At 40.4% G+C, this 71,941-nt stretch overlaps 2 protein-coding genes across 2 annotated transcripts; one reads left to right on the top strand and one right to left on the bottom strand.

Moving 5' to 3' along the window:
* Positions 1-249: 249 nt before the first annotated feature.
* On the bottom strand, positions 250-29,253 carry SLC15A5 (solute carrier family 15 member 5). Its single transcript, XM_018919708.3, has 9 exons — positions 28,899-29,253; positions 26,993-27,215; positions 22,913-23,082; positions 20,886-21,106; positions 17,970-18,156; positions 14,239-14,427; positions 10,001-10,132; positions 2,113-2,221; positions 250-743 (listed from the first exon to the last, which is right to left on the bottom strand). The coding sequence occupies exons 1-9, from the start codon at positions 29,251-29,253 to the stop codon at positions 599-601; spliced, it is 1,731 nt and encodes a 576-aa protein (XP_018775253.3). The 3' UTR covers positions 250-598.
* Positions 29,254-56,523: 27,270 nt separating this feature from the next.
* Positions 56,524-63,948, top strand: MGST1 (microsomal glutathione S-transferase 1). Its single transcript, XM_030238276.2, has 4 exons — positions 56,524-56,690; positions 58,831-58,980; positions 61,213-61,307; positions 63,332-63,948. Exons 2-4 carry the CDS (start codon positions 58,855-58,857, stop codon positions 63,576-63,578), a joined length of 468 nt encoding a protein of 155 aa, XP_030094136.1. The 5' UTR covers positions 56,524-56,690; positions 58,831-58,854; the 3' UTR covers positions 63,579-63,948.
* Positions 63,949-71,941: the final 7,993 nt, after the last annotated feature.

Raw genomic sequence — 71,941 nt, forward strand, 5'->3', positions numbered from 1 at the left:
ACTGGATGCCCCAGCATCAATGGCACACCTCATGGACCCGTGGCTGGGATCTGGTTTCTAGTTTTATTTTCTTTATTTTTCTTCAAAGCAATTTGCAAAGAATGTTTGTGTCCATTTCCCTGTTAGGGAAACTAAAGCAGCAAGAGCCAAGAGCAGTGCACAGGACTCCCACCACTGCAAACATCAACCAGCCAATAGTCAAAATCACTTGTAAATTATTATTGCCACAAAGGAATTTGCTAAACAAACAAATGAGCATGTTTATTAATTTTTGACCACTCCTAAATACAAATAGATGTGGATATCTATTTCCATTTAAAGATTAAAAGCCTCCCCATCAGCTCCCCATCAGTGGCAAGCAGTGACCTCTCCTTGGCCTCCATGTGAATTATGAGTGCAGCCTCCTTCAAGGCCAGATCCTATGAAGAATGCTATGTTGTTAACTTCTAAATAACATTATTATTCACCAGATAATTCATACATACCAGAATATAGTTCCACCTAAGTGCTGGGTAATTTATCCTTAGAGGGCTGGTGCATAAACCCACCCCCCCCCCACCAAAATTTAGGGTTGAAATTTTATCAGGGTGAAATTCTATCAGGTTTTCTCCAAAGGAGACAAAATGGGAGAACTTTCCAGGACAGAATTATAATGCTTGATGGCTTTTTCATGCTTCAAAAGTCTTTCTCCAGGAAGACTTCCTCTGAACCCATTGGTGCAATCCTCATGCAGATTGTTGTATCTGGGGAGATGATACAGAAGGAAAATAAAATAATCACCCTTTAAGGTATTAGTTTTACCCATTGTTTATATATAATAAATACTTTTAATGTAATATATAAATACTAGAAATACAAGTATTTATATGTTATATAAAAAGTAAGTAAAAACTTGAATTATTGAAAAATGTGATACCTTGATTCTGAAGTGAAATGCTGATTTGAAATAATCTTTTTTTAAATGTTTGGAGTTTCATTTTTAACAAGATTGGAGGTCAAAAAATTTCTTCTTAAAAATGTTAATCCACGCCAGGTTTTTTTTTTAATTTAAACCAATTTTACATTAACATTTTGACAACCAAAACCTCTTCGTTTTCAGCAGTAAATGCCACACATGAAGATTTCAATTTATAGGAGAATAAAATGTTTTTAGTTGTGGCCCAGTTCATATTTAAAAGAAAAGAATCACCCTGGAATAATCAACAAGATTAAACTTTGGTTGGTTGGCAAACCAACGGCAAAGCTGGTGCTATATGTAGTAGAAAAAAACCAACATTTTTTGGCAAAAGTTCTAGAAGTGCACTGCCCTTGGAGGTTTTCCATTGCTCTCATCCTCACATCCCTGCTTCACCAAGGCTCCTGCAGGATTCCCACAGAGCTGCCCCCCTTGGTGGCACTTTCACATGGCCCCTGCCCCCCTTGGTGGCACTGGCTGCTGCCCTCCCTCTTCTTTATAATGCTGACAACAGAAAATTAACTAATTTATGGTGCTGACAACAGAAAATCACCAGGGATTAAATCCCCAGAATTGTGAGTTCCTTGTGTTTTTCAGGCAAAATCCAGGGATTAAACCCTACAGGCTCCACAGGTGGCATCGAGTTTTCTCATCTCCAGCAGCAAGCTGCTTTCCTCCCATGCCCAGTAAAGTACCAGGAAATATCTGGGGGTTGTTCTGTTGCAGCTGCTGCACCCAAGCAGCACTGCAGCTTTTTCACCACCCCTGTGTCCCACACTAAAGGTGGGAGCTCCCTGGGAGAGCAGCAATTCTCTCTAGAATTAGGTACCAAACCAAGGCCAGTGGAGGTCAGTTCCATGGCCAGTACAGCTTTGTGTTCCCATCTGAACTCCCTGCCCAAAAAATTAACACCCTTGCAGAAAGGATGTGATGAAAGAAAGAATATGATGCTCTTCTTTCTTTAGGGCTTTTTGTATTAATCAGTCCCTTTAACTATTTAAGGTTAATTACATCGGTTTGGTTTAGGTTTTTTTTTAACCTCTCCACGTGTGAACTCTCACTCCCAATTCTTTATTACACACTAGCCCACAGATTCTATTAGAATTTCTACCTGCACCTACAAACAAAACACCAAATTTTCATTTTTTCACACATACCTGTGTGCAATGGCCCAGAACCCCAGGGTGTTCACCAGCATTAAGGAAGCCAAGAAGAAGAAGAACCTCTCCAATTTCCCTTCATGCAGCAAGTGTGGGAACCAGCTGCCTGGTGAAGGAGACATTTGCAGCAGGATTAGTTTGCCTTGCAGCAGGAGATGTGGCTCGTGGGGAGGACATGAGGATAACTCAGGGTGAGACACAACCCCCACAGGTGCTCTGACCCCCCTGCAGCTGTTTGCACTCTCACAGCATCCACGGGGGGTTTTGGGTACTCCTGCTTTGCAGACAGGCAATAGAGATCTAAAGGGACTAAAAAACTTCCCTAATACATCTGAAGTGTAGTGGAGAACCTAATCCTGTCATGGCTGGGCCACCTCCCACCTGCAGCATCCTGTGCACTCAGCTAAACCCAAGGCAGCTGTGAAAATCGTAGGAAGAATTAAGCTGGGCTGTAGAAATCCTTACTTGTACCTCTCATGCTTCTAATAGTCTCTTGTTAATAGAAAGAGTAAAAAAAACAATTAAAATTCTAAATATTAGAAGCATTCACTTGGATGGTGCTCCATTACCAAGATGCCACCTGGCATTTTACTTTGCCTTTCTTTACAGCTGCCTTTACCATGATCCTGTAAGGTCCTTTTCTTTCATTCAGTGTTTATTTACATAAACCAGACCTTTTCCAGCCAAGGCTTTTGGAGCAGTGTCTGGGCCATTTTGGCTCTCCTTTCAGCAGAGGACAGTACCACCTACATGCACACAGAGATTTCCCTGCCTGTGCATCCCTGTGCACTCCAGTTTGTGGCTTTCAGTGTTCACTACAATCAGTCTGCAAACAAGCTCAGCTGGCAAATAACTGAATAACTCTAGAAATCAAAATGGTTAAAAAGAAACCAGCCCCAGTCAGTCTGCAACTGAAGGCAATCAGTGCCAGAATCAACTACAGCAAAACCATCAGACCAAGGTGAAACAAAAAGTTCCAGTAGAAATTGAAGTTACAGAATATCAGAGACCTGTACAGTGCTGTAAGGACCATGGACATCATTTGGAAATACAGGATATTTATTGCCTTTGAGGAAGGCACATAGCCTGTCTTCATCAGCAGTTACTGGAGAAATGCAGAGTGTGAAAGTGCTGGTGCTGAGAAGGTGATGCCCACACTCTCCACAGCTCAGGGGGGTTCACATCAGAGCAGTTCCCATTAACAGCTGGAACATTTCAGACATGAGCTTATTTTTTTGTTGTTGTTTAGCTCCCTTAAAAACCCAGTTGCTCCAAGAACATTCTGTGATGCAAATCAGATTATTGGGAGATTCAGATTAAAAGCATTCCCTGATCTGAACTACACCTGCACCAGTGTGCCCAAAGTCACCTTTCCCCTGCATCAAAGTCTGGTACCAAATCCTTCCATCTCAGGAATGTGGCTATTCACCCCTTGAATGAACTAATGGGGAAAGAGGGAAAACCTTTCTTACCACAGCTATTGTTAAATCCTGATGGCCTTAACAGAACTTTTGGCCACTAATGCCACTTTTACACATTGATTACCATCCTTAGATTGTAAATATTTTCCTACTTAGAGACAAAGAGCTGTTCCACAGCGTGGGAGAGACACCAGCCAAAAGATTACACCCTCCCAAACACACATTCATATATTTACATTTTTCTCTTCCCTTCATATCTTAGAGTTATAAACACATTTCTTTTCAGAGCTGTTGCCTTTATCTCTCCTGGGACTGACAGAGAACAAGTGCCATCAGTTCTCCTGGGCTCCTGCACAGTTGTCTCCCTGCCATGTTACATTTTTGCTCATCACAGAGCAGCACCACCACCCCTCTGCCTGCTCCCTTCCTTTGGCAGCATTATCCCAGAGCCACTTTTAAAAACCTATCATCCAACACTGCAAGCTGCCCGAGCTCCTAGGTGCTGTAACTTCATTTTAGTAGCTGATAAACTTTTACTGTCATCATTCACAATCAGGTAGTTTTTCATTTGGCATCCCCCAGGGGTAAGGGAAGGCAGAGCCAGAGCATGTGGATGTGCTGAAAGAGAAATCGTGTGTGGGGGTCTGAGCTGCAGCCTGCCAAAGCAGAGCTCACACTGCCTGCTGGGTTATCCACCTTGGCTAAGCTAACTGCAGGAGCTTCCTCATGGAAGGGCACTTCCAGTGGAACCTGAACAAAAAACATAGTTAAAGTTGATAAAAGCAGTTTTGCAGTTTCTGAATTTCAGAGGTCCATTTGCACCATTCTCTGTGTCATCACTGATAAAGGTCCATAACACTCTCTGTGCTATCACTGATAAAGGCACCAGGGAAAAGCACTGAACTGGGGCTGCTTGGTTGTGTGAGGGCAGGATGGCAGCCTGGCCAGCAGGTCTGCATTCCACTCCCACTTCTCCATGGCCTGGGTCAAAGATCCTTGCTCTGTCTCCTCCCTGATTCTTTTAGGAGTTTCCAGTGTTTAAACAGTGAAAGCAGGACAATGACAGAGAGCCTTGGGAAACTCCAAATTATCAACAGCACAGGCAGGGAGAAAAATCAGGCAGGATGTGGTGAGGCTCCAGCTGCCATAGAACACACAATTTGTCTCTAGTTTCCTGCTCAGTCCAAAGCAAGAGATGGGATCAAGGCTTTCTTTTCCTATCAGGCAATAAGGCTTGTTGTCCCTTCTTGTACAGAGGAACAAGGCAGCAGTCCTAAGGATATCCAGACTATAATACTTCCAGTACACACTTTCATTACCAGATGCAGAAAAAATTAATATAACCCTTTCCTACTTACAGCCAAAAAATAATTACTTCTCACTCTTTTTTCTTTCATTACTTTTCCCTTTAATTTTTTTTTTCTCCTCATGAAATAGGGGATAAACCTGGACTACACTTACATCTGCTTATACTCACTTTAAAGAGAATCCTCTTCTGTGCTTGCAGGAAGCCTTGAGAGAAAAGTCATCAGTGCTAGAGCTTCACCCACGTGTTTCAGGCACCAAAACTCCCTCAGATGCTCTCACCCCTGACCCCACTAACACCTCCCACAGGCTCTCTGCAGGCTCCAGCATCCTCCCCTGACTGCCTTTGGGGCTCATACTCTCAGGATTTCACTCTCACCATCAACATCTCCCTGGGCCAGTTTCTGGTTTTGCTGGAATCAGGCACCCTGGGCACTGCTGTGATTGAGGAGTCCAGCACTTCCCCATCCTTGCCTCAGCATGCAGCATGCTAACAATTCACTTTTCCCCAAAAGATACTGCCTTTGGGCTCTGTGCATCTTTTTCTTTTCTGTGGAGATTGCCAACAGAAGTGGCAATTACAAGGTTGGTTTGTCACACAGATAATTGCTCACTGGGAATTAACTTTCTGCAACAAGCTCCTGATTTCCATTTTTATTCCAACAATAGAAATACTTAGTGGCATGAATCACCACAAAGAAACAGAAGTTTCCTTTAGGTGCACTATTTTAAATAGATTTTCTCTACTGGTTAGAAGTGAATTGCTTATGTATTTTATGGCAAATTTAGAACAAGTCAGAAAATGAAGCCCAGGCAGAGTCTGTTCCTCAAGTCTGCTCTGCAATCATGGAAATAAAGCACCTGATAAACTTTCACTGACATTTTGGAGTCCTATCAATTTTGCATCAAAAAATCACTCAGTCCAAGAAGCAGGAATAATTTACAATACCAAGAGGAAGCAACTGATCCTACCAAAGCAGGCAGAGGTGGAGGTGAAGCAGAGATTAGGAGGTGGACAAAAACTTTCCTGGGCTGTTTCTGGTGGGTGACTGGCAGCAAGGAGCTGCTGGCAATACCAGCCATTGAACAAAACCTCAAAAAGACCAATCTTTGACAAATATTAGTGCACACAACATTGCTGCTCTGGTGGCACCCTCAGAGAGCTCAAGGGAAAGGTGCACAGGGAGGCATCCTGGATTTTTTGCTGATTTTTTGCACTATCCTATTTGATTATGGGGAAAACCTTGAAGAAAAAACAAATGCCAGAAGTTACTTTATCCTGCACCATTGCTGCATTTTTGGAGCTGTCCTGTAACCTATGCTATGATTTAAAAAAAAAATTAATTCATATTTTAACAAGGTTTATATTGCCTTCCTTCATTTCATCAACTTAGTGGGCATATATTTAGTGTTTGATCATATCCAAATTAAAGTCTCACTCTGCCTCTAATCCCTATTAGCTAAGTAGGCACCAGTGGCCACCACCATCTGGACTGCAAGAAATATCCTTTAGCTTTATCATCTTTGGTATTTAGAATCCCACAAGACTAAAATGATAAAAAGAACCAAAAAACCCAAACTCAAACCACAAGCCCCCCTCCATGATTCTCTAAATACAAGCAGGAAAACTGTGTCTGGGACAGCTTCCTTCCTCTGACCTTTTTTTTATTTTTATTTCTTTCTTACATATTTATATTAATATTTTTAGAGAAATATATTCTGAAATGATTGGCATAAGGGGACAGGTTTTGTCTTGCATCTTCTTCCGTTAAAATGTTAGGAGAGGTAAGAGATCCAAAAGAAAGCAGTTTCCCAGCTTGTACTGAAAATATCACTGTCACCCATCATCTGTTTGCACTCGTCAGATTTTTAAAAAAAACTCTTATTTTATCATATTCACACCATCCTCCATAGATGCGTTAAAAATGATTAATGCAGCTTTGACTGTGACTGATATCTGATCAACTCTGCCAATAAAAACCCAAATAAAATCCTAAACTAGCGGCATAAAATAGGATAGAAAAATGTTTAAATTTTTGTCAACACCCTCTGTGCTTCAACACTTCAAAATATAGAGTGGAGGATCGACTTCTCTGCAGGAACATGGAAAAACATGGTCTGAGTGCTAGAGATGGGAGAACCAGAAATAGTCTTGGCTCAGGTTTCAGTGAAACAAGAATCATGGGACAAGACAAAAGCATCCAGGAGTCACTCACTGAGCCCTGTTAAATCTCACAGAACCATTTCAGCAGCACGATCCTCTCTTGAAGCAAAAGAGAAAGAATTTGCTCTTCCAATAGAAATAAATTAGTAAATTAGCTGAGTCTTTTTTTTTTTAGGAAGAAAACAAAGAATTCTGGTTGGTTTGCTTTACTCCCAGTTTCATAAACTGTCCAGATACTGAATATTTACAAGCTTTTTAAACAGATCTGAAAAAAAAAAGGTAAAAATCTTAATTTGTGTTACTGGAATTTAATTTGACTTAAGAGGGGGCCAAAAATTTGATACCTGCAGCAGTCATCTTTAGTGGGTTCATTAGGCAACCACTGGGTTTTCCTAAATTAAAAATAAATTATTATTTTGCTGATTGTAATGAGCACCAAAGTCCACTGTAGAAGCTGTCCAGGGTAAAAATTGTGTGTATAACATTTCCTACCAAACTAGGGGAAAACCAAAACTGAGCCTAAAATGCATTTTTAGTTTTGCTGTAGTCTATCCCCACCTCCAAAAGCCTGATCCTAAACCTAGTGTGATCCAGGAGTCAGCAGGACAACAGCCTGGGATGAGCAGGAGTGTCAGAACACAAATGAACTCCCAGGAAACATCACCAGCATTTGCAAGCTGTGAATTGTGTGGCAATTTGGAATTATTAATCTTATTCAAGCAAGGAACACCGAGAAAGGAGATACCCAGTGAGATCCTAATTATTTTTAAAAATAAAAAGTGAGAGCCCAGTAATATGTTGTTTACATATTAATAGGGCAAGTAATCTCTAACACTCTCCTAGCTGGAGCAACAGAGCAATCACCAAGCATTTTTCACTTGATTTTTTTTTCCCCTAAAGCTTTTCAAGTTTTGCAGAGGACTTTTCCTGCTTAGCAGTAGTCATTCCCATCACAGCATCTTCACCTGAACACAGAGTGTCACTGATTCCCTGGGAAATTCCAGAGTGACTTTTGCTCAGGATAATGGTGCAGTCAATTCCACCCACGGGAACAGCAGGTCTGACAAAGTTACACAAAGACAGCTTTGAAAAAAGAAAAAAAAAAAAAGAAAAGCTAAGTTAAGAAGTTTGCCACCCAACTTTCTAAGAATAAGGAATATTTTAGCCAGGAAACTTTTCAGTTGGCTCAAGAATCCTGAGCAAAAGGGGTTAAAATGTGGCAACTGCAGCCTGTGGGTTTAGAGTTCAACTCGGTCTCAGCCAGGATAAAAACTCACCATCTCTGTTAAAACAGTATTTTTGGCAAGAAAATAACTTTTTTTGACTCAAATTACTTCACAAAAAAAAAAGGGATAATCACCTTGATAGAAAACCAGACAAAATCCTACTGAATTGCAAATCAAATGCAAAAATTGGTTTCCTCTATCACAGAGTACAGAAATGCTCAGTAAAGAAATTAATTACATAATAGTGACACAACATAGGTAAAATATTTTGGTGCTGACATTATGCTTGATTATTTTGCAATTATTTATTTCCAAAGTCAAATTGCAGTAAAATGTCAGTTTTACTAAATATTTCAAATCTCATAAAAATTAATAGTTTCCATATCTTGGAGGGAGGGGAGAGAAAAAAATAATAATACAGTCTGTCTTAAGCTGTTTGTTTAATTTACCCCATATTACACTGAACTCACAGGAATGAAAAACAGCCTTTTCCACCAGGGGATATTCAAGGAGCTCAGTTCTCCACTCTGGATTGCTTGGGGCTTAATAGTTCTTTGCCTGATTCATTTCTGTAGACATTCCTGTTTTTCACCCATCTCCAGGTGATGTTTTATACCTTGTAATAAATTTTTAATTGAATTTTTAACTTAAAAACAGGACTGAGTGTCAAAGCATCATTTGTTTGTTCAGATCTTGTGAGTAGGAATAAAAATTTCTTGTCACACTTTCCAAACACCCATTTCTGCTTGGTTTTAAATTACATGATTCTTTATGTAGGAAAGAGAACAACCCAAAACTTGAACCCTGAACAGTTACAAAATCCTGCACCAATTTGCTGTGGTGTCATGGATTAGGGCCAGCAGTTGTGGTCTCTAATGAAAAATTCTCTGTAACTGTTCCACCAGAGCTTGTCAGTGGCATCTTCACAAATACTCCTTCAGCAAGTGGGACTATTTCAAATTTGGGAAGAAATTTGGGATGCCTCTCCCTCAGATCAAGAACTCAAGTGCTTTCCATGTGGAATAAATCTTTTCTGTATTGAACAAAGATTCAGCAGCAAAGGAAAAATGACTTTAAGACATGGCTGGCTTATTCTGAAAGTCAGCAACCCAGGAACAACTGCAGTTCAGAGCTCCCACTAAATGCACCCCAGCAGGCTGGACCTGCAGGAACTCTTCTGAAACAGGGAGATTTGTGGGAATTGCAGCATTCATCTGCAAAAGGACAAGCCCACAGTGAGACAGCATTGCCACAGAATGTGGCTGTCCCAAAAGCTGGGCAAAGGCAGAGGAACCAGTGGGTCCAGGAGAGTGAGATCCCCAGACAGCTCTGAAACCCTCAGCCCTGAAACCTCAGTCCTGTCCCACCCTGGGGCAGACAGGAAAGAAAATTCCCCATTCCTTAAATTCACATCTTGCTCTCCAGGCCAGAGGCTTCCATGTAAGTGTGAACAACATGAAAGACTTCATGAACACAAAAAGGTCCTTCCTGGCCAATTTATGTTCAGTCTTTCAGAACACAAGTGCAGAGATTGGACAGGAGGACTTCCTGCAAGATGCCATCCTCTAATTACTCCGACTATCAAAACGAAGATGACTCATTAAAATTGGATGAATACAGCTGGAAGGCTATTTCCTATCTTAATTCCATCTTAATTGTGAGAGCAAATCAATAAAACTTTGGCATCCCTTTTAATTCTGCTGCCTGATTCTCCAAATCAATAATATTAGAAAACTGCTCAGGAGCACCCATCAGGAGCATACTCTTACCTTGAGTGCCTGCGTGGGCTGTCTGAACAATGAGAGCTCCCATGAAGCAGCCAGCTCCATTAAACAGAGCTAAAAAATGCATGGAAATCCCTCTCATTCCTTCAGGAACAAGCCAGAATGAAAGTAAGGAACCTTAGGAAGGAAGGAGATACAGTTACAAGTTAAAAAAGAAAAAAGAAAAGGAAAAAAAAAAAAAAAGAGTTAAATGATGGTAGAATACAGATAATACAAAAACCTCAAAGCATCTCTATTAGTGAATTTTCATATTTTATGCAGAGAATTACTTGCTGCAGAGGTGCAATCAGATGTACCCTATAACATGTCAATGTGTACCCTGTGACAAAGCATTATCTAAACTGCTGAAATGAATATCTGTAATGAACTACCCACACACAGCCATCCATGTTCCACAAGTACAGAAAGATCTTTCACCCAGACATGCACCTTTCAAAGCCTCAGCCATCAGCAAGGGCAGAGAAACCACAGCCAGTAAGCATGAGGACAAAGGATGTGATGTTTAACTGCAGAACAGCAGGACCTCCAATCTCAGAGCCAGGGCAGCACAGCCACTTGTAAACACTTCCAAAATCTACAGCTCTGCCTTAATTTGGACAGTTAGCTTGCTTTACCTGAAGGCTGGACAGTGCTCCTGCTCCCTGGAGTGCAATCCCCAAGCTCACTGGCTCATTTTTAAGACCTCATTCCTCACTTTCTTGCCAGAAGGCTAAACACCAGAAGCAGCAACAGCTTTGGTGGAGAGGGGAAGCTGCAGCATGCTGCTGTAGCATGGATGCCTATAAATAATCCCACCAGCTGTAATTTGGCTGTAACAGCAAGACTTTATGATAGCTGTTCTTTTTGTGCAATTCTCACTATCAGTAAAAACTTTTCTTCCCTAATTTCACTCCTTGAGTTCTCCTCCACACTTTTTTCTCCCAACCCCAGACTGTCCCCACCTGATTTATTTGTTGAATTAGAACGACCTCCAGCTTGAAAAACTTGCCAGCAGAGGGTCCTATTTGGATGCTGAGTTGCCTGAAGCACCTCTGAATACAAATGAAACCTTGCAATCACCATCTTTCACCACTCTTAATTTGGGTGTCCAAATGAGAGCTTTGAAAACATATGAAAGAAAGAAATACCACAGACAGTGTTTTCTTCCTCACTCTCAATAGGAACCAGAAGCCTGAGGGCAAGAGAAAGCAGGTGAGCTTGGGTCACCATCTGTAGATGCAACAGCCTGAAGCATTGTACAGCTAACTTGAGGCCCTAAAAGACTTAAAAGTTTCTGGTTGTTCCTCCCTTCTGAAAGCAGGGGTGCAAAACATGCATCTTGGTCAAATTCAGCCTGGGTAATTGCATCCTCCTTACCCAAATTACCCCTGCTGTTTCAATAGCCTGCTCCACTCCTCCCTGTCCCCACAGAGCTGCTGGGAGCTGTTCAACAGCTGCTGCATTTCCCCCTGGAGAAAATTGCAATTTCTTGGTGGGCAAAGCCATCCCCAATATATCCTCTAACAGAGCTGTAGTTTCCTGCTTGAAACCAAGCTGAGGTTACAAATTCAGCCTGTCAAAAGCTAGTGAGAACTTTGTGCCACTGTGGAGGAGAGCAATACCATTGTTTGATTTCATTTTTCAGACTTCCTTAGGGGCAGATATTATTTTAAGAGATGCTCACACTACCTGAAGGAGATTATTCAAAACTCATTTCAACAAAATAATGTATAAACACAGTTCTAAGTATCAGGGACCAAATTATAGACTAGTTGGGTTGGGAGGGACTTTCAAGGTCCTCCAGTTCCAACCCCACTGCTATGGGCAAGGACACCAGGCTACTGAGAGCCCAGCCTGGCCTGGAGCACTGCCAGGGATGGGAGAGTCACAGCTTCTCTGGGAAAGCTGTGCCAGAGCCTCAGCACCCTCACAGCAGAGAATTTCCTGCTGATATCTCTTCTGAGCCTACTCTCAGTCTGAAGGTGCTCCCCTTTGTCCTGCCCCTACATGCCCTTGGAAATAATCTCCATCTCTCTCTTGCAGGCTCTTGTCAAGTACTGAAATGACACAATTCAGTCACCTTGAAGCTTTCTCTTTTCCAGGTTGAGCAACCTTAGTAAGGGAGGGACTAATGAAAATAAAGAGTTCAGTGTGCCAAACCTAACATCTCTAACCAAGCTCTTCAGAAATGAGCTGTCTCCTTTCTTCCCCTGCTAAAGGCGGTGAGCATTCCCCTCCTCAGCCTGGATCATGCACTTCCAGGTCCATTAAATTATTATCATAGCTGAATTTGACCTTCTGCATAAGAAAAATGTCAGGAAAGGTGGGACAGCTCTGTGAGGGTCCAGGCTGTCACTGACATCCATGGAGATTCACAGAATGGCTCCTGAACAGCAATCCAGTTCAAACTGAAGTGGAAAGCCAGAGTTCAGAACCCTGAATGCAGGGGCTGGAGATGACTGAGTGGACCTCAGCCAGTGCCAGAGCTGGGGAAAGCCAGGCTCCTCTCCAGCAGCAGCTGGAGATGCCAGACTGCAGGGAGCTGGCTTGCCCTGCCTGCACAGCCAAGACACTCAAACAGGGCCAGGCACCAATTTTTACCATGAATGCAGACCACCTTCCCCACCAGCCACAGCAATATCTTATTTTAGGACCTCCCTTTTAGCTTTTTATCTGCAAGTCTTTAGACCTTGTCCCATTGAGCTGGGTTCTTAAGTCACACCTCTCACTGCAGCTCTAAGCACGATGCTTAATCCCTATTTAAATGGGGAAGGCCAGCTTTTCTTCCTAAGAAATTATAACCACAATCCTTTAAAAAAGTCTTAAAAAGAAAAAAGACAACCCCTAAGATGAGTTTTATTTCTTTTTTAAAGGCTAATATAATCTTCCAGTCACTGGACTCTGGTTGTGTCCCAGTGTGCTAGATTAAAAGGCCTTATTCTACCAGCAATATTCTTCTCCTGCTTTTGCATGAGAAGACTGTAAGCAAGTCACCTCCTAACCTTTTTTTTTGTTAAGCTAAACAGAGAAGGTCACAGTTTTCAGTTACACTTAGCCTGTAACCTAGAAACCAAATTACCTGCCTAGAAACCTGTCTCAGTTAAGTACTTGAGAGCTATCAGATGAAGAGGCATTATCAAAGTGCTAAGTATTTAAAACTAGGGAAAATTACCTTTTTAATGACAGACTGTGACCCACAGCTCTGGTAGTCTCAGAGTGTAAGAATGAAGCTGAGACACTGAAGTTATTTCCTGCTCTTAAATACAAACCTGAACATTTTTGGGGTTGTACTGGAACAAGAGACACTCAACCCAGAGAATTAAATGCCTGCAAAGATCAGCCAGTCAATTACTTTACCTGTGTCTCTAAGTGAATGTTGCTGAGATTATTTTTATAATACTAACTTTTTCTTTTTTTATTTTAAAAGCTCTGCAAGGTAAAACACTGGTAAGCACTCTGCATGCTCCTCAGAAGAAAGCAAGGCTCAAAAATGTCAGCGTAGACACAGAAAAGAAAATTATGGAAAGCAGAAAAGGTTCAGACTCACAATCAAGGGTATGAGTACATAATGTGTGGATGGCAGGCACAAGCTGAGCTCTGAAAAAGAGGAGTGTTCATCTCTGGCTCCATGTCACAAGCTAAGACACGAGGATCTGGGGAGGCAGGTTCTCGTGACTCCTGACTGGAGCACTAACAAAAGCCTTGCAGCTGCCTACACCCTGCTCCAGGTTAACCTGTCCTTTTACCTGCCCACATATGCTCTGTGCCAGTGAAAAACAGTAATAATTCCATTAGCTGGGCCCAAAAATCAAAATTGCTTCACCTTGCTCTGACTGTGGCCTTTAAGGTGGTCCCAGAGTACAACCACAGCTCAGCTCTCAGGTGTGTTTTTATTCCATCTCAACAAAATCATCACAGGAGACTCCAGCTCAGAAGGAGCCTCAGGAGCTCAGTCCAGCCCCTGCCTGAAGCAGGTTCAGCTCCAGGACCAAAGGGGGGATTGTGCTCCCCAGGGACCTGACTGGGCTGTGCTCCCTTCCCCTGGATCTGGAACATCACTGCTCATCCTGAGCTACAGCCAGCAAGACAAATTCTCTGAAGCAGGTAAAGCACAGCTCTGCTCATTAAGCCCATGGAAGAGAGCCAGGGATAAACTATCAGATGACAGTAATTATTTTTAGGCAGCTGATGCAGTTCTCTGAGAATCAGGACACCTTTCCTTTAGCCAATTTGAATTTACTTACAGGAGGGGGTCACCAAGGCTTCAGCCACTCCAAGCAGGATGTACTGAGGAGCCAGGTGGAAGCAAGGCATGGAGGAGACCAGGAGAAGCTCCTCAGACAGAGTCTGCTCCAGCTGGGGGAAGTGCTTGCGGTGGATCTCGGAGAAGCCAGCAGCCACCACGGAGAGAGCAGCAGATAAGTGACCTACAACTGGGTGAAGAGCACAGAGCATTCACCAAGCCACTCTTACAGGACCATCCTGGCTTTACAGGGCAGCAAACTCCTAAGAAATGCAAAAGAAGCCTCCTACCCCCACCCCAAATCTTTTTTTATGAACAACTCAACAGGAATAAAGAGTGCTTGCTATGTGGCAAAAGGACACCAGCTCAGCACACACCCAATTTCAGAGCTCAGAATAAATGAGAGCAAAAACTTCTCTGAAGACCAAAGCCATAACGAAGAACTTTTGCCTTTTTTGGTTTTTTTTTTTTTTTCTAAATATTGAGGGAGAAAAGAAAGGAGAAGCAAATGTCCTTCCACATAATACAAGAGAAAGGGTAGGAACAAAACCAACAAGCAGCAGGAAATTCTTCCAAAATTCAGATGTATTATAACTACCCCACACTTCACCCATTGCATAGAGGATACCATTAAAATATATTATTTTGTATTTCTTGATCTTGGCAGTATGAAATGGTTGTATCTTCTCAGAAAAGAAAAACAAAGAAAGCAAGGTTTCCAAGTCTCTGAACCTGAATTATCTAAACTTTTCATGGTTTGAGCTCCCATTGATTTTGACTAAAATTCTGATTTGCCAGCATTTCTAAGCTATAATGTGAGGAGAATTTGGTGGCTTTTGACAGTTTTGGCTCAAAAGCTTAAACTTTTTCTTACCAATCCTTCATGAGTGGCAATTGCTGCACTTATAGTTTGGACATCAACAGCTTTTGTTTCATATTATATTTATAACACATATACACTTTGTCTTTTTTAGTGTGATTTTTAGAAGAGAATAAAAAACTCAAATAGCTAAGAGACCTTTGCCTTGCTGTGTTTTTTGCAGGCCTCTGTGTTTCTTTCCTCAGCACCAAACTCTCACTCCCTTGGTTCCAGCACACTTTTCCTGGATGTTCACAGCTTTAAATATCCCACCCCCCCTGCCTAACCTGAGCCTTGGAAGCTGTTTAGGCTCCTCTAGTGCTTGATGAGAAAATCAACGAATTATTGATGGAAATTGATGGCAGGAGGGAATTCAACAGCATTTTCTGGCCAAGGCACCTTATCCCAGCCAGGTATGAAGCCCTCAAGGAGCTTCTTGCAGTCATCCAAAGCAAGAGTTCTCCTAGTGAAAAATTATGTTGGTACTGAAGAAACCTCCAGCAGTTCAGTATTCCTAACAGTGCAACAAACTTGAAGCATTTTCCTTTACTAAAAGCCAATACATTTCAGAAAAAAAGAACCTCTGGGTGCCCAAAAATTTCAAGGTTTTTTTTTTTTTTCCTAGACATTAAGAGGCAGAGGAAGAAACCAGGAGCCTTGGAGGTACAGTTTTCATCTTTACTCTTCTACCTTCAATCCTCTTTAAAATGAGAGGGTTGGAATGACTTGTCTGAGGCTTGGGTTTTACAGGAGAAAAACTTGTTTTAGTGATATTTAGGGGTGATTCTGGGACTAGGTTCTTTATATTATCTGGAAACTGCATTGGACCTTTATGAATAAACCAACAACTACAGAGTAACAGATTACAATTTATGTAGACCCTTAAGACAGAGCAACCAGGTATTTCAGTTGCCTATGTGGTTCATCCTTGAAATCTGCTATTCTTAACCTGCTGAAAATTTCCAGAAAACTATTTCAATTTCTTCTTCTTCTTCTTACAAGAGCCGAATTAAAATATAGTTATAGGCTGGCTTAACACCAACTGCCTATTTATACTTCCAATTTTGTTGCTGAAAATAATTGAGAACCTAATTAACTGTTGGCAAAAATATTGGCACTTAGAGGTCTACCATACTTGCAGGTGCAGTCATACACTTGGATATCTAAAGCCATTGCCTGCACTCACAGGTATTTTTATGCCTCAGGTAGTTTATCACCCCTAACAGGAGGCTATTTTGATAAATGAACCTATTAAGAACAAACCACTGCATATATTCTACTGCTGTTCAACATAACAGGATAGAACATTAATACTAACTTGAAATTTCCATGGTTTAAAGGAAAATGATTATCTGAATGTGCTTTTTGTGCTTTAATGCAGATGTTATTTTAAAAACTAGGCTAATTGCAACCTGCTGTGTTATATGCTTCTGGTTTGTATAAAACTTAATAACACTCTTAATTAGGCTAATTTAGTCAGATTAATACCTCTGTGTGTGTCAGTACTCACTGTGCTGCCTGCCATGGGGCACTGAATTAATAGCAGCACACTGAGAAAATAGTGGTTTATAAATATTTTCATCTGAGGCTTGCAATGCAGACTGGAAGCTAAAAAATGCAGGAAGTTTAATGAGAGTATCTAGGAAAGGGAATAGCTTTGAGTGAATACAGAATGGAAGATGCTTTGCTGCAAGTACTGCATGGAGCTGACCTCTGAAAAGTGTTGCAGAGGATCCCTCCAGATCCTAGAACATAAGAGGTTTGGGGGTAACTGAAAAATAAATAAAAGAAACCACATCAGTGTCAAGAGAAGGTAGCCCAACTCTTACTAAAGTTATCATTGCTTCTGGGCTATGAATTTCTCTGGAATAAGTGTCAATCTACAACAGGGAAGACTTCCTTTTACCACTTCTGTGAGAAGAGGTAACACTTCACCTCTGGAGATCTCTTCTTGCTGTGACTGGGGGTACAACCAGGATTTTAACAAGGAAGGTACTAAACACTTGAACATTTACCTCACATTAGACATTCTAATGAAAGCTAATTCTAATGAAAATAGGGCTGGGGAGGAAGGCTGTACCTTTCCAAGCAGCCTTCCACCTGGCAACTATTCAGCCTGTTCAATGGCAGCAGCCTGATATGCACACCCATTTGTTTTACATAGCATTCTGCACATTTTCTTTTGCTCATCCATTCTAAAACAAAGCCTTTCACACATACAGAATCAGACTAGCTATTTTATTTCATTTATGATGCGGAGTCTGGAAGAAACTGTTCTAATGGTAATACAATTTCCCTCTCATGAGCTGCAGTCCTAACAATAATGCACTTACAGCATAAAACCCACAGATAAACAAAGCCTTGATTCCTAACTGAGTTCTCTGAATCCAAACTCATAATTTTGGACAACACATTTCTCCAGCAGCAGAGAGCAACTAACTGAAGGGATTTTTAATTTCTAAATAAGACTTGGTTTGTACATTAACTTTCCAAAGGATAATGGATAAAGAAACATATAGAAGATAACCAAGTTAAAGTAATTCTCAGGCAGGAGTAGTTAATAGCTCTTCTCTCCAACACTAATTCCATAGGATGAGCCCTAGTTATTTGTGAGTGTGCCTAAAATTTTTATTTTTTAGAGGAGCCTGTCCTACACAAAACCTATACTTTTTTCTTACTGTCTAGTAAGTGTTTCAGGACATTTTTTTTTTCAATAATTCCTTTGAAACATTCTTCTGAGCATCATCCCAAAACAAGTCCATCTTAACATTTATAGTCAGATGTAATTGTTTAGGATCATCCATCACACTGAAATTTCTCTTTCAAAACCAGAAAACACATTAAAGCTGTATAAACATGTATTTTTTACATACCAATGTAAATTGTTGGGGAATGTGCAGAGTCCTTGGAGCTAAAGAGCCAGGAGTTAATGCACTCCAGAATAGGAACAAGAATCAGTAGGGGCACGATGCTTATCACGTTCATTGCTGCAACTGGCAAGACAAATCCACCAAAGTGCAGGTTGGAATTCATGGTTTGGAGATAATATCCTGAAGGAATCTGTATTGAAGGATAAAACCACAATCCATGGATAAGATTTTCACTCTATTTGGAAACCTCTCCAAATTTCTCCTTCTGAAGAAGTCACATTAAAACAAATACCTGCTGGCAAAAAAGGAATGAGCATTCATGAAGAAACCTTTCAGATAATGACAAGATCATTCTCTGCCAGAACAAAACATTTCCCTTTTATGAGATTTTCTCCACATTTTACAAATTAAGCAACACTCTAAAAGTTTGTTTGATCACCCCCTATTTAGAGCCATCAGCCAATATACTAAATAATTCCACCCCAAACTTCAGTCACTTCACCCAGACAGTGTTTAGCAGATCAGAATCTTAAAATAACAAAATGCAGAGTGATTTGATTTTAGAATTACGAGGCCCAGGGTGATTTTGGACCTATGACTGTGTGCTCAAGGTAGGAGCACTTGAAAAGCTCCAGGGAATGAAGAGCTGGGTACAGCCTTAGGACCAGCTTAGTGCAACTCACAGTCAGGACACTCACAGAGGATTTCCTTTTCCCTGGGGGAACAGAAAACCAGACAGAAAGAGGATGAGGAACCTCCCAGTGGCAGTCAACTGGGCACACAATTAAGTAGATTTGTAAGACTCACTCACTACAAAAGCAAATAATTCCTGCTGATTGTGTGAGGCTATACAGAAGAGCTGTTGAGTTTATCAAAAAAGGTAAAATCCAAATCCTGATGGCTTCTACCAGCAGATTTACACATTTTTCAGTGGGGTTTTTTGTTTGTTTGGGATTTTTTGGAGGAAGCTTGATTAACTAATTTCATGTGCAGCAGGGAGCCATAATCCACTGTATTTTACACAGACTGGGAAATTCCAACTTGAGCAATTCCCAGAGCACAGTCATGACACAACCCATGACTGGTTTCTTTGCTCTGTCTGTTTTTACTGAGCTCTGGATTCCTGCAGCATCCTGCACACTCTCAATATCATCACTGATTTCAAACAAAGGGAGGACATTGCTGATTTATAGCTGTCTGAAAATCAATGTATAGTTGTTAACTGAGCTCATGTAGGGTTCCTCATCAATTGTTAGAGTCAACCCAATCCACTTTGAGCCTGTTCAGTGCTCAAGAATTACTCAAATGCTTGAGTAATTCTAGCCCTTAACAAAAATATTTTTCACCTACATTCCACCTCCAAAAGGAAATATAAATTGTAAAAGGGAGAATAAACAGTAACAGAACAACATATGTTTAGAACTGAGTCAAATTTCATTGGTTCCTTCTTTCCAATGCCTATTGCAAATAAGAATGAACTTCTGAATAGGAATTAAAATATCATCAACATGAATCACAGGCCCTGAAAGCTGTTAACTTAATATTATGAAGAAAATATTATTAATCTTTACCAAAAAGATACTGATCTATCTCTGAGTTTGAGAAAGAGCCTTAAACTTGGAAATTCTGCCAAAGGATTAACTTCCTTCAGCAGTGGAAAGACATCTGTGTTTTCTAGATAAATACTTTATAATCAACTTGATAAATGATAATATCTCTAATTTTCATGTGATCACCAGTGCATAATCTTGGTCATGTATGTATGGTTTTGGTCTTGATTTTTTTTTTTTTTTTTTGTTTTTTTGGGATTTGTTGTATTGGGACACACAAGACAGATGATGGACTTTGGACCTGGTTAGCATAAGAGGTTTGATAACAGGAAGCCTTGACAAAAACAAACATCTTTGAACATTGCAAGAGGATTAAATCAGACTGACTTAACAGAAAGAGAAAATTACATCAACCTCTGCAAGCAAGAGATGTTGTAATATGTATGTTTGTTCATGTGATGACTAACCCAATCAATGAAGTAAAATATTACTAGCCTTCCTAAAATACTATAGAAGCATTTGTACTCCACAATAAATTTGGATTCTCTGACCATCTCAAGATCTTCCCCATCTCTTCAATTCTAAAACTTTTTTGGGGGGAGGGAGGAATTGGGGAGGGAAGAGGAGAAAGAATGAGGCAGATGGATGGAACATGGAGTGATGGCATGAGGAAGTGCCTGTGAAGCAGTACATGGCACACATTTGTAAGAATTTCCTTAAGCAGCATTTTAACCAAGGAGTAAAAATGAATTTACAAGCCAGCTCAAACTCATCATTTCAGTTGCCTCCAACTCCAGGATCATCCAGACAGAAAGGAATCTGAAGGAATTGTGTCAGCTTAAAGAGTTTCTTGACACATTTACATTTACATCAGACACACCTGACAGAGGGGCTGTGAAAGGATTGGCAACCCACCCACTTCCACTGCAGGTACAGCAGCCACACGAGCCTGTCCAAAGTGTAGGAGAAATATGCAACCAAAAGAGCAAATAAAGATTTGCTACCTCCCCCCAAAAGTGAGGGAACACATTGGAAAATTGCATTCCTCAAGAACACAGTGTTGGTCACTGTGACATGGCATCACGGGGAGAGCAGGACTCTCACACAAGATGGTTCAGCCAGAAAAAAGGTTCCAAGAAAGAAGCAGCAAGCACTCACAACAAGCTTCTTAATGAGTCTTGACCAAGTCAATTCTCATTATTTGAGGGGACCAGAGGCTAACCCAAGGTATATTCTTAGGCAATTAGAGCTGCTTTGCAAGGCTGCTCATCTGGCAAAGCAACAGCCAGAGAAAACACACCTAGAGAGACGGTGCTAAACTTGGGCCAGAGCCTGTTCCAGGATTTTTGTTTAAAAGCTGTGTACCCACCTGCATAACACACGTTCTGTAGAGAATCTGGAAAGTGAACAAGGGGAAGAGTCTGGCCAGGGACTTTGTGCCCTCCACCTGGGTCTCACTGTAGTGGCCCCCGTGGTTTTCCTTGGCGTGGTCCAGCCAGCTGGGCACGGCTGGGCAGAGGTAGCGGTGGCGCGCACAGCCCGTCCTCAGGGCACTAAAAATCACCCCAAAAGTTGTCAGCAGGGAACTGTCTGCAAGCAAGCAGAGAAGTTAGACATGTCTAAACGTTGATGTGTTTTTACCTGCTGTCAAGATGAACATCAGCCGAGACAAAACACTTTGGGAGGGAAAGCACAAGCTGGTGTATTCACCTTTAGGTCTTTTTAGGGAGGGGAAAGGTCACAGCTCTGGATTTGTTTAAAAAATTCTCTTTTGAACACAGTTGGTTTGCAACAACATTGTTACAGAAGCAATCCTGTCCAACAGCCATGGAGAAGAGTTCCTTCTATTACCACACCATCATGTGTTTCTCTGGTTGAGCAGGTAAAAACAAAGGAAATTCATACTTACTTTCCATTTACTGAATGCCTGCTGAAGTCCAGTAGCAAGGGAAGGGCAGTAGCGAAGTGAGAAGGAAAAAGAATTTAAAAAACAGTTGTAGAATAAAGAGAATTTTCATGGATGAATTCCAAGGCCAGAATTATCATCTCAGGTCTTCCAAGTAGCATGCAGGACAAAAGAGGAGTTTCCAGTCTAGTACTTGGCATATTACAACTTATTGACTGGTTACTGGGTTCAGGAATTGCCAACTTGTTTCTCAGATGAAATAAAAGTAGAATGAGCACAAACTGTTAGCTTCAGGCTTGGAAATGCAGGTTCATTTACCTTTGGCAAATTGCCATCGATACAAATGGGGGTTGTGGCACTTCTGTGTTTTTCTGAGTGCTAAAGCAGCACAATAAGTTGAGTATCTATAAATTAATACTTTCCAAAACCCAAAATGAACTAAGATTGCAGAATGAAAATGTCTCCCTACTCTCTCTGATCTGGAAATGATTTTCTAGAAATATCCATTGGCACCTACTGGAATTTCTTGCTTTAAAGTACTTAAGTAAGGGCATTTGATAAGATAAACTAATATTTAAAACTCCCTGGCTGTGTGGAATTATTGTCACTATAAAATAAAATCTAAAATAGCATATCCAAACCCGAAAATAGAGAGTTGGTAGAATATTTACAGTTTTGTAGGACTTGGCAACTATTCTCACCACTCATTGTAAGTGATGTTTAAGTTTCAGACCTAGATTTTAGGAGCAAATCTGAAGACTAAAAGAAAAAAAAAGTACAGAATTCCAGAGTGAATTGACTAAGAAGCTAACCACAAAATAAGTGGGACTCTCAAAGCAGAGTTAGTGAGAGAAGTAAATAAAAGACATCAGGAAATTTGGTACTAGCTCAATTCATTGGCAGAGCTTGTAATGAGATGTTTTAAGTCAGAGAAATGTGATTTTGCTTTGCACTGGAGATTGGACATACACAAAAAGGGAATAAGAAGCAGTAATGGGCTGCTACTGCTCTGCAAGGGTCTGAGCCCAGTCAGGCTGGAAATCAGAAGATGCACTGAGTGCCCCACGACAAGCCCAGTAAGTAAAGCAGCAGCTCAGCTGTGTCCTGGCTCATCTGACCTGGTCTCCAAAATGGTCATGGCCCTCTCCTTTCCTTTGGAATGTGAGGGGTTGGGCAGAAAAAAGGCTGAATGAAACATGACAAGATAAATTCCAGGCATGTTACATCTCCTCCTGCACAGACAAGCACTGTGACACATGCCCTGACACAGCAGAAAACAACCACGAGTTTACCAGAGACTGCTTCCCACTTTTACAGCCTACCCCAACTCTCCAGAGGATGGATAGAATTTTTCAGCCAGATTTTGGAGGCCTAAACCCCAAGGATCTACCACCAAACAAGGCAGAGTTGTAGAAGAAATAGTTTAGGTAAGCAAATCTATTTCTTCTGTCAAAGTAGTCTTTGAAGATGGAGACAGAGCTGCCTCTTACCTGTTTTGGGTTTGTAGATCATTTCACCCCGAACCATGTGAATTGTGATCATAGCCATAAGCCCAGACACAAATGGGATAAGAAAGCCAAGGTTCTTGGCCACAGACTGCTGGATGTAAGAAATGCTGACAAAAACCACTGCTGAATTCAAGTTAACCAGCCAGTGAAACCTGGAACACACAGACAAGAGAGAGAGAAAAGTGCAGAGGCTGAATAATATAAAAGCTTTTACAGCAGATTAAAACATCCAATTAAAGGCATGGTTAAGTGTAGTAATCATGGACAGCATCAGTACCATGCACACATTAGCACAGCAATTAAAACAGATTTTCACTCAAATGTCTCAGCTCCAAGAGGTATATGATTAAAGTAAGTGTTCTAAGGCAGCAGAGCTGAACAAATTATCAGTCTGGTACTAGAAATATTCTTGTGGGTGACATTAATTAAATACATCAACATTTACCATTTACACATTTAATATCTGGTAACAAGTTTTGCGTATGAAATATCACCCAATCATGTGCTTCAAGATTAAGAGAGAAATGTCTTAATGCCACCACCCTTTGGTTAAGAAATATTAAATGTTAAAAAATGCAAGAATTATTAAAATTTGATTTATCAGTTATTAGTTGCAAGGCTCAGCTTGAATTTTTGTTGGCTTCTGGAATATCTTGATAAGGAGTTTCCCCACCATAATTTTCTCTGAGACTGTAATTTGTAGTAGAGGTGCTTCCCAAGCAAGTACTGAGCCCCTCCTAATCAGAGAAGATGTCCAAAGGATAAATCACACTGCTGGAAGCAGATGGCATACCACTAGTGGCAGGCCTACTGCAGTTTGGAACCCCTGAAAAGAGCACAATTATTGGGCAATGCTGTCCCAATGTGTCAAATATTACAGTCAGGAAGCAGCTGCAAGAAGAGATTGCTCTGCCTTTGCTGGAGCCGTAGCAGGTTTCATTTGAAGGTGAAATACACAATTATAAAGCCTAATACGTATTACTGGAAGAAGAAAAGCTCATTTTCTTGTTCAGTGCCACTTCTGCATCATGCATGCTGTTTGAACTTGAGCATTTGGGCTAATGAATCTAGAATTATCTTCTCAGTGACAAAAGATTTGGAATTATGTTCCTTGATGATGATACAGTCGGAGGAATTTTGTACATAAAAATATTGACCCATCCAACTAAAGCATTTAAAAAATGTAATTACATGACTCATTTGGCTAGAACTTGTGTCAAAGTTTGGAATCAATTCTTAACTGACAATTATTAACTCAGAAGCTTCAGTGGCTGTTTTCCAAACTTTTTAAAGAGTTGTGCCTGAGCTACCCAAGGTCCTGATATTTTTCATGAGTGTTTGGCTGGAAATAGGAGCATCCAAAGAAAACCCTGAGCAGGAAAAACAGGAGAGCACTTTCATTTTTCACTGCTGCATAGCAACGTTATGACAGAAATGTAAACTTCCTGTCCTTTTACAAAACAGAGAATAAAAACAACCCAACCAATGTGTTCAGCAATCCCTATGGCCAAAACAAGAAAGATGAACCTCAACACCCATTCCAGAATTCTGGGCTGTGCTCACATTGTACTGACAGCAGCAGATCACTTTTGGGGCCTTTATTACATCAAGAGTTTCAGCTCATCACAGGGCATGGAAGATTAGTTAGATACATCAAGCTGAATATTCTGTCTAGTTTTGCAGGGAAGAGCTCCTTCCTGAAAGGCCTCTTCACAATGAGAGCCAAAAGCCAACTTGAGGAGTTCATTTCAAGACTGCATCCCAGACACAAATTCTACAAGCCCACATAAACCTCATACTCTTCTTAAAACATTTTACAGAAATGCATGTGTGGTGGAAACTTTAAAGTAACATCCAGGTGGTCTTATTGAAAAGTGTTGTTTGTGTTTCTACAGCTTGGTAGGAGGGGGTCAGTTTTCTCAGAATCACTGTGGAGTTCTCTGCAAAAACAAAGTGGGGGAAAAATCCTAAAGAGGTAGAAAAAAATTTTTAAAAGTCCAAGTAAAGTGTATTGAGGAAATGGCAGAAATTGATCTGCAATATATGGGAAAAAAACCAGAGTGAGGGTGGAAAATACCATTGGTCTCACATTCTCTGCAGTTTTTTACAAGTCTGTAAGACAACGTACAGCTCTGCCCATTCTCACTGTACCCTTGGCTCTCGTGCTCTGCCCCCACAGACAGAACATAGTTATCCTCCTGCAAAACAGAACTTGGAAGCCCTGGAAATGCAGGAGGACCTAGAAAAATTTAATCCAACAGAAGCCAAGTCACTTCTTCACTTAGAATTGGTATATTCTATTTATTTATAAGGTCAGAGCCACAGTACATACTGCAGCTTAGAACCAAGCATAAGATGTGCCAGCCAATCTTCTTGAAGGATTGAATTAGAAAACAGGTAACTACCAGGACTTTTAACCCAATCTTTAATTCAATAATCCTGATTTTTTAAACAGAACTTGGATAAGACCAGACTCAAACTCATCAAGAGTATGCCATCCCATTTTATATAATTTTGAAATTCAGTCCCATGACAAACATCCAACAAGAGAGAACAGGCTACCAAGAAACAGTGAATATATTCTCAAGGGTTTATTGAGATTAAAAATGCTTAGAATGAACCCCTCATTTTTCTAAATTCTGAGATTGTATTCCAAAGCCCCTCCTTGGGTGCCAGTACAAAAATTAAATTTTTTTGATGTACCTTTATTAATATTTCCAAAGTTCCAAGAACTGACCCATTTGGATTCCCCCAAGGAACTTTTTATTCGTATTTTATCTCCTTTGTAATCAACACTGAGAAATGTCACTTTGATTAAACACAATTCTGAATGGCTAAGACCACAGTACAATAAACTCTCCAGAGCTATCCTTCAGAGCAACTGATTGCTCTCCAGACTTAATCCCCCAGAGCCTTATTTAATCAAAATGATGTTGCTAATTAAGGATTAAAACTCAGAATAGAGTAAAAAGGAAGGATTTTTTTTCCCTCTTCTCTGCTATGGGCAGGTCAAGGAGGCAGAATCAGCTCTAAGGAACTAAACAGTCTCATCCACCTTTGGTAAAGCTACTTTATTCACTGAAGTTTGGATTAAATTCAAAACTCCTTGGTATTAACATAATTGGAGGAAAAAAGAATAGCCAGGAAAGCCATCCCCAAAGGAGGAGAGATCTGATTCACCAAGATCTTCATCGATTCTCCAGCATTGCATTGTTAATATGCAAATGTGCTCAGTTTTTATTTTAATAACCATGCATGTAAAGGAGAAAAAAAAGGGCAGTTCAGGGCTTTCTTTCACACTAGCTTGAAGCAGAAATATGGAGAGTCCCACTGCATGGTTTAATAAGAAAATATAGCACTCTTTATAGGGCTACAGAAGGGGAAAATAAGGGCAAACAAACCATCAAAAATTACCTTCCTGATGCACGGAGAAAGAGATAATTAATACAAAAAAAAAATTAAAATCCAAACGCTGATTTTTAAGAACTATGTTAAGAGCAATTTTTCCTAAAGAATTAAAAAAAAAAAAATCAACCAAAATACAAATGCCAAATGGTTTATCAGATGCCAGAACTTCTCAGCAACAAAGCTGAAATAAACAAATAAGCAGCAGATCCCTACCACTGAGTTTAGTTTGAGACAACTCACAACCCTGACTTCCAGCAAACCAGTAGTCTGCTGCTAAAAATTTACCCTGATGTACATCTCAATATATCATTGAATGTTGCCACTGTTAGAGGGCAGCAGTAAAATATCCTAAAGGCAGAAAACCAAATGGAGTATGGTGTTCCAACAGCAAAAATGTTAGCAAGTCTTTTGAGTATTTGGGCAAATCCTGAAAACTCTGACTGAGCACTTCTGTAGGTGGCCAAAAGAGATTATCATCTATGAGCAAAAGGAAGAAGTCAGGAAATGTTTGAACTCTTGGAAACTGTTCCAAAAAAATCTCAAAAGTTTTGCCATTAAAAACAAACCATGGAACCCACCATGCACAGAATCTTTGCATTTCAAGGCAATTGTCCATCACTCCTAACAGATATTTATCAACATTAAATTACCCACCAGTTGAAAAATGAAAGCAGCTCCTTTGGCCCACAGTCCTCGAGGCTGTAGGCACTCAGAGGGCACACAATGGCTCTGATGCCTCCAAGTCCCAGGCTGGCTGTGAGGAGTGCAAAGTAGAAGACAATTTTCTGTTCCCTTTTGGGCAGGGTGAGGAGGACGTGCCGCCTGTCGATGTGAACGTCTTCGAAGGGGAATGAGACCACAGGCAGCAGGGCTGTGCCTGGAATGGAGAGGGATGGTCATTGGAAAGGAATTGGAACCAGAGCAATGAGACTTGTGTTTTTTAGAGCAGGTATGTTCTATGCAGGCATGAAAAGACAAATGGGAAATCAAGGACAAGCAACAGAAAAGTGCAGAATTCTGTAGAGAGGCAGAATGTTTTTGGATGTTGCTATGTAAAGCAATACCACTCAAGAACACACCACAAGATCACTAAAACCTGATCAAAAATGCTCCCACCAACAACTGGAAGCATCCCACATCTGTCTTGTGCAAATGTAAATGCATGCACAAGTTACAAGCCAAACCTCCTCTGAAGTGCTTGCAAGGATTCAGGTTCTTCTATCAACTGAACCACCAATTCATCAAAAAACCTCACAAAACATCCAACAGTGGAGTGCAGATTTTTTTTTCCTTCTAAAATCCCAGAATTGTAATAGGAATGATAATTTAAGAAATAAATTCTCATAACTTTTGTGGGGATTTTTTTTTTCTGCAGCAGCTTCACAGAAAATATGATTTTCAGAAAATTTAGCCATAGAAGCACTGCCATGAATTGCATTTGCCTCTTCTAGTCTGCAAAGCAAGTCTTTCAGATTTAGTCAGATTTTTCAAGCTTTAATGGACTTAAAGCTTAAATATATTGCTGCTTCAACAGCACCAGTATTGGCCACTACCATGACTGCACATTAAACTTTAACATATCAGAAATATTTAATGATTTATCTCCAAAGGAAGAAATGTTCTGGTTACAGCAATACCCAAATGCATCAAATTGTGTTTGTGTCTCCAATCCTCTACTTTAAGAAAAACTCTGAAAGGACAAGTGGCAGAAAGAGATTTAAACCAGAACACCAAAGGAGAAACAGTGGAACACAACAGCAAGCATTGTTCCAGACTGCTTGAATAATGGTTTTGCAAACAGCTCAAGAACATTTCAGGAATATTCTGATATTGTTTTACTTGCTTTGTTGCATGTCTAAATAACAATAACTGCCTGGCTGCTGTAGAAATCAGACTTGCTCAACAACTGGTCCAAGCAAGAAGCAAGAACCTGGTTTAATTTGACAGAGTAACCAGGAGGTTGTGCTGGAAGATGCCCTACAGCAGGAGGGCAAAAGAGCACATGGGAGATGCCCTACCTGCTACAGAACAGGTGGGTTTTGGTTGAGCAGTGCTTTTTCTCTAAAAAGTGCTCAAAATAATACCCAGGGAAGGTTCAGAATGTGCCAACAGCAGGCAGGCCCTCAGTGCAGGCATTAGGATGCTTAAGGGAAAGGTTGTGGATACTGGTGTGTTCTTAAATACTTTTCCTCTTGTCCAAATACAAAAGTCCTTTGCACCTTTTCATATTATCTTACTCCTAACGGGGGGAAGCAGTTCCTAAATTCTCTAAGCTTGGAATTTGTGACAAACACTGATAACCTTAGGGACCAGTTTTAAGAGTCAAGCATCCTTGCTGTCAGCATCTGACCCACTTCAGAGGAGCCAAGCTTGTGCACCAGCTACACAAGATGCACACACAAACCCTGCTTTGTCTCACTGAAAGCTGCAAAGGTGCCAACACTGCAGTGCACTTTGCAGAGGAGGAGCTGAGCAATCAGCTGTTAGTGGAGATGCCAAACACCCTGCTCAAGAGCACATTTCTACAGGAGAGCCAGTGAAACACGGCGCTGTCACCCACCTAGGAAGTGCAGGAACATGCAGATGCACACCAGCTTGGTCCTCCCCACCAGGTACTCTGCCAGCCAGCCCACCAGCACTGGGGTGAGCGTGGAGGTGCCCACGAAGCACATGTTGACCATGGCTGCCTGGTGGCTGGGGTAGCCCAGCCTGGCAGTGCAGAAGAGGATCATGTTGCACACGATGCCGAAGAAGGTGAACCTCTCGCACAGCTCCACCAGCAGCACGCACACGGCCTCGTGCAGCTTCTTCTCACCTTCAGGCACCTTCCCAGCAGGGCTGCTGCTCCCAGGCTGTTGCTCCTTGTCGGCCATGTGGTTCAAAAATCCCTTCTCCTGCGTGTCTGCATCAGGCATGCCCGTCTTGGTTTTTTTAATTTTTATTTTTAATTTTTTTTTTTGAGTAGATCAGCTTGAGTTACAGGTACAGCCCTGTGCTCCTCCACTGTCATTAGCAGACTGGTAAGAGTCTCGCTTTGAATTCCACACTCTGCTACTACAATTTCTTAGGGCACCTGTCACTTTTGAGATATTACATATAGGATCAAAGAATATTTAAAACAACCCCAAAAACAACAACAAAAAATCTAAGAACTACATGAACGTTTCAGTTTCTGATTATAGCAACACTAGGAAGTTAAGTAGTTTATTTAATTAGTTCACTTGGGGGTGAAAGAGATTTTTTTTCCCCAGAATTATATTACCTATTAAATTATGTGAATCCAATACTGTATGCTAAACTCAATCTGTATGTTAAAGATAAAGGTTTAAACACACATGAAAGCTAACATTTTCAGCAGAATTCAAATAACAGATTGAGAAAATAATTTGGTTAAAACCATCCAATACTTTAATTAGGCAACAAGTGAAAAACAGCAAAGAGATAAAGACAGGGATTTTTTTTTAAGGTTAACATTATCAAATGATTGTGCTATTTCTTTCTATTTCTGGTTGAAATTCAGATAAAGGTAATTATAAAAATAAGCAATGCTACTAGGTTTAAGTTAGAAAAACAAGTTTTAAAATAAAGTAAGTTGAATTTATAATCAAAAGAAAAAAGAGGAACCTAAAAGCAGCCTAGTCCAAATCTGTTTCTTCAGGCAGATTCTGCCCTGTAGGAACCATGCACCAGAAGGGGCAGGGGCACAGGCAATGTTTCATGTTTTCTCTCATTTCACACAAAAGCTAGCACAGCCTTGAAAGGTAATTAGGAAGAGCCAAACTCATAGTGCTTTACAATGCTCCTGCTACTTTATCCACAGCAAAGTCTGCTGATTTCCCAGCTCACCTTCTCCCTTTTCTGGAGCTCATTAAGATCACTAACACCTGATCAAAAATGCTCCCACCAACAACTGGAAGCATCCCACATCTGTCTCGTGCAAATGTAAATCATGCACAAGTTACAAGGAAGTGGAACACCAGGTCAGCTTCTCTAAACAGAGCTCTCAGTGTTTCTGAAGGCATTTTCTGAGATATGGGTTCAGCAATTTGCTTCCACCTGTCCTTATAGCTACCCAAATTTGGCCTCTTCTATTTAGAATATGAGAACTACTACATCACAAAGCAGAAGCACAATAGTATATAACCAGCATGAATAAAGATTCCAAGATTACCTAAAAAAAAAACCAAACAAAAAAAAAACCCCATGATTCAGACACAGAGCTTAAAAACTCTGAAGTTTAAATCTAAGTAGTAATAGGCTGTTTCCTAAAATTAAATACACTTTTAATCTATTACAAGCCTAAAATAAGAACTCAGAGAGCAAAAACTTCATTGTTTTCAGAGACATTCAGCTGATCCATGATAGCTAAAATGATCCTCCTTTGAGCAAACCAACCAGAGAAGTCAAAAGCATAACTCAGCTTAGTTTCTTCATCAAAGCCTAAAGAAGCCAATCACAAACTAACACAGGACAGATAAAAGTGATTTAACTCAGTGGTGCACATATCTTCTGTTGCATGAACAGAACAGCTTCATGTTTTATCTAATAAATAAAATATTTTTTTCCTTTTTCTTTAAGCAAATACAACTATATTTTAACATCAGATAGAAAGCATAAGGACAAATAAACCCTTCCTCTGATAGACATTTGAATGTAAAATACTCTGTTTTCCTTCAGAGGGCCAAGTTTACCTGTTCTCATGGGTGCTGGCAGCTCACAGTGGATCACATCCTGGGAAGCAGCACAGAGAGCAGGGCTCCTAGCTGGCATGGCTCTTAGTCCTCATGTGCTTGCATTTACCCAAATTTGGGGTTACAAACTAGGGAAAGAGCATCATTGACCAAGCTTTATAAATGCCTTGGAAAGCAGGAATTGGGTGATTTTCATGATTACTTTTGAATTGCCTTTGCATGTGATCAATAAGGGTGTGGTGCTGACAGTCCCAGATCAATCAGTACATGATTACCATGGGCAGTGCTAACAGAATGCACAGCTTCATGCAGCAATAGGATCTTTATTGATTCACTTTTTTAATCACTGCTGCAGCAGTTATAGGTGGTCAGCCTATTTCCTTGACATGTTTTCTAGTGAATTCTACTTGAATCATCAGGCATTCAATTGGCTTATTCTTACCCAAGGTAATAAAGCTGCAAAAAGCCAGATGAAAAACCTCTATTATTTGCATTAATATATGTAGAGATTTATATATACTGGAGCTCCTAGAAACTGGACACATAAAATAACTGCTATTTCAAAATCCAGCCCTTCTGGTGGTACTGCTCTCTGCCAACAAGGACTTGGTGTGTTTTTTTAAACAAATCTTTAAAGATCTGAAAATGTAGCAGTCACATCTTGGAAGAAGGTTTATAAAAATCCTTATTTCTCACATGGAGGTGTCAGCCCATGAGAGAATGTTAATAAAAGAGCTGCTATTTGGTGCCCTCCCACCCCAGGTTAAAGGTTACTTTTTCTCATACTAGAACCTACACATTAACATTAGGCAAGTGAATTAAGCTGCTCAGGCTGGAATTGAAAATTTCTACTAATTTTCTCTGATAAGGGATAGTTGTCAGTGTTTTTATTGTAGAGGTGTTATTTACTGAAATTGAAGAGGCAGAACTTCAGTGTCCAGCACAACAGTTTTAGCTAAAAGGTAATAGTGGCTTTAGACCTCTGTTTGTGTTCTAGAAAAGTCAGTCTCTCTAATTTTTTAGTAAATTTAATTCAGCTTTATTCTTTTTTAAAGAAGATGTGAAAGGTGTTGCCCATCATCATATCAGTGGCTGTGGTTCCTGCTAAATAACTGGGGTGGAAAGAGAATTGCTGTGGACAAGGCTGACAATGCAACACCAGAATTTTCACACTTGTAAATAAAACATTCCATGGGTCAAATCTTTCCAGTTATCACCAGGATTCCTATTAACTTTGCATGGTTTGAGAAGCTGGCTCAATGACCACTGACTTGAGGATTAAAATTTAAAAGACAGAAGAAATGCAGAGCAAGGGGTTTGTAGTTAAAAAAGGAATGATAACAACTTAGCTTCTAGGGTGAACTTTGGCTTTTTCTATTAATTTTTTTGTTCTTTTGTTGGACAATGTGTGCCCAACATCTCCTATGTCACAGGTGAATAATGAAACTTCTTTTGTTGGAATTGTTACCTCACTGTTATTTCAGTGATTTCTGCCCTGGAGTCTCAGAGTACTCTGGCCTGAGAGAGAACAGTGACAGATTATGGCAGTGCTTCTTTTGGAGTTCCCAGAATTTCAACCCCATATCTGATGCTTCTGAGAATCTTCATCAGCACCAGTAAAAATGCTGCATAGCATTTGTCTGACTACATACCAGAAGAGTGAATACTGCAAACCCCAAGTGGAGGTCAATTAATAAACTGAAATGTGGTCATCATGAGTTTGAGAAAAGCAATTTATAAAATCTGTTATATTAGCAAATCTACTAAAAATGAAATTGTTTTATATTTTTATAAAGATCTCTCTCTTTTTTTTTTTTTTTAAGGACACTTTAAAGCCTGAAAAGTGGCATCTGTGAAATTACCAGTTCTTAAAATGACTGATTATATGAGGAATTCTCTGAGAAGTCTGGAACTATGGTACCACATCAACCTTGAATAATTTTATTTTCTCTTTGGTAAGTGTTTTGGCAAAAGTTTCAACACTTTAGCCAGATGTTAACTGGAAACCTCACCCAGTTCTGCCTTGCTGCAGGAGGCATGTTATGTCTGCCTTTTTCCATGGCAACTTTTGTCTGTGAAAGTGCAAGTTAAGACTTTAAATTTATAGAAAAGCTGTATTTTAAGAAGTATATTTGGTTTTTCCTGATATAGTAATAATCAGAAACAGTGTGGGAAAGCCATTGTCTTTATTCTGCTGAAATGCAGCAGACCAAGACAGAGAATTAAACTCCTCTCCCAAGAGGTCCTGGTGGAGAGTGCAGACAGGATATCTTCTGCTATAACCTTTATTTCCTCTGCTTGTCCTGCAAAATCCCTGAATCCTACTTTCCCCCCAGTGTCATTTTTGTGCCTCTCTCTTTCTTATTTAAGCAGGGAGTATGGCAAAAGCACAGACAGGACATGAAGCAGGAATTCCATGGCTTTTTCCATGGCAGGAAAGCAGGACAAGGATGTACAGGATGTGAACACCCTGGAGTGAGTGCAGTGAAGGGCCATGGAGATGCTGAGGGCACTGAAGCATCCCTGGCATGACCAGAGGCTGGCAGAGCTGGCTCTGCTGAGCCTGGAGCAGAGAAGGCTCAGGGGGTTCCTATTAATGTCTAAAAGCACTTGAAGGGAAGGTGCAAAGAAGGCAGAGAACAGGCTCTCCTCAGAGCTGCCCACTGACAGGACAAGAGGCAGTGGGCACAAAGTGAAACAGAGGGAACTCAGTTTAGGAATAATTAAAAACTTGTGAGGTTGTCAAATACTGAAAGAGGCTGCCCGGTGAGGATGAAGCAGAATCTGCATTTAAGATATTAAAAACCTGACAGTGCTGAGCCAGCTGCTGCAGTGACTCTGCTCTGAGCAGGTGGGGGAGAGCAGAAAATTGCCAGAGGTTCCTTCAAACCAGCCAGAGGTTCCTTCCTCACCCATTCTGTGATGCTGAGCAGCAACACAAAATACTTTGGCAGAGCAGACTCTAAGGAAGATGAGAGAAGGAAAAAGTTTCTTGCCCAGTTGCAGGGCATGACCTCTCTGAGTGAGGAATTCACTTTACACTCTATGAGTGCTAATTTATTTTGATTTTTTTTTTCCCAGGGAGATGGTTTTAAAATTGCTGATCCTCAAACATTTACTATAAATGAGAATTATTTTGGCATGATTACCCTGTTCCTTCAAACTGCACATGTTTTATTTTGGGGATTTTGTTCAAACATATCTAATTGTCTATGCTAAGCAGTTTATCATATGTTCTAAAGCTTTTGTCTTTATTGCACCTAGCTGACGGTTTTATAATTCAGGAGTAATTGAATTGCAATTATTTTTCATGATGCATGGTGTGGTTTTATATCATGTTGTTGGCAGATATTCTTTATGGTGTCGTTTGGTCTAATGGGAAAATTAGAAGTAGCTCTATCATACAGAAAGATGGCTTTTTTGTGTCATGTTATAGTTTGTAGATGGCACCCAGGATATTTTCTTTTGACATATAGATTTTTAGGTAGAGGCTGAAATGAGATTCTAAAGCAGAGTTCACAGTTGAGACAATATTATCTGTACATCCAAGATGATTTCAACTATTCTCCCATAGTGACAGTTCATTTATATTCAAGTCCATTTAGTAGACTGTGGTTAGTATTCTAAAATACATATATAAGTGCTATGTGGTGGAGGAGTTTCTGCTCTTAATTCATCCCTCTTCCAACAGAGCTCGTTTCAGAGGAGCCAGGAAAAGGTGTCAGCATCTTTTTTAGAAGCAAATCTCCATCAGAGCAGGGGATTGACAGCAGATCTCCCACCTGGGCACTGCACTACCACTGCAGTGCCCAGGTAGTCTTTAATCTCTCCTGCTTCACATTGTGTCAAAATTTGTGAGCTGTATGGGAGCTGATCTTCCTAACCTAGAGATTAGGACTGCTCTCCTGGAATTTGGGAAGAGGCAAATGCAAGGCTCCATGTCAATGAATAGTTAATTATGTCTGCAGAAGAGAAATGCTTCAACAGACAGGAGAGAGAAAAGCACCCTCTGAGAAAAGTACAGTTTTGGCCCAAGAATGGTAGAAAATGAGAGCTGAAGGCTGGACCCAGCAGAGCATCCTTTTACAAAGGGAAAAGTATTCAAAAAAGAACTCAAAGTTTTCAGTTTTATCCATAAAATAATATCTGGAATCTCACAAATGTGCACAGGTTGTGTCAATGTGTCAATGTATGAACCCCAGATTTTCTGCCCATATAAAATCACACAGATGATCACACAAAAGTTCATGGCAGGAAGTTTCAGACCGTCCTCTTGAAACCTTTTCTATTTCCCTTATAGGTTCATGCACATTTCTGCTTTGTAAGCTAGCACAGAAAGGAGTGTAACATAATTTTATTTATCCATCTGCAAACTTGAACACCCACAAGCTGAGAAGGACTGTGTGAGTCCCTCCAGACCTTGTCTACAGTGCCTTGTGTGGCTTGATTGAGGGAGAAGCTGGCAGAATTTAAAATGTTTCTCTTGTAATGGCCAATATTTTCTCATTAAAACTGATTTTTGATCGAGGTTTTGTTCTTCATGACAGGTGTCAGCCTGGTCAGCAGGTAAAGGGAGGTGATGCTTTCAGGCACAATGTCCTTTGTTGTGAGAAATTTGCCTAAAATGAGAAAAACAAGTTACCCTGCTAATCTGGGGATATGTACAGCAGAACTGTTACCAAATTAGCATCAACTGAAATACACCAGATCAACTTTTTCATCTCCATTTAGTGTTACACCTGGCTGATTTGGACCCAGACAGATGGCAGAGGGCTCACACAATCCTTTCCACGGATGGAATGGGTGGGTGCTGGCTGCTTTCAGCTGCAGAGGTTTAGGAAGGAAGGGGAGGTTTTCCCATGCCTCAAACACTGATAACAACACATCACCTAACTTTATAGCTGGCTGCACCTCTGGGCCTCTGCTGCTTGATGATGTGAATACACCTTTTGCTAACTGCATTTGGCTCTTCAAAGACATCACTGAATTTCCCAAAGCACAGTTGCTCCCACTTGGATTGCAGTCTATGAGATCTGAATTTGTGTTTGGAAATGTTGTTTTCAATTTCCACTTAAAGATCACACTTAAAGCCATCAGTGGCTCTTCCACCTGCTATTCAGTGCTCACACAGAATATTTGTCATGTTCAATACAAGAGATGTCTGCAACATCTGCCCAGGCAGTTTTGAAAGCATGGAAGCAATTTTAGAGAAATAGAACTACAAAAATTATTACCTTTATTTATATGTGTTACATCTTTAAGATTCAGAGTTATTGGTTTTTAAACACTGGACTTTAAATTTCAGTTTAAGTGCTGGTGTGTGCATTTCAGGACAGAAATACAATTGTTTACATGGAATACACTGAGTTTAAAAATATTCCTCCTCCATTTTGAGACATGCAATATACTACATTTTGAAAAATTCTTTTCTTTTTTAGAGAGGTGCACCTGAATGTGTGGTTCCAAAACAATATAATCAGACCAAATAGCTTTATCAAAGATAGCAATTCAAAGCTTTTAGTGCAAATGCATCACAAATGTTCGCACTTAGAAATTCTCTTTCTAAGGTCGTGTTTACAGACTCTGCCACAATAAAAGAACAAAAATATCTTTGATGATTTAGCAGAGAAAAGGGGGAGGTACTGAAAAAGAGATGAGAAAGAATGGGATGTGAGACACTATTGAAAAATAATTGATACTGTTACAGGAAGAGAGCCTAAACTCAAAAAGAAAGAAAGGGAATAACAGAGAAATGAATTTGGTATTAAGTGCTCACATTTTGCAGTTAGTACATCAGTACTAATTAAGTGTTTGTGCATCAGTAGTTTAGTCACATTCATAATGCACGTTGACCTAAACCTGCATTTGAGTTTCTCAGCTTTTCTCCCTATTGCTTTCTCCTTGACAGACTTTCTGAAGATCTTAGATATGAAATCTCTTAGCGAGACGAGCATCAGGTAATTGTATTTGTGGCAGAAGAGATGAAGGTGGAGGAATGCAAGCCAAGTTTTGGCTATCACACTAGGATCTGACAGGAAAAGAAAACCACAAGGACACCCTAATTTCCTCCCCCAGCTGTCCTGGCTGAGCTGGAATGGTGGAGGAGAAGCTTGTGTGCCAAGTGATGCACAAGGAGACCTCATGGGCTGCAGGGTTTCACAGTGGTACAGCCACATCACCAAAATATTTGCCTTTCTTCATGTGTAACAGTGGGCATCAACTCCAGAGAGAAGACCTCATGTTTTAACAGAAAAAAAATTTGGCAAGTGTTCCAAGGGATGAGGAAGACACCTTTGGTTCCAGTATCTTTTCACAATTTCAAGTTCCCATTCCAAGGAAGACTTTCAAGGAGTTTGTGTCTCTCAGATTATCACATTGCACTACCTGAAAATAAACACTGAATTCAGATCAGTTCTTACACTTACGGATGACAGAGCACACAAATTTGTCTGGCTCCTTCCAAGAGAAAAGAATCATGCTTCCTGCTAAAAAAAAAAAAATGGCAGGGAGAAGTTTAATGTGATTGCAACTAACTGTTAAAATCCAGGCAGCTGTCAGGAGAAAAACTAGCAGAGTTATATTGTCCCACTGCAGAGATGTTACATTTATAAGATAATCTCCAGCACAGGGCTCGTAGCTCATGTTTGTTCACATCCTTCAGAGGAATGTTTCCTAATCATCCAGAGAGTTTTACAGCGTTGTGTTGAGCTAACACCAGTGGAAATCAGGCCAGCAAGCAGGAGATCCATCATGAACAGCTGTACAGCACCTGTGTGTGCTGTGTGAGTGGCTGCTGCCTCCAGTTTGGGGAAGAAATCACAATCACACACATTTTTCACAGTGGAGGATTTTGGCAGTCACACAAGCACACTTTCATGGAGTTGTAAAATCCTGATGGAGCTCTAAAATCCTGAGCAGGTCTAAGCTTAAATTCAAAATTTTAAAATTGTTTTTTCTCATGGTCCATAGTGTGTTTCACCTCTGGATTTTGCAGGTGGGATGGGCAGAGTTTGCCCTTCTCTGCTAAACAAAATGGAATACACCAACCAAGAGGGGGCAGGAGTTCAAGTCTTTGGCATTGAATAAGGGAAAAAATTAGGTTTCAAAATATGTGCATGAAAGTATCCATTAATATATTTGCTGTGATATGCAGTAATGTGCTTAAAATGCATCTTATCAGTGCACCAACTGTTTTCCAAGTCATTTGTGAATTTTCAGTGTGAATGTGCATCCAGAGGCTCAACCTGATAGTCTTGAAGAGCGTCAGTTTTCACAGGATGTGTCTAACCAGTCACTTCTGAAAACATTGTCTGCTGCTAATTAAGTCTGGCACGTTTCTGTCAGACAGGCAAGGAATGTTTGCCATGCTAGAGATGGGTCAGTTGTGGTACAGAGAAACTGTGGCTCCCTTGCAAATTAACAGCAGGGCCAAATATAGAAATGAAGAATCCTGAATAAGATCAGAGGAGAAACTAAGATCCTAAATAATGACCCTAATTACATAAGGTTGAATCAAAGCCACTCCAAATTTTACACGGGAGAGGGGAAAAAAAAAGAATATTCAAAATATTCTTCAAAATTCAAAAGATTTTTCAGAATATTCAACACTGTGACAGTCAGACCGTGGGCTTTACATGTGGGGCACACCATTTCAAGCCTTTCTGTCATGATACTGAACATTATGTTGATATTTGTCTTGCTGGGAGAATAACCCACAGAACCCACAGAAATGGTCTAGATATTCTAGACTGAATATTTATTCTAGATTTTCTAGATATAATATTTCAGACAGTCTCTAAATTGCTCTGCCTTGCAAAAAGGCAGTTGAGTGAATCTGATTTTTTGAAATTGGACATTAAAATAAACTTTACCCAGCTGCAATCCTTATTGGGAACCCTTGGCAAGAACAGTTTTTCACTGCTTATTTGAAATCAGAAAACAAATACTGTACTCCAAGTATTTCAAGTTATTGGTAAATTTTACCAGGGCCCAGACTTGAGTTCTACTTTGTGACATGGTGACAATGTGACTGCTGATAGAAAACATAAAATGGTCTTAATTCTGCACTTGACCTGGATGCTAAGAAATCCTTCTGTGCTCATTGCTAAAGCTGCTGATGCTGCTGCCACAAACTTGGTGTTTTTCTGTCTTGGTGAAATGTTTTTGCCACACTCCTTTCATTGTTAATGGTATTTAATGCAGACTATAATGTGCTACCATTATCCCTGGCCACAGAAAAATGTAGTTTGTACCTGAAGCTGCTCACAATCCCTTTGATTTAGACTTTATCTACACTCAAGGTCTCTCCCAGCATAACATTTTAGTAGCTTTTTTTTTTTTTTTCCTTTTGGATGTAACTGTAACATCAATAAAAAGCTTCAGTGTGCAATCCAGTACAAACTCCCCCTGCTCCCCTTGCTGTACAGGGACAAGTACATGACAGAATGATGTTTTACAGGGCTCTAACAACAGCCAATGGCTTGTAGCACTTTAATTACAGCGGTATATTTAAAGTGGCACAATTTTGGAGAGCAGACAAAGCCTTATTTACCACTTGAGGTATAACAGCTGCATAAAAAATTATACTCCACAGATAAATCACCCCATGATGGTGGCAAAATACTGCATTTAGCATCTCCCTGTGCCAGCACGAGTCCCAGCAAAGCCTCAGACACCTGCTAATGGAAAATAGAGAGGCTGCTTATTTTTATTACCTTCAAAGTTTTTGTGATACTAAGCTTTGGATGGATCAGAAATTACTGATTTTATTCCCCCTTTGGAAATTTGAACTTTGCTGAAAAAGGAGGAAAACACTCCTGGTGATTTCCTGGGTTTTTTTCTTTAACAAGCTGTGATACTGAGCTTTTGCATTCCCTAACCCATCTGTGTGCTGACCATATCTCAGGAGACATTAATGTGGGGAAGAAAATTGAGCTGCATTGTCCCCACTCAGTGGGAATTTTTTGCCACAGAGAGACAGAATATTTGTCACCTGGCTACTTCTCCCTGTGTGTCTGATAGGTGCCTCAAGCAGTCAGGTTCCCAAAGTAAATACAAAGTTCCCAAGGGTGTTATAGTGTCTATCATCTGGGTACAGCTGGATTAGGAAAAGGTATCTTAAGTATCCCTGTTTTTTTCTTATTTTTCAAAAATTCAAAGGGGATTTTGGGGTTTCCTGGAGATTCATTTTCTTTTATCTACCATCTGTCCCAGCAGTTAGTTACTTAAACAGACAAAGCTTAAGAAAATACTGCCCAAGAATGTTTTTTATTGTTGTTTTTTGAAAGCAGTTTTGACTCTGTTCTGTCTTTCACTAAGAAAAGTGAACTGAAATTATGTGACATGTTGAAAAGTACAGCTATGCTTCCTCTTTTTTTAACTCCCTGTGTCTTCAGGCTACTCAGTACCTTTTTATAAGTGTACAGCTTGCACTTAGAAAGAGAAATAAGGGGATCCAATTAATATTTCTTCTAATTATGGAAGTCCAGCAGGGCATGACTCCAGAGCAAGCAAGTGCATGGCAGTGGCACCCATTCCTGCTGGCTGTGAACAATTCTGCACAACTCACAGTAACTTTACCAAACCACCAGAAGGAATTTTTTTTCCATTCAATATTGCTTCTTCCAGGTCATAATCATTCCACTGATGTCCCACTGAAAAGTTCCAGGTTTCCACAGAGCAGGAATTTGTTTGACATGCCTGTTGTCCCCTTCCCCACCTGACTGGGGATGGCTGGGCCACCAAGGCAAAGACCAACATGGAAATTCTGAATCCCAGGAGCCAAAAGCACCTCATTTCCAACCAGGAACGAGCCCCAAAGCTGGTCCAACAAGGGAGCTTGATGTTAATACAAGGTTTCAAGGTGAGATATGTCCTCAGGAAGTCAGGCTAATAAACAGAATTTAGGCATTTCTAGAGCTTTGTTAAAGTTTTAGTTCACTTTCCATTTATACTCAGCTGATTTTTTTTTTGGCTGATAGGAAGGATGTAGTGCAACTCTAGCCCTGAGACAGAAAATTTCTGACTAGAAAGTGAAAAGTTATCAGCCTCAGCAAGCCTGCAGACATTATGGTTCACTGCCTAGATTGCATTCATCCAGCTCTCATCACAAGAAATATGCTGGGGAAGTTCAGGGGTAGGTTAACCTGCCATTGATGTATAAACTTTCTAATTAGTTGTTGTTTTTGTTTTGCATGTAACTGTTTCTAGAAAAGGGTTTGATTTTATTTTTAAAGCAGCTCTGAAGTAAGCTAGATAGCAATGAAAACTGTCAAATGCTCAGTAATTGATGCCTATTTTTTTTTTAAAATAGGATGGGAAGAAATAAGTTCTGCAATAAATTGTCATTTGGTGGTTTTAAATGCTGGTCAGGACAAGCCTCCTCCAGCAGTTTAAATTCCTGAAGTCCATTCAGCCTTCTGCTTGCTGGCCACAGCTGCCAACCAAGGGTTATTTACTAAGTGCCAATTGTGACAGGACATTTTGCAATGCTGAAGGACCAAAGGGCACAGCACAACATGCTAGGAGAAAAATGCCTCATCTTAATCAGAAAGCTTGTGGAGGAAAAAAAAGTCAGCCACCAAAAAACAACTGGTATTGAGGACCTTCTGCCTGATAAAGACTGGAAAACATTTTAAACCTCATTAGAAAAATAAAGTTTGCCTATTTCTCCTGTTTCATGCACTGTGCAGGGAAGGAACACATATGCTGTCACATTCATATTTTACGACCTCTTTTTTTCCCCCCAACCTTCGTACCTCAGATTTGAACTTTAAACTTGTGACAGTGTTATGTTCATTAGAATAAAAATCACTTGCTATTTCCATTGCAAAGCTCCCCCCCAGAGGTTATCTTAGCTGTTTTATAAATCATATCAGGAGGAAAGCTGGCATAAAGGTTGACAGCTCACTCTAGATAATCACTTCCCCTTCTCTTAAGTGACTTTAAACAGAAAGGAGCATGTAGCTTGCCAGTTCAGTTTTTAGTGGTCAAGCATCCACATCTAACCACTACCAACACACTGACTAAATTAGCTTGTAAGTATTTTACTGAAATGCAGGAGGATCACAGGAGAAGGAATCTCAAACATCCATCAGCTATCAAGCCATATTTTCTCTGTCCTTCCAGGGCACAGCTCATTTCACAGAAGGACATGAACACCAAAGCCCTTTGACACAGGGTCCTTGAAGGGAACCTGGGTTCAGATTACTGTTGATTTATCAGCTTCCTCAAGAGCTGGACTGATTAGACTAATGGCTTATAGGGGATATGATTTCAACATTAAAGTCCTGTGTCGTGGAGGCAGACAAATGAAGCAAGTTAGATCTTGTAGAAAACAGAACTTACAACTCAAGGCAACAACCCATTAAGTAGAATCTAAAGGGAATAAACACACACCAAAAGAATCCTGGGTTTAGGAGAAAAGGTCAGCTTATGTATTATAATTTTTCTATATAAACTAACAAAACTAAATCCTAATCCTCTCTCAGAGAGACTGAAACACTCTGGAAAGGGTGCCACATCTTCCCAGGCTGAGTCAGAAAAGAAAAATAACCAAGAAAAGTCTCCCTTTAACACCTCTCTTCCCCTGTAATCACCAGATTAGAGGCATTTTGCAATTAGTAGGGACCTCCCACTATTTCTTTTGGGCTTTAGAGACAGAGTGCTTGGAAGACAAAGGGTTAACTATAGCAGGTGGGGCACAGGAAGCAGATGGAAAACCTTTCTTGGAAGTTGGTTGTTATAGAAAGAAATATTAAGGAAGGAAAAACCTGAGAATATTAGCCTGAAACACAAGTATGATTCAACTGCTAATCACTCCATCTATCCCTGAAACTGTTGTCTCTTGGTTAAATGAGGATAATAAGCCTGCCCTTTATAAAAAGGCTAATCCTGAAAGTGAGTAACACTAACAAAGATACCGGGAGCTTATTTTCTCACTGTCTCATAACACAGAATCAGAAGAAAAATTCAGTTCAACACCATTAGGAAGAATAAAATCCAACCCTGAGAAAACAGTACTTTTTTTACTCATCTGATAATTGGACTTTGCCATTAATTGCTCTTGGAAGCCAAGAACTTGACAAGGTAGAAAAAGGAACAGGATATTTATGCAGAAAATGAAAATTACCTGTAGAATTATTGATTTTGAGGAACAAATGTTAGGAAAATATATTAAATTTCATGCTTCAGACATTTGGCAACTATAAACTGACAAAGAATAGTTAACTAGGTTCCCCCAACTAAATAGTTAACTGTAGTGTTGTGGAAATAAAGGAACTTCTGAAAGTGGAAAAAAAATCTGAATCTTTGGCAATAACTTGCATGAAAATACTTCCAGTTAAGAGATGTTACACAAAGCACTACACATTGCAATTCTTACTGGTTCTCAGCTTTCCAAGTATTTTATTAAGTTGCTCTTAGCTTTTACAACACCCAGCTTTTACAAGAACCAGATGAACCTTACATCCAGTACACCCTGGTAGCTTCAGAACTTGGCAGCCTCTTTACAATGAGGAAAGATGTATATATTTGAGTATTATTCCTTTATTTACACACATAAATCTTAAAAAGGTGAAGGAATACATGAGACACCAGCCAGCAAAGTGGGTCAGAGTTGAGGGTGTGTTTGCAGGTAGGTGGGAGGACACTGAGCATCCTTCATTACCAGATCCTTGCAGCATGGTACTGGTCTTCATTTTTCAGACCTGTCAGGATCCCTCAGGTCCACAAGAAGGAGAGGTTGAAAAATGCAGAGATTCCTGGTCTGAGTAATGGTTACCTGGCTTTTTGACATGGGAAACTGGCAGAGCTGGGTGTGCACTGGCTGTTTAGCAGATATTCTGCCTTGCTCTCACCCGTCACTGGGTTCAGTGCCCAGGAGCAGAACTGGGAGGCAACTGCAAAGTCAATATGGTGCTTGCTCTAAAGGAAGAAAAGAGGTGAGGAAACTCTTAACCAAAACCATTGTGTCTTCACCCTATCTTCACACTTACTAAATGCAAATATTTGGGAATGAATCATTAAACTAGTGGTACTATTCAGCCATTAAAAGAGAGGCAATGACTGAGGGAAGAAGGACCATATCTGATTTCTAGTGAAACTCCCTTTAGAAGAAAAGTAGTTAGAACTAGCTTAAATTTTAATGTAACCATTAACTTCTTAAATGAGAATCTCCTGGAACAAAGCTGCAGCTATTCCACAGCCTGGCTGAGGACTGTTATTGCATTTAAAACTGAGAGTGTGCTCTTAACTTTGCAGCTTGTGATGAAAGAGATTGGTTGCATCAGTGGGAGTTCCTGGCAAGACTCAGTTTCCCAGAGAAGAGCTTGCCTTGGGTAATCTCACAGAAAAAGAAACACTGCAATGTGGCTGGGTGCCAAGGTCAGTGACAAGCTTAGGACACAAAAGAAGAATCTATTGGGTCCATTGTCTCCAGGAGCCCAAGTGACATAAAGCATCTTTCAAGCTGCCAGAATATTCTTCTCTCAGTGGGAAACCAGTCTTGCTGTGTTTTGCTGCTTATTTCAGCTTTGATCAGAGATGTGAAAAGGCATGGGGTGGTGCTCACTCCTGGCAGTTTCTCATGGCATGGTTTCATTTCACCATGTGCACTCCCTGAGGGACAGAGAGACCATTCAGGGGTGCTGGGAATTGCCTGGGACAAGGAATGCCTTGGAAGCAGCCAATAGTGTGTGTGTGTGTGTGTGTCCATTTCAGCAAGAATTAAAGGCCATTCCCATTTTGCCTTTGATTTGGACTCTGGAGATATTCTTATAAAAACGTAATTTCTTCAGAATGCTTTCTGAAAGCATCAACATGAGTGTGGGATGAAGATATTGCCTTATTGACTCCAGCCTCACCTTAACCTTGGCCCAGTTTTACACAGTCCTTTTGCATTTTGCTGCTAGAGGTGCTAAGCCATTAGTGTGACTACCGTGTTGTACCAACCTGAAATTATGAAATTCCATGTTGATGAATTTGGCTGCATTTCCTGGCTCCTTGAATGGGGACAGTTCAACACAATTTCTAACCTGCACATTCTTGCAGCCTGGGGGCTGTGAGTCATGTTTGCTTTAAGAGAGGCAGCACTCCCAGGCTGTCACTCACCTGGGTTATTAGAAACAGAGCACTTTAGGCATTACTCTGCCACCTCCTCACCTCTAAATATAGCTGGTGTGCGTGGGTCTCAAGCAGTTTAGCTAGCCTGAGAAAGGGTCTCATTCCAAATAATCAATTAAAAATCCATCACTTTAAGAACTGTGCAGGCCTCAGGCCAAATGCATCTTGGATGTAATACCTTTGACTGTTTAATGCTGGTATTAATTATTTGTATTACAGCTGCAGATCTGAACTCAGAATGAAATTTCTCTGCACTACCCAGTAGCAAGTCCTGTTCCAAAGAGTGCACTATTTAAGCAGGCATGATGGACAAAGAGCAGCAGCAGAAAATCATCATTATTCCCTGCTTCACGGATGGGAAACTGAAAGACAGATTCAATGACCTGCCAAGGGTCACATAGGAAAAGGACTAATTCATAAATCCCACTACAAGGTCTTAAACCATGAGATTTCCTCTGGTTCTTTAATCAATAATAAAACACCACAGATGTCTAAGAATCTAATATCTGCAAAACTGCTCCAAGGTCTGTAGGCATGATACAATTAATTTCCATTAAGAGCAATGTGATGTGAGGGCACACTGTAGTGACCAGAAAAGTAGGCCTTGCAGACTTTGCAGTTTTTAAATACTGTTTTAATAGGCAATATAAAAATCAGAGATAGTCTCATTAAAATAGAAATATGGGGAAACAGTTGCCAAACCTTTGACCCAAGTTAAAACCAAAGGAACTGATTCAGGAAGTAAACCAATGTTTTAAAAAAAATCAGATCTAGAAAAAGCAAAGTTTTTAAGTGAAAATATTTGTAACAAAAAAAAATCATTTAAATTAATTTCATTTAAATAAATTAAATTACAATATTTATAATTTTCCCTTTCTGAATGAGGATTATGTTTCTCAGTGTTGCCTGTGTTGTTGTTTGATCTTTAGGGCTCTACTCAGCCACATTTTTTGAGGAACTTCTTCCTCCCCTACTAGCACAAAGGATTACCAAGACAAATACTCAGAGATTCACCTGCCTGACTCAGATTTCAGGAAAAACATTGAGTATCAAAGGACTTGAAACATAACCACAAGCATCAGCAATGCTGAGTTGCATGAGACAGCAGCTGCAGCTTACAAGGAAGAAGTTAAGGAAAAGTTCCCCTCACTCAGCCCCCATAGGGCCAACACAGGGAGCTTCCAGAAACACCTCAGCTCCTTCTATCCAAATCCCTCTGCAGTTTCTTTCATGTATTTCCACAAATCTAACAGGAATCATCACCAAGTTCTGCAATACATAATCAGACTTTACCAGGTATAACTTTTGTATCTTCCTGTCAGCCTCTCTTATTGTTTGTTAAACGAGTAGAAAAAAATAAAATTGAAAAATTCTTCCTGCTCCAATAAGCCTGAATGTTGCACTGAGTTATGGTCATGTCTAAATTTTTGTGAAATGCACACATTACTGACATTAATGCAACTGTACAGTTAAGCATATATATCCATTTTTAGGTGTTGTGACAGGTCAGACTTTTATTTTATGCTTTTGAAGGATGAAGCCAGACTGGAACCTGTAGCTCCTGCTCCAGTTAAAAAAATCAAACAGCACTCATATTATTTTAATACAGCATGCTACACTTTGAGCATTAATACCACCAAAAAAATAGAGAAATTAAACTTGTTTCTTTACAACCAGTCTTAAACATCCAACATTCCCAATATGTAAATCAAACTGACAAAACATTAAGAAAACTTTTGGCCAGCACATTTTAACCACCATTCTGGAGAAATGTAGAAATTCTGGTTTAACCATTCATTCTGCAGAAAGACACTACAATACAGTACAGTACAATACAGTACAATACAACACAATAAAATACTATTTTCCTTCCTTGCAGTGCTACACAATGAACTTTGATTCTCTAAGGAATTTGCACAGGGAGCTGCTCACTATTCTTTGTTAAAACTATTGCTCTGAAGCACAGAAGTGAAAAATCAAGTTCACTGCTTTATCAGAGGTGCCAAATTTACTGGCTGGCACAGACTAACTAGCTGGAAACTTTGGCCCATCAGTGTTTATTCTGATAAGTTATCCCCAGCTGTTGCAGGGTAAAATTCTCAGAAAATAGATGCCATTGCTGTTGCCTTCTGCACTTGTGAGAAGTGAGCTGCAGACAGGCTGTACTCATTCAACAACTACTCTTAATCTTCTTCATCACCAAGAAAATTCAGGTTTGAAGGAGGTGCCACTGCTTGTAGTTGTGGTTATTTTTCAAAACTGCGAAAATTAGTGAAATCCTTTGTGAGTCACTGAAGCTGGATGTGAGCCATGTCCCAAAAATTAAGAAAAAAATTCTGTTGGGTTTCATAGGACTTGGACTGGATTTCCACACAGGTCCCTATTGCAATGGAAGAAACAAATCCACTGCATTTATTTCTGCAAGAACAGCAGTCAAAATCTTGGATTCAAGTCAGTACAGCTCATCAAGCAGTAGCTATATTTTAGGTGTTTCTGAACATATTGTAAAAGGTCATGAAACCTTGTAGGTGGCTTGTTTATTCAATACAATTTAGTGAAGGAAGGAAATTTGCACTCCTCCTCATGGAATTAATGGAATGACCACAGATTTTAACAGCACCTTCTGTGGAAAGCCAGTAGCAGAGAGATTGCATTCAGGCAAATCTGGCCACTCTGATGTGCCCTTGACCTCCCTGATGCAGCATCAATATCAATTTATCTGCCTTGTCAAGGGAAGAGTAGAGGGAATACTGAGTGGCAAGAATGAGTGATAAGAGTCACTGAACCGGTTTCCAAAGTAGAGGAGTCACAATTTCAGAGAGGCTTTTCACAGGTTAAAAATGAGATGGTGCACCTGAAATTTCAGAACTAAATGACTGAAGGAACTTCATGAAAGTTTTAAAGAAAACATGAATGAAATGTATTGGTGACCTTATATAAAAATCTAAGAATACGGGGCTAGAATTTGCCCTTGGCTTGGAAGGTTATGCAGGGCAGCTAAAGGGGCTCACTTATGAGCAGCTCTTTGTTTTGGCTGCTCTGGACTGGGAAGGCAATGTCATGTCTGAGTGTATCATTCAGTGCAATGTTAATAGCTGGAAAAAAATGATAAAAAGATAGAAAAAATCTACACCCCCAAACCAAGGATAAACACTTAACTCTGTTAAGAGTTAATTAAGTACATTTCAAAGTTAAGGGGCAAGTCCTGTAGTCTTGCCCAGGAGGAACAGTCAGCTCCAGCACAAGGAAAAGACCAAACTTGGCTTCTATCCTTCTTCTGAAGCTTCCTCTTCAAGGTTTCTCTCACCTCTTCTTGTAGATCATTCAGGTCATTGCTGAGGTAGAGTCCAGGCTGTGATCTGCAAACTCTGGGAGACTTTTGCCAGGGCAGTATGGCATGGACTGGGAGGTGGTGGTGTGTCAGGGATCTTTGCTTTGATCTTTTCTTGGGATACAGTCAAGCACATTTCTCCAACACTCTTCAACTTGTAATACCATGAAAATTCTTTATTCTGCTTCACAATAAAGTAATTTTTCTCGTACAAAGGCAGGTAATGCTACCGTTGGAGGCTAACATTGCCTTTTGCAACAAGGACCTGTGTGGACATAAGGATAGGGTGAAAAACACCAAGAGCTCAATTCCAAATAGTTTTGGTGCAGCTACCAGGGTAGGAAGCCAATCTCCCACAGAAAGGAGAAAGATCCTGCCATTCCTAAAGTGGGAAGACGCTCACTTTTGTTTTAGGAACACTTTCTCATTCTCTCTTGCTGCACAGCTCCAACACTCATTCTATACATATGCATATATTGATGATTCACTAGAGATACTGTCAAGGACACATTTTCTCCTCAGTTTCAGCACACCCAAATTTATAGTAAAATGCTTTCTCCTGCAGGAAAGTGGCTCATTCCTGCAGGAAGAAGGCAAGGTTACTGCTTTGCCATCCCTGCCATGTGAAGAGGCACAGACATGGCTTTTCAAGGCTCAGAAAAGCAGTGTGTTTTGCACCAAGAGGAAGTGACCTACCTCAGATCTGTAACATCTGTTGTTACAAATCTGTGTATGACTTCTCTCCAACTCTGAATTCAACACTCCTTGTCAGAGTGCTGGATATGGGAATAGAAAAGGGGTGAATTCAAGGTCTTTTCCTGCTGCGTGGTAAAAATTCTCTGCTCCTCCTGCTTGCCTTCACCCCAGGCAAGGCCCGTGGATGCCTTCTATGCAGAAGGGCACAGGGAAGTATTTCAGAGCTCCTGTGTGCAGTGCACAAAGGTAAGAAAAACCTGGCCTAAGTGTGAAAAGACAGATTTTAGTGAAGAAAAAACAACAATCCAACAAAAACTTGCACAGCTCCCAGAACTACATTAGTGAGGATGCTATTTGTCATCTGCTGGATAACAGAGCACACATTTTGAAACAGGCTGGCAATTCCATTTCATTCACTCTTCTCTTTCCTATTCCACAAGTGTCATTGAAGGTAAGCAGCAAAGTCACCCTCTTCATGAATTTCTCAAACTGAAATGCTCTCCTGAGGATTGTTAGCCTGCTGCTATGTGATCTAGTCTGGAAGGCTGCATGTACCAAATTAAAGAGAGCTCTATGAATCAAAGCTGAGAGACTTGGTGCTGAGATATATAATGAGCACAAGAGCACATGAGGCCCAGTCCTGCTCCCACAAAAATGAGCAGCAAGGGTCTGATTCTGATTTTGCTGATCCAGCTATAAATCAAGAGCAACTTCACTGAAGCACACATGAGTAAAAAGTGAACAAGCAGTTCGTTCAGCCACTAAATTCCCAACATATCATGCACTGTATTTTGTACAAAACATTGTTCCAGCTTGACTTTTCCTGCATGGCCATCCTGGGACAAAATGGTGAGGATATATTCAAAGTGTGTCTTAAGAGAAAAGCAGTTATGAAGCAGCAGAGGAGTGGGTTAGCAGAGCTCTCTGAGCCCCCACCAACTGCCCAGCTGAATTAAAAAGAAACAGGGAGCCTCTCAGAGTCCAAACTAAGCAAGTGTGCTTCTCTTTGCTTGCTGTACTTCAGATCCTCCTGAGTCCTGAGCTGGAGGCACGTTTTGATGACCAGATACCTGTTAAGAGATTCCATAAAATTTTATGGGCTTATGAGCACTCTTTATTCAAGCAAAATTGACAGTGCAGCTGAAAATAGCTTTGTATTTTAGCACTTAAAACAACAGAGAGCATCAAGCCACAATATGTTGTAATAGCCAAAAGATTTTCACCAGGACTAGTTAGAATTGCAATGGCAAGGAAATTAATTAGTTGCAGCAGAGTGGTTATAGTGGTTTGGGGGGGGGGGGGGAATAAATGGTATTTTTGTTAAGGCATGGTATTCTTCAGAATAGCAAGGCTGAAGCTTTAAGAAAAGAAATTGCCCATATTTATCAGAGGAATGTATGATTTTGTGATGTTCTTTGTAAATAGGATTGCACCAAAGAAGATCATCGCTACTGAAGAGAATAATTGCACCCCTTTCTTATCACCTTTTTATCTTTTTAATGAGAATTGCCTGGCAAAGAACCATACACTGGGTCACAACACTGTCCAAAGAGGATTTATGTCTTAGTAGTGACTGAGTATGTATTTGTAGCCTATTATTACTGGGCATTATAAAGATCACTAAGTGAAAAATGGTCCCTGCCCCAATTAACTTTTAAATCAATTACACAACTCCTTTTTTCTACAAGCTAAAAGATGCAGTAAGACAGAGACTCTTGTCTTGTTACAGTGGCTTGTTTGTTTTTATTTCCCATCCCAGGGCTTCAGGGAGTGTATTTCTGCTAAGTATTTCTGCAGCTGTTCAAAAGCAATCTGACTGCACAATACAGTATCTAAATAATTGTCTCAAGTGACTGTTAAAGTCTGCTGCTGCCCCATAAAACCACGAGGAGTAATCTTGCACCACAGCAGAAAATATCCAAGAGCCAACCCTGCAGAGTGTCATTTCTGTTAGGAGAGAGCTGCTGCAACTGAGTGGAGATTCAGGAAGGCAGAAGGAGCACAGGGAAGGCTTTGGACCTTAAATTGTTTCTTTTCTTGCTGACTAAGCAAAGCTGCTGATTGCTAAATATTGAATTGTCTGTATTCATCCCTGGCCAACTGAAGCCAATGGACAGACATGGAGGAGGACTTTAACCTGTTACATGTGGAATGTTTGTCTTCCCCTCTGCCTCTCTGTCTGTCTTTAAAGCCTTTTATACTCTGCACTAAAGGAACCCCTTTAAAGCCTGATGTATGGTAACACAGTTTAATTGTGGTTGGTTGGGCTGTTGGGGATAAAATGAGCTGGTTCCAAGTAATTCTGCTGACTCTAAGCTTGGCTCTGTACAGAGAGCTGGAGGACGGGAGATTACTAATAAAAATAGCTGTGCTACCTGGGGAAGCTCTGCTTAGTGCAAAGGTACTGTTAGACTAGGCCCTATAGTTGCAGATAATTGATTTTTTAAAACAGTGACATTTGCCTCACACTGACTACACAGCCTGCCTCTTAACCCTTCTGTAGGAACAACTCACACACAAATGTAACTCCCAGACAAGCACTCTCTGGGCACTCTTTTCTAACTTAGCAAAATCTACTCACTTTGCATTCATTACACAGCTCCTTTCAGTCTTGGAGCTGGACACAGCTGAATGGTTGGAGACAGAAATCTCCTGTCTTTCTTTCCTGCAGGATGAAAATAAACACCCCAAATTTGGGGGGCCTGTTTCTTCTACCCACATCCTCTGATGTGGAACTTCTGCTGAATCCTATGTGAAATCCACCAGGTAGTGATACCTGCCTGTTGGAAGAACAAGAGATTACTACTGATCAATATTTTACTTACATGGAACATTTAAATCTTTCAGATGGTTACTCCACAAAAATAACCATCTGGGCAATAATATCCTTCTCCTTCCCTGCCTTCAGCTCTCACAATCATCATCAAAATGCCAGGCAAAAGCTGCTCTGTTAGCTAAGCATGCTTCACATCCCATTAGTGATATATACACATATGTACAAATAAAGTGTTAAGAAACTCCAATTTTAGATGACTCATAATGTGCAAGGATCATTTAGCCTATTGACATTCAACTGTGATATAAATCCAGTTAAGATTAACAGAAACCAAAGGTTCAAACCATCCTACAGTGGCACAGAAACCTCGTGAGAAAATGAGCTTGCTGCAATCCCCAGGGCCGAGCTCTTTCCCTGACTTACATAAATAGGTACATCTACACAAGTAGTACAATGTAGAATCTGGGAGAGCTTCAGAAATCAACTTTATGACTTTACCAATTTATCTACAGACATGCTAGGCCTTTCTGTTTGCAGGTATTTCCAATAACTGTAAAGCTTTTGCTTGTTTACTTACAGAAATATCTTGTCTGCAGAGATAAGTTAGCAACTTATTCTAGATACTTTTCATCATCTTTGTCTTCTCAGTAGCTCACTCAAGCCTTCTGCATGCAGTTGGAATGTCATTGTTGCAAGAAGTTTTCCAGTCTGGTCTCCAGCTTTATAATTTCCTTGTGTCTCTGGAGTAGAGAAGTAGTACAATAACAAGTAAAACCCACTGGACTCTTATAAAAATGATCAAAACCTCAGTGTCTTAAAAATCCTTTTGCTCTCTACACTCTGTCATTTCAATCTGTGAAGTGAAATTTGAAAAGTGTTCTGCTTTTATAGTGAATATTTTCTCCTGCCACTTCAGTGCTATTTTGAAGGATCAGATTTTGTTCTGTGAGCTGGGTGTAACAATGTTTAACAAATAACTCTCTCATTGCATTAGTTTAAAAGAAAGCTGCTATGGTGGCTGCAAAATCTGTTCTATGGGCATATAACATCTTTCTAGTGCCCTTTAATGGTAATTATATTTTGCTTTCCTAACCAAAACAATTGTACAGCTCAAATAGCATCACAAAATCTGAATGAGGCTTTCCCCTCCACTTCAGCATGGGGCTTTAAACATTTCACCTCACCACACATGCATTACTGCCAGCTGCAAAGGTGGTTCTGTGCTGCAGACTCATTTTCAGGAGCAACAGGGCTGTTGCAGTATTCTTATACAGTGAAAAAGGAATCAAGGCAAAAAAGAAAGGTCCATATTTGGATCTACTAAAAAGGTTTTCCTATATGCCCACCAATCCCTTTCTGAGTTGTTCCTCAAGTGGGACATCAAGCTGGTAGGAATTACAGATTACAGATCATCTTGCTGTGTTGGACTATTTGTTATGACTGCTCTGCACCTGACTTTTGATGGGGAAGTTTTTTAACAACTTTAGACGATAACTTGATTATGATCAGTAAATGAGCTTTGTGGGGTCTCTGCACAATGAAAAATGATGTATATATCATATACATATAACCAGCAGATGTAACCACTCCTGTGCTTTGTGGAGTTTGCACCTTTTTCTCTCACTGCCTGTTGGTCCACCCATTGTGACTGGTCCCTTCAATCATTTTCTGTTTCTGTCTCACAAGTGAGCCTCTGGAATTCTGAAAAAAAATGGCAAATTCCAATACTGAGAGCATTGTCCTCTAAACAGTGGCATGGATAAAAGATTGGATGGACAGTGCTGTTTTGGTACTAGAAGCTCTGCCAAAAGGCAGCTTATGCCAGAGAAGCCTTCACTGAGCTATACCCAGCAGGAAGAATTCCCAAAGGATCCTTTCTTGCTGTTTCTGAAGCAGTTCCCCAAAGAAACCAGACAGCAGCTTGAGATCTTATGAGGAAGTGTGTGAATCACTGTGAAATTACATAGGTGTCAACATTTAATATAGTGAAAGTGCTTGCAAACCAGAAGGTGCAGGTTTTAATAGAGTAGCACAAAAAATTACTCTAGTCCATCACACTAAACATTTTTGTAACACTTTTCTTGTAGTATTTAAACAGCATTTCAGATTTAAGTTAAAATATAGATTGAATCCTAGTGTTCATGATCTGATTAGTGTTCACCAGTGCTCTGCAAAGCACCGGTTTATTTAATGAAGCAAGCATAATTTGCCAGTTTTACTTGAAGAAAAAAACATGATCTATATTTTCAAGGGGGTGGTGAACAAAAGCTTGAGGTGTGGTGAAAATGTACTGTGGCTACCTTCTTTACCACTCTAATTATGGTGAATAAGTAGAGCCAGAGAAGGAGACAGGACAGAACGAGTCTGATCAATACTTGCCTCTCTGCAGTTAAAAGAGAATGACTGCACTTATCTGGCCTTCTAGGGGAGTATCCATTCCTTGCTGGAGGTTAAATGAAAAACTCTTTTTTTCCTACTGTTATGCTGACCCTAAACTCGTGTCCTGATTCTACTGTCTCTGGCTGCACAGATAGTTCTTCAAGTCGATGGGAAAATTGTCATGACAAAGGGCTGCTGACATGAATGAGGCTTGCAAGATCAAGCCCTTCATGATCACTCCAACCCTGGGCTCTGGGCTGATGTGGCATCCCTGATTTACAGGAGTAATCCCATTAGCATCCAAGGGACAATTCACAGGAGTAGGAACTGTGGGAATGGGCCCCTCAGGAGCAACTACCAGCACAGTTATGTATCCAACCTCCCTCAAATCCTGCCTCACAGCCCTGTCCAAATGTTCTGCAGGCACTTTATGCTGTAGAGGAGAAAATAGACCTTGGGTACAAGTTCACTTCTGCTTTACAGGCTATGGCCCCACTTTGGCACTCTTCTTATTCTTGCCCTCAAAGAGTCTTCCCTCTAAGAACCTGAACCTATATTTTCCTCTCTTTCGTATTTTTTCCCTACCCTGCTTTGTTTTAAAAATTCTTTCTCTTTTCCCCTTCTTTCTCCTTTTTCATCCCTTCCTGTCCTTCTCCCTTCCTCCTAATCTTCTTTCTCAGAATTAGGGGTATTCAAAGAGGGTAGGAAAAAATTAACAAGATGTTTGCCTCAAAATTCAAAGACTGGAAGTATAGCAGCTTTCCCACTTTCAGAAATGTATTTTTTTGAAGTCACATAAATAATCTGAATTTCCAGAATCTGAAAAACCAGAATGTAAAATCCAAAGGAAAGCATGGAAATAGTAGAATTTCTACATGCATTTTTGCTTCTTTTTATATCCTACCGACAAAGAATGAAAATCATCTTCTTCCTGGTTTTCTGTTGTTTCCAGGTGTAGTTCTGAGAACTTATGTAAATCAATTACCAGCTTTTCTTCTCAAGTGTAATAATGTGTGTTTAGTTTTACTGCTAACTTAATAGGTTTATCTGCTTTTAAATTGACTGCTGGTAAGGATTAGAATGCCAAACAAACAAAAAGGTGGCAAGAGAAGATAATTACAGTTTCATTTCAGTCACACCATGTGCTCATGATATGTGTTAGGCGTGGTAAAAAAAACTATGAAGACACAATTCCTGCCTTGAACTAAAACATGAGCTGCAGAAATTCTTCCATGTTTTTGAAATAAATCCATTCCCTGGGATGGACCCACACTCCTGTGAGTTTTTTGGTTGATTTCAGCAGAAGCAGTATTTGCTGTGTTCTTAGTGGGAAGAAGGTTGTTGAACCAACTCCTACCAGCATTTGAAAACAGTTCTGATACAAAGTTAAGACTAGCAGGACAGTTCTGTTATAAGGTGTTAACAAGATTGTTAAAATTTGAGCTCTTGCTCAAATGAGTTTTACTGTGGTTTATGATTTCAGAGAAGAGTTACACAGGAATTTGACATGACATGACAGGACATGACAGGAAGCACAGCAGCAACATCAGTGACTACTGAATATATGTACCTAAGAGTAAAGATTTTTCCATAAGAATGCAGATTTAAAAACTGAATCCCTTTCCTCACATCTTTAGGATTAGTTTTAAACCTTTTCTGGGCATCTGAGAACATTTATGTCTATTTTTTTCAGTCTTGCTTATCATGAGCTGCTTAGTCATAAGCATTGCTCCTGTTGAAGAGGAATGCTGTAGGGATAACATAATTTTCCCTGAAGAACCACGGGGAAGCTCGGACACCAGGTTCCCTCCATTCATCACCCTGCAGCACACTGGTAGGAGCAGTCTGTGGCCAGCTGCGGAGTTCCTTAATTTTCTGTTTCACTTTGCAAAGCCACATGATGCATGTCTATTGGAACAGCGCTGAGGGCTTGGCAATACAAGCAGCGTGGCAACACAAGTTTAATTTTCTTGCCCTTTGGTAAAAGTTAAGGCCCACCAGAACAAGAGGGGACTAAGCACTGAGACTTTTAGAGTATCTTTGAGCCCTCTTGGGAATTTGCACAGTCGCTGAACTTGGCTGTCAGTACGAGTGCCTGTCTAGGTGACAGCCTTTGGTTTTCCAAAAGTGTTCAGACAGCAGAGCTTTCCCTCGCTCGTTCTCACACCTTCTCCTGTTTCTGCCAGGTTTGCCGTGCTCGGGGCCTGACCCGTCGCTCCCGCCCCGAGCCCGCGGGGCTCCGTGAGGGCGGCCCGGGCGGGACCCGCCTCCGCGGCCGGCGGGGCGAGGCGGGGCCGGGCCGGGCCGCAGTGTCCGCCGGGGAGCAGCGGGGCTCGGATCGCCGCGGGCACGGCCGAGGTGCGGGCGCTGCGCGGGGGCGGCGGGGCCCGGGAGCCGAGCCCGCCCGGGTGCGGGAGGGCGGTGCGGGGAGCGCGGCGTGAGGGGCCGCGGGGCGGCCCGGGGAGGCGACATCTGCCGCGGGGCCGGGCCGGGAATGTGCAGCTGGATTGGGAGCGGAGCCTGCGGCCACACGGCCCTTGGAGAAGTCGCGGTTGAAACACGCACAAACAAGCGGCCTCCGTGGGCCCGTGGCTGCCCGCGGCCCTGGGACACGCGTGGCGGGGGCGGTGGGAGGGTCTGAGCCCGGCCGCTGCTCCGAGGCACACCATTATTATTACCATTATTATTGTTACTATTACCCATGTGCATCAGGCTGTTCGTAACCGTAATGAGCACATCCCTGAAAACTCCGTGCTGTTCTCGTACTTGGGGTTTGTTTTTGCAGTTTCTGCTGGCGCTGGAATCCCGGGTTTTTTGGTGCCCTTCCATTTTGTGCTGAAGGCAGGGCCTGGGCATGCCGGGAGCTCGGAGGGCAGCGAGGGGAGATGGAGAAATGTGGCCGAGCTCCCAAAGTGCTGCTGAACTGTGCCAATGACTTGGCATCATCCTTGGGTGCATTTTCAGCATAGCTTAGGGGGAAATGCTCTGAGGCCGTGGATTTACTTTGTTTTTGCTGTGTGGAACACTGTGTGCTTTTTGCTGTGATACAAAGTTAAGAGTCGCAGGACAGTTCTGTTGTGACTTTTTAACAAGATTGCTAAAATGAATGGGAACAGTTACTGTCCATTTCTGAGAGGAGCTGTCGCCAAGTCGCTGTTTATCTTGGGAACTGGACTGTGATGAGAGAGGAGGGAGAGTTACACTGAGTTAATTTCCCAGGGTCCACAGACCCTGTGCTGGGCCCAGTGACCCAAGCACTGTTTCAGAAAGGATAAAAGAGGGAGCAAAATCCCATCATCTCAGCAGGCAGGTCCGGGCAAGGCCAGCTTTGTTTTCACTGAGCAAACATCTGCTTACCTCCATCCTGCTCACTTCCTCACCGAGGACATGCCTTCAGAGCAAGTCTTCCATCGTGCTCCTTGCTCATCAAGTTCCCCTTGTTTGGCAATAGCTGACTGTGCTGAAAGCGAGATCAGAGGTTGCTAAAAGTGTAATCAAGTGAATATTAACATTTTTATTACTATTGTTAAGATTATATCACAGGAAGGGAGTTAGGTGTAACAAAAAAAAGTCATTTATTTCGGTCTCTAGTAAAGCTAAGACATCCTAGCTGTATGGATTCCTGGTCACTAAATGCATGGTTGAAGCACTTGGTGAGGCAAAAGCCTGGGTCTGTGCAGGGCAAAAATAAATGTGCACCTTTTTTTTCACCTTCATTCACTCCTCAGCACCTCTTAACTTTCTGGTGTTGATAAAAGGTACTGCCTCCACAGGATTGTGGATTTGGTATGGTCTCATTGGAAAGAGACTTCATTAGTTTAAACCTCCCATGATAAAAGCAGAAATAGTCCTCTCCTTTTTGTCATTACAACTTAATCTTTGCCTGTGAGTCATGCTAAAAGCAATTTTTAAGAACAAGGTCTCAAAGGGGAAAAATTGCTGTTCAACTCGGTTTGATCACAAGTTACTGCTGGGTAGGAAGATACTGGTTAGTTTGAAAGCTGAAGTGCAATTATAATTGTGTCATTTTACATACAAAAAAGGATAGGCAATACTAATTTTCCTCTTTACATTTCATAGTTCATAGTATTGTCACATACTCCTCCTATCCTGGTAACTGCTTAGGGAAATTTGCTAATTCAAATGAATTGGTCTAAAATTGGTCTAAATCCTTGTGTTATTTCAAAAGAGTACTAATTTCTGTGACTAAGTGTTGTTTCTGCAATTACATTAAATATTTTGGTAGTTTGTACTTTGACAGTTTAATAAGCACTTATAATGGAAGCAAAATATTATAATTTATCATCTTAAGGTATTATATTATGCTATTGTGAAAAAAAAAAAGAGTAGAAAATCGCTTAAAAAGAAACTTTCTTCGGTGGCAAAATCATGTTGTCATTGCAGTGATGTTAAAAAAAACCAAGGCTATTAACACAAGTTGTTGCCAGAACTTTGGATTGCATCGATGTTAGCTTTAACTAACTTTAATGTTTTTTAGAGGTCGTCAGTGAGAAGGGGAGAAATGGCCAAATCGACGCAGTTAATTGACAATGAAGTCTTCCGGGCTTACGCTACTTACACAGTCATTGTTCTTCTAAAGATGATGCTGATGAGTCTGATAACAGCGTACTTCAGGATCACAAGGAAGGTAATCTTTTGGAAATACTGGCTGGGAGAACAGACTGACATTTATATTGAAATACAGACATATCACAGCTATGTCTTTTCAGCTCCAAATACTGCTGCTGTTCATTTTCTTCCCTCCTCCCTGTTCTGGAGAGATTTTGGTATGGAAGGGCTTGACAGCTGGCTTGCAAGTAAAGCTGAGTTAATAGAAAAAAATAACAATTGATGATTTTTAGTGTATGCATAACAAAGAAGAAGACAAAGCTGTCAGTATAGAAACAAATTAGAAAAGATACATGAAAATTTTTGTAAGCTAACTATGTACATAAATAAATGTGTATACATACTTTATTAAATTTTTGTAAAACTTTTGCTAATTATATTGACACTAATTGTTTTGCACTGATGAATAAAATAAGTTATTGTAATGTAATTAATAACTTAAGGTCATGCTTTGTTAAGAGTATATAAGCTAGAGAACATACAGAATAAAAACTTTCTCTTCTTAGACCCTAATCATGTGTGTGTATGTCACATCCAGTTTAACAGTGACATTTTGGGTTTGGTGCTCTGCTGGTCTCAACTGGATGATGTTTTTACCCTAATTACGAGATAATTATGAGACTAAATAATACTTGCATTTGACTTACTCTACTCTTTTAAATAAGAGTTTTTCAAAACTGTAATTTCCATTGTCTTCTGCAGAAAGCTCATGCCCAGGGTACAAAATTTATAAAGCAACAAAAGTGTGATATGGAGCCATATTACACTGGTAACCAGCTGGTAGGGTCAGAAGAGGGGATAGATATTTATTTATCTATAGACCTTTCATTCAATAATTCAAAAGATTTTTGCATTCCCTAATTATTTTACCGGGTAGGTCACTATCTGAAAAGAAACTATTGTTTTTCTAGAGTGAGAAGCAGGCTGAAATTGTATTTTCAATTTTGAAAAAATCTGAAAACTTGAAAAACTTGAAAAATTTGAAAATATTTGTGGTTATTTGAAAATATTGTGGTTTGATATTTGTGCTAGATAAAAATATGAAAGATCCACTGAGGTTTACTGAAGAATGCAGAAGCTGCATCTACTTTAGAAGAAAGTGCTCATGGGAGATGTCTTGTGCTTGCCCTGTTCTTGGTCTTCTCTAGGCATCTTCCCATGCTCTCTGTAGGAAACACTTGGTCCTGGGCTGAAAGAGCCCTGAGTGGGCCTCATCTGGCTGTTTTTGTGAGATCTGCTTCTGCAAGATGGTCTGTGCTTCAAGATTTTGGTGCAGTCCTTTTGCTGAAATGCTGCTTTTTGCTTCTCCTTGTTGCAGGAGAACCCAGCTGAACTGCTCCAGGTGGATGCAGATGACAATAGGGCCTTCAGTAATTTGGAGGGCTTGGTTTCATTGTGTTAGTAATATTGCAAACAGAAAAAAATAGTAAAATAATTTTAATTTTCTATTAAATATAAAAAAGTCCTGAAAGAGAAAAACAGGAAAGGAGTGAAGCAAGAGAATGTAAAAATTGCTGGTGATACTGTTAACGCACCTCTAGAATTCTGAGGCTGAGGATATTTCACAAATAGGGATCTAGGCTGCCTTGGGAAGCAATCATTTAGTTCTCCTAAAATGAAAATATTTTCTGGACTTACATCTGCATAGCCTGAGCAGTCCACAGAATGCATTTGTTACTACATGTGTCAGCAGGGAGAAATCAACTGTACACTGAGTCTGCACTGCCTGAATGCAATGTTGTTTTCAAGTAGTGTCTTGCAGTATTTTGAGGTAATAATGGGTCATATCAGTGGAAGAATTTGTAGCTAAGAGGAAAGGGAGACACTTCCTTGGTCATAAATGAGAATAGGAATAGGGCTGTTGGATGCTATCTGCAGCAGGAAGGGATCCAAAGGCACTTTCAGATAATTTGTCAGGAACGGTGAAAAAGAGACTTGAGAGCTTCCACCTTGTAGGTGCCTGTGTTCTGTCAGCCTACTGTCTTTACTCCAGGCTTGTCCATCTCACAAGAAGGTTTTATCTAAATGCCTAAATTGCATTGCATAAATTTGTCAGCACACATGTACAGGCTGGGCTCAAAAAAAACAGTAATGCAGCAAACACTGTTTTATTCCCTGTGCTTTTAACTTCAGGTAAGTTAAGTGAGGTTATTGAGGCATTGGTAAAAAGAGTTACCTTTATAGCAAGCTGCTTTGACTGGATAAAACATTTTGGCTGTTATTGTCACTTATGTGCTTGTGTTTCAAATAGGCATTTGTCAACCCAGAAGATACAGCATCATTTGGAAAAGGGGACAGTGCTAAGAAATTCCTTAGGACTGATCCAGATGTTGAACGTGCACGCAGGTAATACACAGGAGCCTGAAAAAGTTGTTTTAAATAACAGAATAATATTAAATCAAGGAGTTAATTTCACCCCATTCTTTGTCAAGCTTGTGTGTGTTTCATGGTGCTTTATGAAGCAATCTAATACATTAATTAGTTTTAATGAATGAACCATTCCACGTGCAAATGGTCAGTGTGCATTTTCAAAACAATAAGCCTCTGTCTGGTTATAGTAGCTGACTCTTGGGTAGTGTCCTGTCTAAAGGACAGATAAAATATGACCATAAGTTGATGTAGCTCATGGCAAAATTTTTTGTTTCCAAAATCCTAAATTTTGGGATGCTGTTTGATACACCTGTGCTAACAAGGAAAACTTTAATTGAATGCCTTCCATGCTTCCTTGAGGAAGCTAAGTTTATTTTTATACCAAAAACTTGAATGTCAGTGAACTCTTCTCATTTAAAGCTCCATTAGGGAAAATCTTGAAAATGTATACCAGTGCTGTTTTAAGAACACTGCAGCCTTGCAAATAATGGCTGTTGTTTCACAAAGCATATTTCTGTATGCCTCTTATGGATTAAAATCTCAGAAAGAAGAGCCTAATCTAAGTGAGCTGTAAAGATGTTCTGCCCCTTCTTTTTCTGTCCCTGAGTTCAGAGAAGTTGTTGCTTAATTTAGTGGGTGTTACATAAAAGTGGAAACTTTTATGGTGAAGGGTAATTTCTTTCTCTTTGTAAATTGTAAGAGGCCAGCTAAGTTGAGAGTAACTTTATGACCCATTTAACTCAAATTCTTGTGGTAGAGAAATGACAACCACCTCAGTAATTTTCACAGAATTGATTTTTAAAACTAAATTTTCAAATCCTGTTCTGTAGAGTTTCTCGGACATCCCCAGACCTAGTAAGTAAGCTTGGTTCTAGTTACTATGTTGGTGTTGCAGCATCCACATTTTCCTCCCAACTGTGGTTCTTAGTGGAAGTTTAATGTATTTTCTTCTGCAAGCTTCATGGCAACAGATAATGCCACATAAATTTTCCATGGCTTCTCTTTTGTATAAGTGATTGGAATGTGTTCAGTTTATGGGGAAAAAAAGATTTTTTTTTTTTCAAGAAAAAAGATTACTTTCTTCAGAGTACTTTTATGGGGAGTGAGAATAAAAAAATGTGGAGGGCTGTGTTTCCTTGTAATTATAAATACATTCTAAAAACAGTTGCAAGACAGTGCCATGACCTGATTCCAGCTGGCTCTGAAATTTGACATCATTAGTAAGGGTTCGACATTGTTTCAATCAGTAAATTGGGCTGGAAGTATAATTTATCTAAAGAGGTGAAAGGAGCTGGGAAGGTTTAGGAAGGGGTGTGAAAGAACACTTCAAGATATGTGAGTTCAGTCTCAACACATTTTTAGCAAATTATGGTTTCAAAATTTCAAACATTTTTCAGCTATTTTAGTGCTCAAAGTGAAGGAAATGAACGAAAAGTGTAACTGTCACACCTGTTAGATGTTCAAAAATAACCTTCTTCAAGATGAGGAACTTCATGAACATTTGAGGAACATAGCGGCTCCTATGTAGGATATTTCATATTTTCTTTATGGACACCACAAACAGGATTTATGGGATTAGAATAGTCCATCTAGGCCATGAACTGTAATAGCTTTAGTCACAATCCTCCAGTTAATTGATGTTAATTGAGAGAGGCTCCAAGAAAACAGCTACCTCTTCCCTGACTTCGCATTCTTGCTCATCCAGGTGCACTCAAACACCTCGTGTAAGTCCTTACTATTACCAAGATCCTGGGGAAAAACTAGTTCATTTCATACAGAAGATCAGAAGCTTAAAAATGTGGGGTGCAGCAGGAGAGACCAGAGTGAAGTCAGGTGAACATGCCAAAATCGTTTCAGTAGCTGAATCAGGTCCCCTCTGCAGAGGAAGCCAAGAGTTGTTGAATAGTAGCATGCTCTGAAGGTGCTGAAAAATAATGAGGCTTGAAGTGGTTTATTCAACAAAACAGAACACCTTAAAATAACTTTGCTTCTTTCTCCAGAGGCCACCTGAATGACCTGGAAAACATTGTCCCATTTGTTGGCATTGGACTGCTGTATGCTCTGAGCGGCCCCGAGCTGTCCACGGCCCTGCTGCACTTCAGGATCTTTGCAGGGGCTAGGATCTTCCACACTTTGGCATACTTGATCCCTCTTCCCCAGCCTGGCAGAGGTTTGTCTTGGGCAGTTGGCTACTCAGTGACCTTCTCCATGGCCTACAAAGTCGTGAAGACAGTGTTGCTCCTGTAGCAGAGCTGTAGCTTCTGCGTCCCTTTTGACATTCCACACAAAGTTCCTGGCACTGTATCATGATGTCTTGGGTTAGCCAGTGAGTCTTCTGTGGTAACTGGAATTCTTCTTTTAAACAAAAGCTTTTTATTCCTGTTCAGAAGTGTTTCTTTTTTTGGAGGAAAAAAGAATCCTTCTCCCTGTATTCCCTGTGCATGGGTTGCACTGCCAAATACTAGGTTGGATGTTCCCTTAGCAATTTGTCAAGTGCTTACAATTCTAAACATGCCATGATGCTGTATTGATAGAGTGTTTGATAATTTTCTACAGATGCACTATTTTTGGCTGTAGCTCTGAAGTCTAAATCAATAAAGACAAGATTAAAAAAAAAGCCTGTTTGTATTTTTGTTTTCATTTGACTCTTCACACTGCAGCCAGCAAATAGCATGTCACTATGTATCAGGAAGAGATTCCAATCATACAGTTCTTTGAAGAGAGCTTACCTTAATAATAAGATATAACCAGTAATGCTAGTCTTGTTATAAAAAAAAATCTTTGATGAAAATGTTTGTATAATCTACTTTGGGATTAAAAAACCTAAAGTGTTGGAGCTCCATTTCTTTCAGTTGAGTAGATTAAAAAGAGAGAAAGTATTTGTGCTAAATGCTGTTTGGAGACACTGTTAAAAAGTTTTTAGTAATTATCTTTGCTGGAGTTCCTGCAAATGTAGGTTTTGTCACTAGATAAAGTGTAGACCCTTTGTAGAGTATTTTTTTTCATTTTTGAATAAATCCAGCATAAAGTGAGTGACACTTGCAAATGTAGCTATCAAGTAATCCAGATGTACATATATAATTAGTTTGTGTGTCACACTGTCATAAATATGTTTCTGATAGGAAGTTTTACTCTTTGCATGCATCTTTCTATGATGTGTTAATTTGAAATACATTCTTTAAAGACTTTTCCTTGGTTTCTTTTTGTTTGGTTGGTTATTTTGGGGCTCTTTAGTAGCTCTGGTTTCAATAATAGCAGGAGATTTCAAGTGACCCAGAAAGATCTTGTAGTGTGCTGCTCATTGAGAAGTTTTAAAAGGCAGAAGCCAGGGCACAACATGTTTGGTTTCCTTTCCTACCCCAGAAGCTGTGCCCCTAAGGAATGGCCCAGAGAGGAGGTGGAGAGTTCTCACTGCTGCTTCCACATGTCAAAGATTTTGTTCTTTTTACATGGGAGCAGTAATTGTAGTACTGCAAAAAATAACACTGGAGGGCTTTCCTACCTACCCACAGTTGTGAGATGGAGGTTGGTGCAGTGTTAGCCTGCAGCTCAGAAGGGGGCAGGAGGAATGGGGGAGAATTCAGAGAGACTGGTTTGATCCAAAGAAAGGATTTTTATTGCAATTTAGGTGTAGTGTTGAATCATGTCTTCTAAAGAGGAGAAGGTGGAACTTGAAATCAAGAAGTTAACACTGATTTACCAAAAGTTAAATCTAACTAATGAGTAAAATAACAAAGAGCTGGATCCTCTAGAAGGATGGGAGGAGATGATGAATTAAAGTTGAACCTTGGGGTGCTTCAATGGCTGCCATGGCAGAGTAGCACACATCAGCACTCTGGGTTAGCAGAGGCTCCAACAGGAAACGTGGGCTTTTTTATTTCTTCTCACACCTTTCTCCACCACTTCCAACCTGTGCTGTTTTCTTCCTGTTCCTTCTTCCTCTGCTAGGTTTGATGGGATCTTGAGAGCAGCTGCCTTGGATGGTATCACTGTGACAGAGGCCAGCAGCTCCTCTGGTTGGAGAAGGGGCAGTGATGGAGGGTGAAGGAGCAAGGCTGCAGCCTGGAGCTGTGTCCCAAACCAGTCATGCTCACAGTCAGCCTGGCAGCTCTCATCAGTCTGTGGCTACTCTTATATCATGATATAATGTGGATTCCTTATACCATCACAACAGCATCTAAAACTCTTCCCTCGCTACATGGCTTGCCTCTTCCTCCCAGCTGTGTGTCTGTGCATCCATTTCAAACAAAGGGAATGTAGCCACTGTGCAGAGGGCCCTGATTGAAATTCAGCAGCAGAGCAAGTCCTCTCCTTCAACATGGAAAAGGCTCTTCAGACAAGCCCGGTTGTCAATGCCAGGCATATGCAGGAGCAGCATTCTCAGCTCCTTTTGCATCAAGCTTCTGTACAGAAATCTCATTCCTGGAGACTCTTTAATTTTGTGATCTTACATTTGAAACAAAACTGGTTTTAAATCCCTTCCATTTGCTCAGTGGTTGCAAAGCTCAGAACGTACACTCGTATGTGCTGAGAAGTAGAAAAGATAACTGGAAACCCTTAGAAATACCTAGAGTGATTCAATATTATTCTGTGTTTCTCTTGCATTTATTTTAAACCTATATTTTATTTTCCTTTGCTCCCACAAATACCATCTGTGCATCTGGGCGGGGTACGTGCTCAATCTGGGAAATGTGCCTTACCAGATTCCATCAAATGCCGACTGCCAGCTCCACAAAAACTCTGTTGGAGTTGGTCCTTGTCACACAGCTCTTGCATTTCTCTGCTCCCTGTCCTGTAGAGGTGCACTGTGCCTGTTGGACAGCTGTAAATTTTGATGGGTTGGTGTATTTCAGGGGAGCTAGCAAAGGGTGTGTTAGTTGAATTTATTGCTCGGCTAAACTGAATTTTAACCTTTTAAAACATGCACGTGGGTTTCAGCCTGCTAGTATTATCAGGTTCTCTTGCAAAATCATGAAATGAAGTAACCTGTAACTGATGAAACAACTGACTGTTATCAGCAGGTGTGCTCCCTTTGACCTGGTGAAAGTACGGAATGGGCTGCTCCATGGGAGCCATGGAAAAAGAGGACAAACCATCAGCTTCCATGCTTCATTTCTGTTTATTATGCCCATTATTCCCACCACCAGTCTTGGGCAACTGGAGAAACTACAGGGTTTCTTTTATCTTCTCATTATTCCTGGCATTTTGTGTTCTTCTCCCAGGGATGTTGTGTATCTTTGAAGTGGCTCTTAACAGTTGGCCATGAAGCACCTCAAAATGCCAGCTGACATAACCTGGTTAGCTGAGTTCCTCTCTGAGGGAATTTCATGGGCTGCTTTGTTTTCAGAAGTGTGAACCTGAGCAATTCCTCCATTTAGTTTTTGTTTGTGTGGGTAACTGCTTAAAAGCCTTTGGGCAAAATGACTTTGTGGTGGTTTTCCTGGCTGCAGACACATGCACTGAAGGCACTGAATTGTTGGGAGAGATGATGACTGGTGAAGAGCCCTGAGCTAGGACTTGCTGTTTGATCATGACTTTTTGTCCTGTCACAGTGAAGAATGTGTTTAAAACTATAAATGATACATTAAACATTTCCTGGAATTTTCAGACACGAGTGTGTGTCTGAGCTTCACCGCCTTCAAGGTATTTATTTCAAGAAGCTGGGTCACTGCTTCTGTAAGTGATAGAATTGCTTGTCATCAAAATACAGAAAAGAAAAGCCTGAGCTCTTAACTCAAATCACTTTGGGGTTTGGAAAAATTCTATTTACCTGAAGCCAATTATTGCTTAGCTGTGTCTATTCCTAGTTCTTTACAGAAACAAATTCAATCTAGATTTTTCATGGGAAATGCTTGTAATGTATATTTTTTCTAAGAGCAAAAAATAAAAAGCAGAACTTTTAGAATACTGTTTTTAAAGTGTTGCCTGTCATTATTCAAACTAATGGAGTTTTCATTTCAAGGTTGAAGATTAAGAAGAACTTTTCTCTTTTCCAAATGTTCCGCCAACTGAGATGGCACCAAGTGTTCTCTGAAAGGTTCTATTGACATGTGTTAAAATACTCTCATGATTAAATATCTCTGGCTGCTGGACACTTAGAAATCAAATACCTCTTTGTGATTCACTCTAGATGATAGTCAGGCTTCCAAATCTTGGTCAGTGACTCCCACTCATAGATTCTGAAGGCTAAAATAGATCATTAGCTCCTTCAGCCTGACCTCTAGTGGAAAAGAGGCCATGGAATGGCTGCCCTTGTGCTGAGGGTAGTTCACTCACAGCAGGACTTCAGAAAGGTGGGTGATCCTCATTCAGAGGCTTTGGAACACAGGCATTGATTCACTCTTTCTGTGACATTGGTTCTCTCTGGTGTGCATGTACACTAAATTTAGGCTTTAAACAAAAGATAGTTTGTTTTTGTTGACTTTGTTTGTTGTTTTTGTGGGTTTTTTTTGTGTTTTGGTTTTTGGTTTTTTTAATCAAGGCAGCTCTTATTGCATAATTGCAGTGCAAGGTGGAATATGAAATATTTTAATAATGGATTTTCCTCCTACAAAGCACTCTGCTCCAATTTAGCAGTACCATATAATCTCCACAACTGAGTGCTTTTACCAGGTGTAAATGTAAGGCTTTTACTCTCTGCTGGTAGGCCCTGGTGAGCATCACCACTGACAGCATCATTCTTTTATTTTTTATTCTCATATGTGGGAGAACTTGGAGGGAGCTTAAGAAGAGGAAGTTCCAAGGAACCTGTCTTTTTACTACCAAAAAAAAAAAGAGACAAAAAGAAGACTGTCTCATGGGTACTGCTTGTCCAGTGAGGGAGAATAAATTCAGAAGGTAGTGTCAGTCTTGTAGAAAAAAGGAGGAGAAAAAGGAAAAGAGAGAACTGAAAGGATGGCTTAGAGCAGCATCAAGGAACAAACTGGATATGGTAAGAGAGGCAGGTGTTTTTCTGCTTTATAAAATTGCTTTACTATCCCTTTAAAACAAATTCATTTTTAAGAATTTTTTTTTGTGTATCCAGTCATTAAATATCTGCAAAGAGGATTATAAATACCTCAGATCAGGATGGAGAAGACCCATGTGTAGCTAATTCTGTTTAATCAGTTGCCTTAAGGCACCTGTGGTGCACAGACCACTGCAGTGGGACATGGCTCTTGACATTGTGTGACTAAAAAAGTGCCTCCAAAATAACATCACACCTGCAAGAGGGAAAGGATGATTATTTCCTTTTTGCCTGGAAAGTCTTATATGGCACCTGCTTTCAAATTTACATCAAACAATTCCTTTTCACTGCAATGCTTTCATGGAAACCAGAAAGGACCTTCCAGAAGGGTGAGTCTGGGAACTGGGCAGAAAGGTGTCAGCTCTGGAGGTTGTTCCACATTTCTTGGAAGAATTTCTGAGCTTCATCTCTTTAACCCTCCCTGTGGGAGCTGTAGGGATTAGTGCATGTGGAATTGCTGCAGAAGTGCTCAAGGTAGGTTTAAAATTCCTAATCTCTAAGTATCTATGAGACCTAAATAATTGCTATAAAGGCAGAACTTAATCTGCTTCCTCTTCTGATAGAAAGTGACACTAAAACCTCAATTTTCCTTAAAGAGCCTGCAGTTATGCTCTAAGTGTGCATGACTGCCTCATTTATTTAATACTGGCAACGATACAGTGGAAAGTTGTTTACTGTGGGATTTTCACATCAAACCAGGTGTGGTCCATCTCTTTCTCAGAGAGCAGGGCTGGCAGCACCCATACTCATCATCTGAGAGTTCCTTCTGTACTCTTGAAGGGTGTTTTCACAGGAATCAGGTTGTTGTGAACACTCTGGTGCTGAAGTTAGTCAGGACCATGTAGCTCATGGGGTTTTGTTGTCTCTCCAGCTATTTGGAGTTTGCTGTTGATCTCTCCTTGTCTTCAGCTGGACAGGGTTCCAGTGCTGCTGCCCTGCCTCATTAGCTGACAGATGGCTTATTCCACTAATTCTGCATGAGTACTCCATGGTGATTAGAATGACATGTTCACTGTTAATATAAGTGACAAACACTAAATTCTATCACTGGCTCATTGGGTGAGCGTTCAGAAGTTTTGTCAGGCTGAAACTGATTTTGATGCTCAGCCCTTGGGTGGAGTTTGATGTACCTATTTCAAGGTAAATGAAATTAGTTCTGCAGGTCCTCTTGGTTTTCCTGGGGATTATTTTGCTAGTGAAAGCCAGGCTACTGTTTCCTTATTTGAATCTGGGGTTCAGTGGCAGCATTGTTTGATGATGGCACTTTCATTTAGACTCAGTTCATTCAGAGGAATCCAACATTCTTCAAACAAATCCGACTCACAGTTATTCCCACTGTAAGTGGCAACGTGTTAGAAAAAGAATAAAATAGCCAGATTTTTCTTTCCTGTTTTTTCAGTCTTCCCTTCAAGCTTTACTCATTCCTGATGAGAAACCAGCAGTTACCTCAGATCCATGGGCATGGCAGTAGGTTTTTCTTCCCTCTCCTCATTCTTAATTTTGTCCATGGTACCACTAGATGTCCCTCTTTGGCTTTTTTTATTAGATTTCAGGACTCGACCCGTGAAGACTAAAGTAGCTATGCTCTGCATCTCTGGCAGATTAAGTTGTAAGGAGAAAATATTTTGCTAGATTTAAAGAAGACATTTATAATAGATATTAAGACAAAAGAGTGTCTCTGTACAGTAAACTTGCACTAAATAAACTTTATGGAAAAAGTGACCTTTGTGAAAAGAGAATATGTAACCTGTGGCTGAAACATTAGAATGTTTTGTATTGTTTTGGTTTTTGAAATTAACAAGGCACCAGGTAACTGCTACATCTGAATTCTTCTACCGAGGTTCCTAGAGAAGGATGCAATTTTTATTTTAATTGCCCGCTATTGTTTTTGATAGGTAAACACATTTTACAATTTGTATTTAGCAGCAGAGTAAAATGAATGGGACTAAAGCTGTTCAAAAACTTGAAGTGAGTAAAAAAGCAGAAATAAACCCCAGAAGCTGTGTCTGTCTGCCACAATATCCAGGAGAGACTCAGCACAACAGTTTACTTCATATTACCTTGATAGTTACAAAATTCAACTTGGGAATTTAAAGGTGCTGTAAAAAATGTTGCTTGTGTTTGAAAAAACTGGGATGCCCTATAAAGCAATGTGTGCACAGCAGATTTACTTGTCACACAAAATGCCAGGGAAGTGGTGGGGGGCATCTTTGAGTGATCCACTTGGCACAGAGGTGGAGTACAGTGTCAGCATAATGAATAGGAGCTTGCCTGGTGGATGGAAAATATTTTAAATTGAGTTTTTATTTAATGGATTTGAACTTTTCATGCCCAATTACCTTTTTGCTGAAAGAGAACAATAATAATAATAATAATAATAAAGTGCAAAGGTTCAGTTTCATTCTAGAAATGGGGAAATGGGCTTGGAGAGCTGTCAAAAGGCACAGTTAGATCTCAGGAGCATGGAGCAAGGTAGCTAATGCTCTGGAGTGAATGCCCATCAACTCCTTTTGTGGCTTTGTGTCCTTGTCAATGGTAATGTGGCAGAGTGGGATGAGTGTACTGGGACAGATGGCAACAAAGAGTTGGTTAAGGTCAGAGAATAATGTCCTTGCAAAGGGGTTTATATTATTTCTTTAGTTTGTCCAGTTAAGTCTTGTAGGTGCATGAATTATGGAGGAAACCACCCTCCAAAACAAGCTAGCAGGATTTAGGGAAACTGTTCCAGGAAATGCATAAATAAATCCTTCCTGCAGGAACCTGAATCCATCCTATAGCAGGAATGGAAGAAGGACCAAGTAAAGCAGCAATCCTGTGAAATTCTCCAGGTCTATTCCTTCTGAAATAACAGCCAGTTCTCAGTGAACTTCCATTGTAGGAATATTTAACTTCAGGTTAGTCCTGCAGTGTTCAAGTGCACTAAATACAAGTGTACTTTTCTGAGTGTGTGTGATGACAGAGGACACTGTATGTAAATGATGCAGTTCTCATTGCTGTGATAGCTGGATACAAGGTATTGACTACAGACCTAATTCAGCAGCCAGGGAAATGAGCAGAACTGTTCCCACTGACTCTCACAGGCTTTGTACCCAGACAAATACTCTCTATCATGTTCCATTCCTTGAAGTATGTGCAGAATACAGCCTGCACTAAAATATTTACTGCCAGCAGCAGTGTCCAAAGAAAATATTGTATTCTGTAAAATTTCAGAGGAAAAAAGCTAGATGCCACCCAACTTCAGCTTTACCTCTGCTGTAACCACTCCTAGAAGTGGCTGCTCCATTGTTTACATATTCTTGATCCCAGCAAGAGCTTTATTGATGCTTGGCCTTTGACTTGGCATTACTGATGGCTCATATGGTGCAATGCTCAGCAGGGGACACGAGAGAGCACCACTTTAAAATAGACCCTGCTGGCCATGTGGTGCTGTTTTTGTTCTGAGCGCTGCTAAAAGGGCCACTGTCAACTTGAAATCTGGTCAATTAAAAACAAACAGGCTAAGAGGACATGTCCCCAAGTCCTTTCTCCAGTTTCTAGGGGATTGCAATCGAGAGTATCTTGTTTTCCTCATTCTTGTTTTTTTTTCTGTGCTTGTGTGAAAGCA

This window comes from Serinus canaria, chromosome 1A (assembly GCF_022539315.1).
Source record: "Serinus canaria isolate serCan28SL12 chromosome 1A, serCan2020, whole genome shotgun sequence".
Lineage (NCBI taxonomy): Eukaryota > Metazoa > Chordata > Aves > Passeriformes > Fringillidae > Serinus > Serinus canaria.

Excerpts from the sequence above, each read along its gene's own strand:
- SLC15A5 (XM_018919708.3), bottom strand. The coding sequence starts at position 29,253 with ATGCCTGATGCAGACACGCAGGAGAAGGGATTTTTGAACCACATGGCC. Across the intron at positions 21,107-22,912 it reads GATCTACAAACCCAAAACAG|ACAGTTCCCTGCTGACAACT; the intron begins GTAAGAGGCAGC and ends GCTTGCTTGCAG. Across the intron at positions 14,428-17,969 it reads TTCCCCAACAATTTACATTG|TTGTAGGTCACTTATCTGCT; the intron begins GTATGTAAAAAA and ends CTCTTCACCCAG.
- MGST1 (XM_030238276.2), top strand. The coding sequence starts at position 58,855 with ATGGCCAAATCGACGCAGTTAATTGACAATGAAGTCTTCCGGGCTTAC. Across the intron at positions 58,981-61,212 it reads ACTTCAGGATCACAAGGAAG|GCATTTGTCAACCCAGAAGA; the intron begins GTAATCTTTTGG and ends TGTTTCAAATAG. Across the intron at positions 61,308-63,331 it reads GATGTTGAACGTGCACGCAG|AGGCCACCTGAATGACCTGG; the intron begins GTAATACACAGG and ends TTCTTTCTCCAG.